The sequence below is a fragment of the Enhydra lutris genome, unplaced genomic scaffold (genome assembly GCF_002288905.1).
Source record: "Enhydra lutris kenyoni isolate GAN:26980312 unplaced genomic scaffold, ASM228890v2 scaffoldscaffold30, whole genome shotgun sequence".
In the NCBI taxonomy this organism is placed as follows: Eukaryota; Metazoa; Chordata; class Mammalia; order Carnivora; family Mustelidae; genus Enhydra; species Enhydra lutris.
This window is the reverse complement of record NW_019154114.1, coordinates 3,880,110-3,942,423: the sequence shown is the minus strand read 5'-3', so window position 1 is coordinate 3,942,423 and position 62,314 is coordinate 3,880,110. Positions and strand designations below refer to the sequence as shown.

The window sequence follows — 62,314 nt, the reverse complement described above, 5'->3', positions numbered from 1 at the left end:
GCTCGATCCCAGGACCCTGGGATCGAGCCCCACATCAGGCTCTCTGCTCTGCGGGGAGCCTGCTTCCTCCTCTCTCTCTGCCTGCCTCTCTGCCTACTTGTGATCTGTCTGTCAAATAAATAAATAAAATCTTTAAAAAAAAAAGATGAATAGATCTCAATCCTTACCTCAAAAAGTCTAAAAACCACTCCATTTTATCACCTTCATTACTTTATCTCTCTCTTTCTGCCAAATTTCTACCGTTATTTTCCCCAAGACATACTCTGTAGCACTTTCTCAGCGCCACTGCAACATTTACTTGTGTGGCATCAGCTATCATTTTACTGATTTTCAAATCTGTGTCTCTATACTTGGCTTCTACCTTGAACCAGTTATAGCCTCATTCCTCCATTTCCAGCTGTATCCAGGACATTATTCAGTATCTTGTTTTTACTTTAAGCTTGATGTATTTAAAACAGTATCTTCTTCCGTCTTAAATTGCCTTCCGTCCAGCCACTCCATTTCTTGTTGTTGCTATTCTTTTGGCCTCCCAGATTTCAGTCATCTATAAACTTTTTTTTTTGTCTTTACATCTCCTATTTCTATTCTGTCAGATTTGGTTCTTTCTTTCATTCCCACATAGACCCTTTTTGCTTCATGTCTCAGTTACACCAACTTTCTAGCAGTCTTGCAGTTTCCAGTCTCTCCAACCCCCAACTATAATGTGCATGTTGCTGTTAACTTCTCTAACATGTGCTTTTTATCAAGTCATCAAGCTAAAGAACCCTCAGTGCTTCTTTGTAACTCATTGACTCAAACTCTCTGCCTGGCTTTTAAATTTTTGTGGAATTTTGTTCTGCTTCCACTTGTTAAATTTTATTGCATATTTGTTCTTCTTACGTCTGCCAGAAAGTTGCCGTGCTTATTCCAAACTTTGTCATTCAATCAACTGTCAAAGTACTTAAGAATTATCCTAAGTTTTTCCCTTACCCTAACAGCTCATCATTCACCAATTTTTACGTCAGAAATCTCTACATTCTCCCTGTAAATGTCCTGTTTCAGAATCCCCTCATTTATATTCTGGACTATTGAAGTAACCCCTTAACTGATCCTCGGTTATCTTCACCTAAGCTTTCTATGAGACAAATAAAAGTCATTTCCCTGCTTAATAAATATCCATTAGCTCCTCCCCACCGACATGAAGATAGATATACTTGGTGTGGCTTTTAAGACCATTCTTATATGGCCCCCTGCAACCTTCACTAGTTTCAACTTTCCTCCTACATTTCTCTCCAGCCACACCAAAGTACCTATAATTATCTGAACATGCTATGCTTTTTCACTTTTTTGTGCTTTTGCACATGTTCATTGTATTTGTAATGTCCTCATCCTAGCCAGCTTTCTGCCTGACTAACTTCTAGCCCTTTAGGAGTGGGCCATTAGGTGACTGGCAGATGGGAAACTTTATAATGGATGGAAGTGGCTAACATCACCCGAACCTACTGGTCAATCTTAGCATTCAAAGAAGAGAGAGAGACTTTATGTACCTCTTAATATGATTAAGAAGTCCTCAAGACTGCCTGTGAGGAGCTCTACTAAAAACAATTGAATCTGAGCTCCTGGGTGGCTCAGTTGGTTGAGCATCTGACTCTTGGTTTCTGCTTGGGTCATGATCTCAAGGTCATGGGATCAAGCTCTGTATCAGCCTCTGTGCTTGACTGGAGTCTGCTTGGAGATTCTCTCCCCTGACACCTCCCCCGATCCCTCTCTTTCTCTCTTTCCCTCTCTCTCTCTCTCTCTAAAATAAAATGAAATAGGGGCGCCTGAGTGGCTTAGTTTAGCGTCTGCCTTTGGCTCAGGTCATGATCTCAGAGTCTTGGGATTGAGCCCGGCATTGGGATCCTCGCTCAGCAGGGAGTCCGCTTGTCCCTCTCCCTCTATCCCGCCCCCTGCTTGTATTCCTTCACTCGCTGGCTCTCTCTCAGGTAAAGAAAATCTTTAAAAATAAAATAAATCTTAAAAAACCCAGTTGAATCTGAATATTATCAGTCGTTCAGATCTAATTACTAGTTTATCGGATACCCTGGAACGTTTTAAAGCAACTAACTAGCATAAAATCAATAAAACCTAGACTTGGAGTAGCTCCAAGTACAAATGACCCAGTGTCTATATCAAGTAAATGAGAAGGAGGAAGAGAGGAAAATTGATAGAGTTAAAGAAACTCAAGAGACATTTCAACTGAATGTAATTCAGGACCTTCTTTGGGTCACAGTTTAAACAAACTGTAAAAAGAAAGTTTTAAGGGCGCCTGGGTTGCTCAGTCATTAAGCAGCTGTCTTAGGCTCAGGTCATGATCCCGGGGTCCTGGGATCTAGGCCCACATCGGGCTCCCTGCTTAGCAGGGAGCCTGCTTCTCCCTCTCCCGCTCCCTCTGCTTGTATTCCCTCTCTTTCTGTGTCTCTCTCTGTCAAATAAATACATAAAATCTTTTTAAAAAAAGTTTTGAAATGATGGGGAAATTTGAACCCTGACTAGATATTAGATTATATTAGGCATAATTTTTTTAGGCTTGATAATGGTTTTGTGTATTTGGAAAAAGGAGCCCTTCTCTGTTAGGGACACATATGAAATATTTACAGATAAAATGATACTTAAATGCCAGTTCTAGGCTCCATAATCCAGTGTATACATGGAGGACAGAGCAGAGTAAGTGGGTTGAAGGCAAAATATGACTGAGCATGACCTAATAATTATTGAAGGTGAATGATGGAAATGTGGAAGTTCATTATACTTTCCCCCTTATTCTTTTGTGTTTGAAATTTTCCATAATAAAACATTGGGAAGAAAAAAGACAACTGGGCATAAAGGCCACTTCTTTTGGTTATCTTTCCTAATAGTGACTCCTGCTCAGAACCTAACCAAGCTAGGTGGTCCTTTTATATATCACTCTAACTATTCACACCTCTATTGTAACACTTACTTCATTGTATTGTATCTGTTGTCTTTAATCTCTCCTGTGACTGAGCTTCATGACATATTTATAATTAAGTTCCCGATTTCACTTCAGTTACCATCATAAAGATATTTGCTTTCATAGATTTTTGTTACTTGATATTTTGTAATATCTATATATCATTTTAATTTGTTTTCTTTTAGGTTGCATAGCAGTAGGAAAATCCCTGAATAGCCGAAATTTTAGCAAGCTCTTGCACTCTTGCCCATACCAATGTGATCGTCATAAAGTCATTGTGGAAGCTGAAGACAGATATAAAAGTGAACTAAGGAAATCACTTATCTGTAACAAAAGTAATTAATTCAGCAGCTTTGAAACTATAATTATGACTATACCTTCTGAACTGTGATCTAGAACATTAAATATATTAAAAAGCTAGAGGGCAAAATAATGTCTAAAAGAAAATGTCTCTGAGAAACCAGTGTTTTAAGATATACCCAGGGAACAGATTTAGTCTCTGGTGGTTTAAAAATTCTTCCTAATCCATCTAAGGATTCCCATTAGAAGGGTGGGGGGAATACCATACTAATGGAATTGATGTGCTCTTACTCAGATTGATACTGTAAGTATCCTAAATGTCTTCTGTATTTTTCAGAAATTCTGCTGACCCCACGTAGAAGACAACAACTCAGTCATGAATCTACTGCCTCTGGAGAAATAAGTGAATATATTTAATTTTTAAATAAACCTAAATTGCATATAATTCTGAGAAAAAGAGGACAGCTGAAGAATTGTTCTCAGTCTCATCGTCTGTGGTTCTTAAATGATAACCCTTGGCTCTGGTGAGGGCCATAGTTCCTAAGAAGGAACTTCTCACTTTCCTTCCTCATGTTGCTTTCCTCACTCATTTCTTGCCAGCAGGGGAAGATGCAGGAGGAAACTAACATTTATTAAGCACTTACTGTATGTTACGTGTTTTATAGACATTTCCTTTAATTCTTGTAATATTGTAAGGTAGGTTTTATTTTATTCCCACTTTAAGGTATAAGAAATTGGCAAATGACAGAGCTTACATTCAAATGCAAGGCTGTCTTTCTTCATAAGCCCCTAGTCTATCTTCTGGATCACATTTCTATTTTAAGAACAAAATTATTCTCCTATGAATAAGTGCTTCAGAGAGATTTTGCAGAAGGTTTTGGTTCATAACTACAGCACTTCATACCATCAGAACTGAAGAGACAAATAGAGCCCTGCTTAAAAATCAAAATACTTCTTAAATGATGAGTTAATTTATGAGAATTTTTATTTAACTATAGGTTAATGTCTCAGATTTATCACCATTCCAAATTTATTATGGAGACTTAAAGAATGTTATCATTTTATTATCTTCATATGGAATTAATACCGGCAGAGTAAGAATAAGCAGTTGAATAACCTTACTTGTCAAAATAACCTGGAATTTAGTAATATCTATGGTGTTATTCTGTCATTTATTGCAAAGATATTTAGACTTGATACATATGGGAATGTTTTACCATATACTTTTATGTACCATTTTCATTTCCAAAGCCTTAAAAGAAGTTTCAGATTTACTTTTTTAGATTTTTTTTTTGTTGGTGGGGGGACACCTGAGTGGCTCAGTCAGTTGAGTATCTGCTTTCACCTCAGGTCATGATCTCAGGGCCCTGGGATCAAGCCCCACATCAGGCTCCCTGCTGGGAGCCTGCTTCTCCTTCTGCCTGCTGCTCCCCCTGCTTGTGCATTCTCCCTCTCTCTCTCCCTGACAAATAAATAAAATCTTTAAAAAAAAAAAAAAGATTTTTATTTTTTTAAGTTATCTCTACATCCAACATGGGGCTCCAACGCAAAACCCCAAGATCGAGAGTCACATGCTCTATCAGACTGAGCCAGCCAGGTGCCCCTCAAATTTACTTTTTATGTCTGGGTCTTTTTCTAAGTTTAAAGTTCTGCATGCAAATTAAAATTAAGTACAGGACTCATGTAGAGCAGCTCACTTTTTAAAGAAGTATTTCCTGTAGAAACTGTTAGAAAATGGTTACTTTTCCATAGAAACATGTTGCACTTGGAAAAATTGGTTGTGACAAGGAGTTGGCATCAAATTAATAATGGATTTTTTTTTCAACAACATGACTTAAAAGCAAATGTATAACAACTAAAATTATATCCTATAATCATTTTACATAGTAAACTCATTTGTGGAGCCTCATGAAATGTACATAATTAGGGTTATACATTGATTTTACAGAGGGATCCTAAATACTGTTAAGTGATGTCCAGCTCATAAATAATTACATCTTTTTTATGAGTTAAAATTCTTTAGCTTAAAGCAAATAGTTAATAATTTGGCCTGCTTTTTTTAGAATTTAGAAAGGTGTCTTGAGGAGGTATGGTATAGATTGGTCTTATACCTCTTTCTCAAGCAGGCTAGGAATTTTGGATATGTTGCCATTTCCCACCCACTTGATTTCCCTTTCTTTTTGAGAGACATTTATGACCATTTGTTTGGTTGTAGGTTACATTCAAATTTTAAACCATCCTTTTAAGAAGAGACCATTGCAACATCTAAGCATTTAAAGAGCCTAGGCTCTTGTTCAAAATGGACTGGTACTTTCTTTTTTTTAAGATTTTATTTATTTATTTGACAGACAGAGATCCCAAGTAGGCAGAGAGGCAGGCAGAGAGAGAGGAGGAAGCAGGCTCCCCGCGGAGCAGAGAGCCCGATGCGGGGCTCAATCCCAGGACCCTGGGATCACAACCCGAGCTGAAGGCAGAGGCTTAACCCACTGAGCCACCCAGGCGCCCCTAGAATGGACTGATATCTTGAGAGGGTTTGAAAAATAAGGGTCTCTAGAACTGAGCCTTCTTTCCTCCTTTCCCCTACTCTTTCCAAGCACCTGATCAATATAAGAGGAACACTAAAGAAGCCACAGAAGGGAGCCCTGTGGGGTAGAGCTGCTTCCTCCTTCTAGACTGCTGTATTCTGTATTCTGCTGCAGTAACCTTTGAGGAATTGGACACGTATGTAGGAGTCAGTGAAATGTCAGCTTGATTAGAAAAGTGGAAATTGACTATGAACAACTTCCAGATGCTCATATCTTGAATGTTATAACAACCTGTCCAGTCCTGATTATGAGTTCAAATCATTTAGCAAGTGAAGTTGAAATCATGTATTTCTTGGAAAACAACAATTTTTCAGTAGACCCAAAAGTAAGGAGTAACTTCATTGATAAGTTTTTTTGTTTTTTAAGATTTTATTTATTTATTTGAGAGAGAGAGAAAGAGAACACAAGCAGGGGGAATGGAAAAGGGAGAAGGAGATGTGGGGCTGGATCCCTGGGATCATGACCTGAGCCAAAGACAAGACGCTTAACCAGCTGAGCCACGCAGGTGCCCCCATTGATAAGTTTTGAAGCACTTTTTTTACCAATAAATTCTTTCTTTCAACAAATATTTATTGATCCTCTTCTATGTGTCAGATACTATTTTAGGCATTGGGATACAGTGGTGACCAAAACAGACAAAAATTCTTACCTGCATGGATCTTGCATTCCAAGTAATACCATTAAGTAATAACCAGACATTACTTTTATTGATTTCTCAGCCTTCTGTTGGTAAGATTTTAGTTTCTGTTTTAAAAGACCTGAACTATGGCTCCTGTCCTAGGAGAGGTAGGTAAATAGCTAACAGTCTTGACCTGCAAGGGGAAGATTTTCTAAGGTTATCCCAGCACAACTGTTTCAAGTAGCAGCAGCCTTAAGTGGAAATACAAAAAAAAGTCTTCCTTATCAGCATCTATCTACAATTATAACATGAATTAGCAATGAATGAAAAAACTTCAAAGAAAACTATTTCCTGGTAATCATCACCAGGAGATATTAATAAACACCAACTGTTTATTATTTTTTTATAGAAAGTATCCCTAAAAGCCAGATAGTTGAAAACTTCCTTCCCCTGTGCCACCTATTTTTTTAGTTTTATTTATTTATTTATTTTTGAAGATTTTTTTTTAATTACTTATTTATTTATTTGACAGACGGAGATCACAAGTAGGCAGAGAGGTAGGCATAGAGAGAGGAGGAAGCAGGCTCCCCACTGAGCAGAGAGCCCTATGTGGGGCTTGATCCCAGGACCCTGGGATCATGACCTGAGCCGAAGGCAGAGGCCTTAACACACTGAGCCACCTAGGTGCCCCTATTTTTTGAGTTTTAATCAAGCTGAGCACCCATATAGGTAGTGAATGTGCTTTTTAAAATGAATTTCAAAAGACCCTTACTTTAAAATATTTATTAAGCCTGTTAATTAAAGTAACAAGTGTTGATATTCTTTTTTATTCTATGAAGTAATGGAGCCCTTTGGGAAGACTGTATCTGTAAGATAGGTAAGCTGTTTGTTAATTGTCCTCACAGGAATGTTGAGAGACTTAAAAATCAAATGTTTATAAATTCTTGTGTTTCTTGATTGAAAGATGTTGCAAGTATTATTGCAAGTATGATTACAATAGGATTAAGTTACAGTTATTGAAGAATTCAGAATGATAAGGCCTAGCTTCATAGCAGGCACTCGATTTTTAAAATTGACAAGCATTTCTCTGTGATGAGTAGTGCAGGCATGAAGCTTTCTCACTATATAGTTCATATCCATACAATAAAGTTAAGCACCTATTTGGGTCTCAAGAAGATCCATTTTTTCAGCAAGTACTAATATATTGTACAATTCTTCTTAATTACAGAAAAAAGAAGAATTCGTAAAAACTTTACTGAAGAAGAAATAAATTACCTTTGCAATGGAGTTAAGAAAATGGGAAATCACTGGAATTTAATTTTGTGGTCTTTCCCCTTTCAGCAAGGACGGAAGGCTGTGGACCTTGCTCACAAATACCACAAGCTGACCAAACGTCCCGAGTGTGCAGCTCCTTGATCGGAATACTTGCCAGTTTTTAGTTTCAACGCTTAAAATACAATGTCTTGAGGAAACACAATTTAAAATACTCTTCTAAACTCTCATGAAGCAGGAAATCTGAAAACAGGAATACTGTTTTAATTGCATACTTTTTGTGATGCTCTATCTCATCGAATTATTAAAGTAATTTATAAAACAATACATTTTTTAAAAGATTTTATTTGACAGAGAGAGAGATCACAAGTAGAGAGAGAGAGAGAGGAGGAAGCAGGCTCCCTGCCTAGCAGAGAGCCTGATGTGGGAGTCGATCCCAGGACCCTGAGATCATGACCTGAGCTGAAGGCAGAGGCTTAACCCACTGAGCCACCCAGGCAGCCCCTAAAACAATACATTTTTAATGTGTAGCTTAGTAAGACAAAATTCCTTTATGAGGTCAAACATTCATTTAGGAATATGCTTTTATTTTTCCTTAAGCTCAAGGAATACAGGTCAGAGAAATAAAATGATCAGCCTTTTAAACATTATTTAACATTATATTGTGATGGATACCATGTGAGACATTTGGATTTTAGTATATTCTTACCCAGTGAAAGTTCTTTCCCGGAACTTAGAATAGTTTCCCAAGCTGTTCAAGTGAAGTTCCCACACGTTAAATCAATGTTTGACATTTTGTTAACTAAAATGTTCCCCTTCCAAAGGCTGATTGTGCAGTTCCTTTGAATACTCTCAAATTCTGTGGTCAGGTACACTTCTTTTTGGTGCATGTTTATTTACTTTTGCTTTTTAAAAGCTTAGAACAAAAAATAAATAAATAAATAAATAAATAAATAAAAGCTTAGAACATTTTTTTAAGTTAGTTTTCTTTTAGTGGGAAACCAAACTATTTGATCTCAATTTTCTATTTTTCTTATTCTTTTTATATTCCTATCATGATCCCCAAAGAATGCTGTTGCAGCCTGTATTATACTTAAAATGCTATGCTGTGGCAAAGTGATTACGTATCAGGGCCTGCAAGCTCTTCTGTACTTATATACCCATTGGCTCACTACAATGACACTTTCATGTCATTGTAGATTTCTTCAGTCCCAAAGGTTCCTTTCCTATAAGTTTTTAGTCTTTGACCTTTTCACATCATGACTATTTCTACTTGGATAAACTCAGAATTTTTATTAAATTTTTTATTTTCTGATCTGTAGTGAAAGTTCCAGAGAGTCAATATGCACAAAATCTTCTATTTAAATCCAAAATTTCCTTTAAACGAAAGAATAATTTACAATTAGGAAAATTCTTAAAGCGCCCAAAGTGTGAATGAATCTAGCCCATTTATCTCCATTATCTATCAGTATTTCCTAAGTACTGTGGGGAATACTTAAAAGGCCGGTGGGTTGTTCCAATTTGTACTTCTCAAGATTTATGCAAGTTATTTTAGGTCAAAAGGGAAAACATTTTGTCTGTTGCTTCAGTCTTACCAGTTTAGATAATCAGAAGTTGTTTCTTACCATTGTTCCAGATATGACTTAAATGTATTTTTCCACTTCAAGTGGGTCTCAGGTAATAGTTCTTTTATTGATTGGAAATTATGTATGTAATAGAAAAATCAAACACTGCTTCAGTGAAGCATCCCCAAGAATGACATACTATAGCTTAGACACCGATTTGTGTCATTTATTGAAGCTGTATATAAAATAACCAATACTGGGACACCTGAGTGGCTCAGTCAGTTGAGTGTCCAACACTTGGTTTCAGCTCAGGTCATGATCTCAGGGTTTGTGAGATCAAGCCCCGCATTGGGCTCCTTGCTGGGCAAGGAGCTTAAGATTCTCTCTGCTTAAGATTCTCTCCCTCCCTCTGCCCCTTTCCCCTCTAAAAAATAATAGTAATGAAAAGAAAAGAAAAGAACCAATACTATATTGCCTTCTTTTTTTAAAAATATTTTATTTATTTATTTGTCAGAGAGAGAGTGCGAGCACAGGCAGACAGAGTGGCAGGCCGAGCAAGGAGCCCGATGCGGGACTCGATCCCAGGATGCTGGGATCATGACCTGATCCGAAGGCAGCCACTTAACCAACTGAGCCACCCAGGAGTCCCTCTATATTGCCTTCTGAAACATTGAAATTTTGTCCTAACCCTTGACTATCTTTTGGTTAACACGAGCTGCTTTTTTTTCCTTCAAATGGAAATATTTAGTAATAAAAGAAATGAAGACATATCAAAAGGAAAGCCAAAGAATGATGACACTTTAGAGAACTCTATGGCTTTAAGAATTCAGACTTAGCCAAATCAATGGGGAATAAAAAATGATTTTCATAATGATAGACCTTTGGAGTTAGAGGTGACCTCAGTTATAGTTAGTTGCCAGAGGCATGAACTGCTGTATAGTTCATGTACAACAACCTGTCCATTGGTGGCTATCTTTGATTTTACATAAATTCTCAGAAACAGGGAATTTACTACTTAGGGTGATAATTGATAGTCATTTCTTCTTTACATTAAAATGAAATGTGCCTTCCTCGAGCACCTTTTGTAGAACCAAAAAAGTTGAATTTCTTTTCCAGATGCCAGTCCTTAAGAAAGGCAAAGATAGATCACTTTCCCCTTTTCCCTCTACATCCTTTATCCTTCATGCTAATAAGCCCCAGTTACTTCAGCAGAACAGTGTCATGTCTCCTATGAGCTTAGTCACTGACCACTTCTTTGCCTTTATAAACTGTATCCAGAAAGAAATGTGGCCTGACTGCCAGAATAAGGGATCAACTTTGAGGGGCCCAATGAGATTTTATGGACCTCACCTAAGATACTTCTTGGTTTTCTACATGACCAAGTCTCAGACTCTAGTTAATATAGTTTAAGATTTACAGATTATGGGCTGCTTGGGTGTCTCAGTCCTTAAGTGTCTGCCTTTGGCTCAGGTCATGATCCCAGGGATCGATCGTGGGATTGAGCCCCACGTCAAGCTCCCTGCTCGGCAGTGAGCCTACTTCTCCCTCTCCCACTCCCTCTGCTTGTGTTCCCTCTCTCGCTGTGTCTCTCTGTCAAATGCATAAAATCTTAAAAAAAAAAAAAAAAAAAGATTTACAGATTGTAATTTTAATTAATTTCTATTTTGTTCTTATGCATTTATTTTTAACTGTACTACAGAACTTTGTAGTCTCTTAAATTTGATCTTCCTAGATTTAATCGTACCCAGTCTGTCATCCAGTATATTGGGCATCCCTTCCTGCTTCAGGTCATCCACAGCTTGAGTGTGCTCCCGCATTCTCATCCAAGTCACCGATGGCAGCTCAAGTTGGCTGGGCCAGGATGAGAGGTTGGGCAGGCTCCTAGCAGCCTCTGGTTGTTCCTGCTCATCTACCTGCTCTGGGCCTGGTCTTTAACCTGCCTCAATGCTATCATTCAGCTTGCATTTTTCACTTTCTTATCTGTGATGTGAATTTTCAGGTGCCCTGTTGAAAACTGCATTTGCTATGTCTGCAGCATCCTCCTACCTGGTATTCCTGCAAAAAAGAAAAAAGACTGTTAATCTGGTCCTATCTTTTCCTTTTCCAACTGGCACGTTAGAGAATCTTACTTAGGGCTGATGAAGTTCACTGGCCTGTAGTTTTAAACTCCATCTTCTATCCTGTGAAAATTCAGACATGACTTACAACACTTTCAGACTTCCAAGGGTGTGACTCTTAATGGGTTTTCACTCTCATTGTCTTGTTCGAACCTTACATTCAGGTTGGCAGATGCTATGCCCATTTGTCGGATCCTGTAACTCTTGCTGCCAACATTTGGCAGAGCCGGATCAGAATTCTACTCATTTGAAACTGATGTAGGTGGTTGCTTTTCTGCCATATCCCACTTCCTTGTGATATTTAGAAATGCCTTATAAAGTGAGCTGTTTGAGGACAGCAAAGAGCCCTCAGAGGCCACACCTAACGTTAAGCTCCGTAGGTGAAATGTCCTAGTTTTTTCCTATCACTTCCATACTTCCCCTTGTTGCTTCTTGACCTTTATCCTTTCACATCTTTTTCGTTCCTCCTCCCCCGTCCCGAGAAAGGAAATTAAAGCCGCCTATTTCTGATGTGAAATGCTAGCTCCCTGGAAATACAATTTTTTAAAAAATCCGTTAGTAACTCAAGTGTATTGTTTACTGTGGAAAAGATCACTATCTCGCAGTTTTAATAGGGTCAAGGAAAGAGGAGTTGAAAGGGGGATATTTATGAGGAGTTGAGCGTCTAGTTTAAGGTCGATCTTTCAATGCAGGGCTTGGTGAGAATTGGGCAAAGTTCATGATATAATAGTGTAACCTCAGTGCGTAAGATTGAAGTATTGGGATGCTGTTTTGGGGCATTGCGGGCCTTGGGCAGGTTTCTTAAGTTTTCCAAGCTTCAGGTTCCTCGTCTGTGCAAGGGTTAGATACGATTCAGTGAGATAATGTGTGACTGTGGCACAGGTAAGCGCCAGATAAATGGCGCTGTCGTGCTTTGGTCTCACTCCGAAGCCTGAACTCTTCGCGCCAGCCCACTTGGCTTCCTGACCCCCGACGGCGCACCTCGAGAGCCCCGCTGGGCCATTACACCAGGCTGGATGCCGCTGCGCCCCTTGGCCAGCAGAGGCCGCCCGCGCTCCCTCCGTCCGGGCGGCTCCCCCTGCAGCAGCCGTCGCCTCTCTGCGCATGGCTGTCCCGGCGGCCGCCTGACCGCCGCCCACCTTCCCCCACCGCCGCGGTCTCACAGTCCTGTGGGAGCTTGCGGACATCGTGGGCCCGGCGGGGCGCGGCGGGCGGCGTGGACCCTGCAGGGCGGGTGGCGTGAGGTGTGGCGCGGGGGGCGGCGGGCGGCGGGCGGCCCGGCCAGGGTCCTCGCGGGTCCTCGGCGGGCCCGGGGGAGGGCCCTCTTTGTGGCTGCAGTTGGCAAGATGGCGCCTGTGGGGGTGGAGAAGAAGCTGCTGCTGGGTCCGAACGGGCCCGCGGTGGCGGCCGCCGGCGACCTAACCAGTGAGGAGGAAGAGGGCCAGAGCCTATGGTAAGACGGCGAGGCGGCCGAGCTGAGCCGGCTGGGCCGGGGAGGGCGCGGCCGGGCGGGGTACCGGCCGGACTGGGCTGGACCGTCGGACAGTCTGACGGGCCGTCGCGGGCAGAGTAGGTCCAGTCGGGTCCAGTCTAGCCCCGGGGCTGACCGCTCCGCTGTTGTCCCCACAGGTCCTCGATCCTGAGCGAGGTGTCCACCCGCGCTAGGTCCAAGCTGCCGTCCGGCAAGAACATCCTGGTCTTCGGTGAGCGCCGGAGGCGGGGCGTTGCCCGGGGAGCTGGGGTGGGCGAGATGGGCGCCCCTCTCACAGGTCCCAGCCTCTCTCTCACCTCCCGTCTGCCCGCGCGGCCTGCCTCGTCCGGGAGGGCTGGAGATCCTGGCTGCACAGCCGGAGCGTGGCCAAGTCCACCTGCCTGAGCTTGGGATATCTCTTTTGGAGAGTCGAGTGATGCTGGCATGGAGTTGTCGGCACATTCCTTAGTCACTTGCCGCAACATATACCTTGCTTTAAATGCCTCTGATTTCCTGCCTTCATAGCCTCGAAGTTCACCAAATTGCTGGTGTAGGGACAGGGGAGAGAATATGAGAAGGTTAGGGGAAGGGGGTGGGGGAACGAGGTGACTTGGGGTCAGGGCTAGAGATGATACCGGGGCCACTCCTTCATCTTCATGAGTAGTGGACAGTTGGGGAGACTCTGCAAACGACAGTAGGTCTTGGAGTCCTTACTAGGGACTTCGCTGCATTACTCCAGCCCTTACTACTGGGTTACCTGGGTCACATCTGTTAGTGTGTCTGGTCTCCGTTCCTTCTACAAGTGAGAGGGTTTGGTCAGGTTCATTCATCCAGAGAACCCTTTGATTGAGTGGTTCCTGTAGGCTGGGCACGGAGACAGCACAGACATCCTTCAGACTTTGCATGAGAATCTCAGGTTAATGAGAGACTAACGTGTTGGTAATTGTGCTACACCATATTGGCATGGCAAGATTATTGCGGGAGCATCACATTGTTTGATATTTTGGGGTCAGATACTTTTGGGGGTCAGGTGTTTTGAAGGATGTCAACATGCAGGGGCACAGAGGGTTAGTGTTTGCAGGAACACAGAGGTGACAGGAGGGTGTGGGGGGTTGAAAGCTGCCAGAAGCTCTTTGTGGAAGGTGATGGATGAAGTAAGTTGGGGCAGATTTGGAAGACTGAAGAGTTGATGCTTTTTACTGGAGGCCCCTGAATCTCAAGGGTCTTTTGTTTCCCCTCCATCCTCATCCTCCTGGCGATCACTGTTAGGGTGGCTTTCTCAGTGTGTTTGAGAGAAGTTTATGGTTTTTAGGTGATGGTCACTACAGAAGGTAATAGAGGACCTTCAGAGATCTTCATTAAGTGGAGCATCAGGGTCACCAGATCTGTGCTTTAGAAAGGGAATTCTGGGAGCAGAGTTGCTGGTGGCAAAAATGAGCAGGTATTGAAGTCAGGCTGCCAAGTGTTCACCATGGCCCAGATGGAATGTGGAGTATCTGAATGGGGTAGTGGCATGGGGGATGGAGAGGAGGCCTTTGATCTGTGGAATGCCTCTCCATTCTCATGTCCTGTAATTCCATATTATTAAAATCCCAGGGGTGCTTAGTAATGTTTCTGGGTGGTGGTTTGTTTTAATGTTTAAGGTTTCTGTTTTGGGGGTGGGGGTGGTTGTTAGTTGGTGGGAGGGGAATGAGGAGGTGCTTGATAATTACTGAGACTGTGCCTAAGAGTTCTGCTTGGGTCTGTAATTATTTTCATCAGTTTCCTAGCCTTCAGGATGGCTTATGAAAGAGAGGTACTAAAATCAGAAGTGAATAATAGCTTCTATTCTTCATGATGATGAGGCAGGATCAGACTTTTTTTTTTTCTAGTTCAAAGTTCCTGGGCTTTAAGGTTAATTATATTTTGAAGATTTCTTGCTTTTCTTATAGTAAAAGTTTATTTTGTGAGAAACTGACTCCACCTTTACTTTCACTTCTCCAAATGAGTGTCTTATAAATTGTATATATGCTGCTGAGGCGAGCACTGCATGTCTTATAAATTGTAGATAGGGCCTGCCTTATTCCATGTAATAAAGGAATGACTGTGAAATAAGGATGACTGCAGTAGAATGTCATTTTAGATCTTAGAATTTGCCACCTTTATCACCATCCTCCTCAACCACTCTTAAAGCAAAGCCTGCTCTGTTTATGATGAATGCAGGTGAGACCTCAGCAGCAGGCTTTGTGTGAAATTCTCAGTTGTCACTTGTGTAAGTGTTAAGACTCCCCATCCTTGCCTAGAATAAATGGCACACTTTGCCTTCTTATGTATATCATTTGTAGGTGAAGATGGCTCTGGGAAAACAACCCTCATGACTAAACTTCAAGGAGCTGAGCATGGCAAAAAAGGAAGAGGCCTAGAGTATCTCTACCTCAGCGTCCATGATGAGGACCGAGATGGTAAGTGAAACGTTGATCTGTGTTAAGGGGCTTATGCATGTCTCAGACTCCATGGTTGTGGCTCCTGTAATGTGTCTAGGTATTCTCAGTTTTCTGTTTAGTTCTAAAAGAGTTAGTCACAGGGGAACAGATGAAACATATGTCTTTGGAGGACTTTATATCCACTTTTTTTTTTTAAGTTTATTTCTTTAAGTACTCTCTGCCACCATCATGGGGCTCAAATTCACAGCCCCAAGATTAAGAGTCGCATGCTCTTCCGACTGAGATGGTCAGGAGCCCGTACCCACTTTTCCTTTTTAGAGTATGTTAATAAAAATGAGGAATTGGAACCGTTAACTATTGCTCTGGGTAGCCCCCAATTAAAAGGAGATATTGAAGGTAAAGTTTCAAATGCACATAAAGGTAGTAAAAAAAGATATTCTTAAAAGCTTTGGAAAAAATAAAAGCATAAATGCTTTGGACCTTTCTATGAGAGAAATGCTTGGCTGACTGATTTGGGCACACTGTTACTTTGCCACGTCCTACTGGAGAATTTGAAATTGGTATGATTCAGAGAATAACAGCTTAATAGATGTTCATAGTAGCATTTTTCTGAGTCTTTTTGTGGCAATGTAGAAATGCTAATTTCCTGTGTTTCTTTCAGTGGAGGAAATAAGAGGCTTGGAGATGATGTTCTCTCTTAATTCCTATCTCTAGATAAGGATAATGGATAGTAATAGTCTCTACCTACAGGGTAGTTGAGAATATTAAAAGTAAATGATAACCACTCTTATAAAGATTAGCTATTATTTAAAAATTCTTTCTTGGGGCACCTGGGTAGCTAAGTGGGTTAAGCCTCTGCCTTCGGCTCGGGTCATGATCTCAGGGTCCTGGGATCGAGCCCTGTATTGGGCTCTCTGCTCAGCAGGGAGCCTGCTTTCCCCTCTCTCTCTACCTGCCTCTCTGCCTACTTGTGATTTCTCTGTCAAATAAATAAAATTTTTAAAAAATTCTTTCTTATAAGTATCATGATAAGTTGGATTGGAGTAATTGTTTTTGGTTACCACTACTCAGTAATGCCTCTTTTGTAAACTTTCAAGCTTTATGACTGGCTCTAAAACAAATAATCATTGGTACCTAGGTCTTTTCATTTGTAAGAAGATTATTTCACCTACAGGTGAGATACGTGTGTTAGATTACTTTATATTTGCCTTTACCCATTTAAACAGTAAGGATCACAGTATAAGGGTGATTATATAAGGGAGCAAATCCCACCACCTCTGGTTCCCCATTTCCTTATTGCTAAAATGAAGAAGATGGACCAGGATAATTCTTATCTCTGAGAGTCATTTGATAGAGGTCATGGATAAGGCTCTCTTATTAAACCTTCGAGACCTGCATTGTATTAAAGTTAACTGAGTGGTCATTTTAGAACCCCAGAGACTTGGTTCCTGCTCCTCCTCTCCTAGCTTCCTTTGCCATGCTGAACATTGCCTGAAAGTTGTGAAAGAAAGGTAGGAGGTAGGCTTGGTGCTGAGGGCTCTTCTTGTGTAAGGATGACAGGCATTCAGGTGCCCAGCTGGGCCCACCAGCATCAGTGTGGGTAAGTCTGGGACTGAGGGGCCACTGAGCCAAGCTTGGAGGACTTCATATTGTCTGAGTCTTGCATTCTGTTTTTGTTGGGCAGCGTGGTTATTGTGGAAGGCACTTGGGTTTTGGAGCCACCAGAACTGATTCAGAGTCCTGCTTCCATAATCACTAGTTGTGACTGACCTAAGCCCTCCACACCTCTGTTTCCTTGTTTGTAGAATTGGGTAATAGTACTGTTTTGTAGGTTGATGGAATGAGAGGCGGCATGTATTAGGTGTCGCCAACTACTTGAGACACAGTGGTAGCTCTCATACCATGTTGAAAGTACAAAGCCTGGTGTAGATATTCTGTGAATCTGCTTGTATCAAGATGACATAAATATATATCATACCAAAGCATCATATTAACCAATATTCACCTGCCTTTGAGTTGAAGAATCCGTTAACATTTATTTCAGATTCTTTAAGGTTGCCTTAAAAATTTACTGGTCTCTGGCATTTTTAGGCCACCTACTTGCAGGTCTTTTTTTTTTGATTGGAGGAGTTGCCCTTACCAGTGGTTAGTTATACTTCTTTCAGCAATAGTCTTTTTTATTGTTTGATGTGAGTGGGTTATAAATAATACATTTTGCAGACTATCACACAGGTAGAGAAAATGGTCTCTGGCTTATCCCTGGTTTGTGGTGGGACATGATGTGTCAGAACCACTGCCTCCAGGGTTCTGGGCATTCGTTTAACATCACATGTGGTGTGTATGATCTCCATGTAAGTGAGTGATTATGTGTAGTGGGCAGTGGGAAGAGAAGCTAAAGAAAGGAACCATGCCTGGTGAGGGGTAGGCATTAAAATCAATGGGCTTCAGTACAGAGCAGTATCTTTGAAGACATCCACAGAACCCAAACCAAAACCACTGTCTAAAATGTATTAGAGGGCACCTGGGTGGCTCAGTGGGTTAAAGCCACTGCCTTCAGCTCAGGTCATGATCCCAGGGTCCTGGGATCGAGTCCCACATTGGGCTCTCTGCTCAGCAGGGAGCCTACTTCCTCCTCTTTCTCTCTGCCTGTTGCTCTGCCTGCTTGTGATCTCTGTCAAATAAATAGATAAAATCTTTTAAAAAAAATAAAATAAAATAAAATGTATTAGAATTTTGAAAGTTTAGTTAGATGTAGATAGCTTATTATACTGTTGAAATAGTCATGAATATAACTTTTTTTTTTTTTTAAAGATTCTACTTATTTATTTGTCAGAGAGAGAGAGGGATAGAGAGCGAGCACAGGCAGACAGAGTGGCAGGCAGAGGCAGAGGGAGAAGCAGGCTCCCTGCCGAGCAAGGAGCCCGATATGGGACTCGATCCCAGGACGCTGGGATCACGACCTGAGCCGAAGGCAGCTGCTTAACCAACTGAGCCACCCAGGCGTCCCGAATATAACATTTTTAACAGCCTTTGTTTTAATGAATCAGTTACACAAAAAAGGATAGCTAACAGAACATGGGTTTTTAGAGTGTATTTTGGAGTTTGTTGGGAAAGAAATTAGTGAAATGATACTGGTTGTAGGAGTTCTCACTTAAGGCACTTTTCTGAAAAAATATTTCAAAAATGATACCTAAAAACTTTTAAAAATAGGTTATCATTATGGAGACTTATCTTCTGTGGTTTGATCATCCAGGTATAATTTTGGAATCATGTGCTTCATTAAATGTCAGTAGTTGCACATTTGTGTGTATGTTTAACTTTTTATTATGGAAAAACCTTTAAAAATAGGTACAACATAGACTTAGGATCATGAAACCCAGTGTATGTGTTATTTGCCTTGAACAGTTACCTTAAACAGTTCTGTAGCAATTTTATTTCAGCTATACTCTAACTTGCTTCTCCTTTCACTCCACACTGGATTATGTTGAAGCAATTTCAGACATTGTATCATTTTGTTTACAAATACTTCCATATGTATGGTAAAAATAGGGACTTTTTCTTAAGATTTTTTTATTCATTTGAGAGAGAGAGAGAATGTGAGAGCACAAGCAGGGACCCTGGGATCATGACCTGAGCCAAAGGCAGAAGCTTAACAGACTGAGCCACCCAGGTGCCCCTAAAAGATGAGGATTTTTAAAAACATAGCTATATTCTTCTTATACCAAAAATAACTAATTCCTTAATATCACCAGGCATCCAGTAATTCATACCTCAATTTTTATATGTAATAATTTTATCTTGGCATTTAAACACAAAGATCCTATCTCTTTGGCACTGTTTGTAGTATGTGAACTCCCTGTTTAGTGTGCATGACAAGAAGAGCTTGTTTAACCGCAGGCTGTTGGGCACAGCTTACTGCGCCATAGATTGCTTATAGCTGAGAATGGATTACGTAGACTGTGGTGCAGTTGACCAATGAACATTTTAGCTTTTATATGTATCTTTTGATTCTTATTGAGAGCTAAAATGCCCTTCACTCTTTATTCCTCAGACATTGCTGGAATCTCTCTAGATGTGGATATAACATATTATTCATATTATTGTAGTTAAAAATTTTTTAAAGTGTAGATAGTTCACCAGGCCTCTTGACCAAGGGTTACTGCTCACTGAGTACTTGGGCTGTTTTCCAATTAGGATTTCTTTTTGGTTTTGTCTGGAATTCTGTGGCTGTCACCTTCAAGTTTTCTTTTTTTTTTTTTCTTTTTCAAGATTTTATTTATTTATTTGACAGCACACACAAGCAGCGGAGCAGGGGGAGGGTAGAGGGAGAGAAAAAAGCAGACCCCACTAAGCTGGGAGCGTGATGCACTGATGGAGGGCTCAATCCCAGGACCCCAAGATCATGACCTCAGCCGGGGGCAGATGCTTAACTGACTGAGCCACCCAGGCACTCCTCAAGTTCTTGATGTGGGTTTTTTCCAGCTGTGTTGATGGTTTTTGTCAGGTAGTAACTTAACTTTACTACTTTTTTCAGATCACACACGCTGCAATGTGTGGATTCTGGATGGAGACCTATACCACAAAGGCTTGCTGAAGTTTGCAGTTTCTGCTGAATCCTTGCCGGAGACCTTGGTCATTTTTGTCGCAGACATGTCTAGGCCTTGGACCGTGATGGAATCTCTACAGAAATGGGCTAGTGTTTTACGTGAGCACATTGATAAAATGAAAATTCCACCAGAAGAAATGAGGGAACTGGAACGGAAGTGTAAGTACAATAGGATTTTCATAATTGGAAAATTCACTAGTTCTATGGATGGTTCAAGCCACCTTCCTTTTTAGTGTCAAGAGGTTACAAAGCTTCCGTTACGGAGTATGTGGTTTTGTTTGCGCCATTTATTTCAGAATTGCTCTTGTAAATTCAGTAGTCAAAAAGTATTTAAAGCTGTCTTATTCTCAAGCATCACAGTTGAAGAAAGTAGAACAAATCCATATTCCTTGTTCTTCATTGGTTCTCTTAAAATAAGGGTTCTTTCCTCGCCTCTCAAATTTGAGTCAGTTCTGTGGGTCTTTTCATTTCTCTGTTACTCTGGCTTCTGAGTTAGCATCAGTGGCTGTGGAGACTTAACGTGAGATCTGCAGCTTGAGTCCATTGCCCTGGGATTCCATTGAGGCCCCATGGACTCTCTTACTGTCAGGCTTAAAGGAAGCCCTACAAAAGACAAATCTTTCAGCTTCTACCTTAGTTCATTTTGAGATTCAGCAAGTATGATTTTAGTTAGAAACAGGAAGGTCATTTTTTTGTCATTAAAATAAAAGGCTGTTTTGAGACTAAGACACCCAAGTCCTTTTGACAACAGGGAACTTTCAAATTAAATGAAGTTTGTTTTGTTTTGTTTTGTTTTGTTTATCCTTACTGTGATTCAGAAGCTTATTTTTCCTTTCCCTTGCTTCTGTGCACTTACATCAGCTTCTGTCCACTTGCCAGGGAAATGGGAGGAGCAGGGGCTGGGGCTGTGGCCGTGTGCAGCAGCAGCAGTCTTGGCCAGGGCAGGCTGGGCTCAGCCTGGCTTTTTGCCACAGGATGACATCATTCCCTTTAGTGAATTAATAAGGGCTTCTAGGGCATGGCACACAGGATCTTCGCACTTACTGGCGGAAGGGTTCAGAAATTTTGATGTGCTTTCTAAATCAGCTCTCTGGCTGTGTGTGTCTTCCTATCATAAATTCCTCTTGTTCTTGTCCCACACTAGCTAAAATGGGAGTTTAACATCTAAATCTTTGGTTTGCTGTGTGTATGTGTGTTTCCTAGGTCACCCGCATGTGTTCTACAGTGGTTGTTACGCAGCTCAGCTCATCTGTCTTCAACCACTGACCTTTCTAGATAATGCCTCTTTTTCCCCTGGAATAGAGACCTTAACGACAACTTCTTAGAATAGTTCTGAGGCTGAAGAGCTCTTTGTCTTTCACTGCCCATTTAACATCTTACCAGATTAATGGGTTAATACCCTGAAGATTTCAGTCTCTGAGTCTGTTTTCTTAGTGTTATAACCTTGTGAATACTTTTGAAACAAAAAAGTAAAATCAAGCCAAGCATATTGTTCTTTTCCAGATAGGAGAAGTGTCTTGTCTTGTGCTGGGTCTGTTCTAGGCATCAGAGATGCACACAGCAGACAAGATGCCTGCTCTGGGAGCTTGTAGCCCCATGAACTATTAAATTTATTTTGTGCTTAGTCATTGATGTCTGTCACTTAGGATTAGTTTCAGCTTCTTGTGACATAAAACCCAAAATAACAGGGATTTAAACAAGACAAGTTGATTTCTCTGTCCTATAAATGAAATCCAGAGGTAAGCAGTTGAGACCTGGAAAGCAGCTCTGGGAAGTCAGGTCAAAGATGCTGGCTCCTTCTCCTTATTGCTTTGTCATCTCTAGGGTGTGGTTCTCTTCCTCTGGACAACTAGAGCTGTAGCCTTCACATCCGTGTTCCAGACAGCACATGGAGGAAGAGGAAAAAGGGGCTGAAGGGTGCGTGTCTATCGTCTTCTTAAGGAGGCTGGGAAATGTAGTTCTGAATGGCCATATGTTCTGTGTATCAAGGTTGGGTTTGGTTATAAGGAAGAAGGGAAGAGAGGACACAGGCTGGCAACTAGCGATTACTGGAACCACGTCCATGCCTCCTGACTCTGCTTATCCTTCTGAAGGCCTCTGTTGTTTTCACCGCCCTTCCTCTGAGATGTTTGGATGGTAGTCATGCCTTTGTGCTACATGTTGAAGGAGTGCCTTTGTTAGTGCTGGCTTTAGGTTATGTTTTCATAAAGCAGTCAGCCATCTTCTTGCTCATCAGATTCCTGCTTTGCAGATCAGTTGGACTCTAGGTTTTGTATTGAACGAGTAAAGGGCTGCACCCAGCTTAGTTCCAATCCAACACCAGTCTCCAGTCTGCTGAGTTTGGAATGCTGCTCCATGGTGGGCCACTCTTTCAGGTTTGGTTCCCCAGCAGCCCTGAGTCTATGGCATCTGTTTGACTGGCGGTGATGGGGGAGGGCAGAGCAACCCCAGAGCTGCTAGAAGGTGGTGCTTGTGTAGGTTAGTCTTTCCTGCTTTATGTCTGGGGCTTCCCTTGCTTATCAAATAGAGAAAAAAGATTAGGTGCTCTCTGTGGGACGTTTTCAGGATTGTGGAACCAGTGGGTGATCAATGAGGTAGGAGGGAAAAGATGAGAGAGAGAGAGAGGCAGCAGCTAGGGTAGAGCACTCTGATCTCCTTCCCCTTCCCACTCCCATGAGATGCTAAAGGGGGACCCCCAGGTGGACTGTGAAATATTGGCCATCCCACCATTGGAGAGAAATTGTTAATACTGTGGCATGTGTGCACTCTAAGGGAAATGCACATTTTATTACCTGAATTACATGGTCATTATGTTTTTATCCTCCTTTTTCACCAACCTCTATGTTATGGACACTTCCAACTTACTTTCTAGAACTCTGAGTTATTAAAAACATGTGTTTCCTACAGTTGCTAGATAGCCATAGTTAAGTCAGTCTAACCCCGGGCTTCCCAACTATTTTTACATCCTGGCATATGTAGAATACAGCAGTTCATGCAGGGCGCTGGGTGACGGAGTTTCCTGGAGCTCACCATTGGAGCTGCCCTAGCCCTGCCTCACTTCCCATAGCCACTTAGCTGACCTGTAACTTGCTCTAGGCTCTGCCATGCTCACTCTCTTGGAATTCCTGGTTGAGCGCCTTATGTGATGTTGGGCAGTCATAGGTATTACCCATACTTAAGGCATTTTATTTTCCATTGATTTGAAGATTTGTTAAAATGCAGGGGGGGGCACCTGGGTGGCTCAGTGGGTTAAAGGCTCTGCCTTTGGCTCAGGTCATGATCCCAGGGTCCTGGAATCAAGCCCCGCATTGGGCTCTCTGCTCGGCGGGGAGCCTGCTTCCCCATCCCCCCCACCCCCGCCTGCTGTTCTGCCTCTCTGTCTGTCAAATAAATAAATACAATCTTTTTATTTATTTGTTTGTTTATTTTTTTTTAAGATTTTATTTATTTATTTGACGGAGAGAGATCACAAGTAGGCAGAGAGGCAGGCAGAGAGAGAGAAGGAAGCAAGCTCCCTGCCGAGCAGAGAGACCGATTTGGGACTCAACCCCTGGACCCTGAGATCATGACCTGAGCTGAAGGCAGAGGCTTAACCCACTGAGCCACCCAATCTTTTAAATTCAATCTTTTAAAAAATTCAATCTTTAAAAAAAAAAAATGCTTTCAGGGAGAAAATTTGAGAACCTTTGATTTCTTTAAAATCCTTCAACAGTCATGCTAAGTGCATCAGAAAACCCTTCAATGATCTTTTTTTTCGAAATATAGTAAAGATCTCTTGACTGTTTATATTGACAATGAAATTATATGAATGAGCTTAATGAGGAGAAATTGTGGGACACCTGAGTGACTCAGTTGGCTAATTGTTTGCCTTCGGCTCAGGGAAGGGATGATCCCCGAGGTTCCTGGGTTTGAGTCCCACATCAGGCTCCTTGCTCAGTAGGGAGCCTGCTTCTCCCTTCGCCTGCGCTGCTCTTTCCGCTTGTATGCATGTGTGCTCTCTCTCTCTGACAAATAAAATCTTAAAAGCTTCTTTCCCTCTCCATCTCCCTTTGCCTTTGCCTCCCTTAAAAAATGTTTGAAACAGGGGCATCTGGGTGGCTCAGTGGGTTAAAGCCTCTGCCTTCAGCTCAGGTCATGGTCCCAGGGTCCTGGGATAAGCCCCACATCGGGCTTTTTGCTTGGCAGGGAGCCTGCTTCCTCCTCTCTCTCTGCCTGGCTCTCTGCCTACTAGTGATCTTTGTCTGTCAAATAAATAAATAAAATCTTTAAAAAAAAATATTTAAAAAAATGTTTGAAACCTGTTCTGTGGATGAAGAGTAGTATGTGCACCTCTCTCTAGGTTCTCTTTAATCCATTTATTTGCATTTTCTTAATGAGCATGTTGTGGATGAGACTAAAGGCGTTTTGGTCCTTTTGTCCCGTTGGGTATAGAGGGTATAGAGCTTCATATTTGCTGTTCTAGCTCAAAGTAGCTTTAAGTATCATATCCTTGTTTTCTGGCCTGACACGTAAGCCTTGAAGTACCCATGAAAAGCTGTGGGTCTGTGAGCTTTGTGTTCACTTAGCTTCACCAGGGCCATGGACCATTCTCAGCCTGAAGGCGCTCCTGTGGGATTGCACTCTTGGCCTGAAGTAGTGACTGCCTGTGCCAAGAAGTGGACGTTATACTGCTGACTCCTTCATGTGTTAGGCGGGAACAGGTTGTTCAGCATTGCACAGTGACTCAGGATCTTCAAAAGATGAGGCTGAGTCCACAAGAGTGAGGGTGATGAAGAGATGTGGATGGGCTGGCCAAGTCCGGCCTCGCTCCTTAGTGCAGACATGTGTCAGCTGAGTGGAAACAGCATGTTCTTGTGGAATTCAGATGGTTTTACTAGTCTCATTTTTAAAAAATATTAGATATATAAGAAATGTGGCTTTTCTTCATAAGAGAAAGTATTAAGACCTTAGAAATTTTTAAAACCTATTTAAGGGGGACCCGCCTGGTTCAGTTGGTAGAGCATGCAACTCTTGATCTCGTGGTTGACTTTGATCCCCACATTGGTATAGAGATTACTTAAAAATAAAATCTTTTAAAAAAGAGTAGGTAAATAGGGGCGCCTGGGTGGCTCAGTGGGTTAAGCCGCTGCCTTCGGCTCAGGTCATGATCTCAGAGTCCTGGGATCGAGCCCCGCATCGGGCTCTCTGCTCTCTCGGGGAGCCTGCTTCCTCCTCTCTCTGCCTGCCTCTCTGCCTGCTTGTGATCTCTCTGTCAAATAAATAAATAAAATCTTAAAAAAAAAAAAAAAAGAGTAGGTAAATAAAAAAATTAAAACCTATTTAAGAGTTGAATAATTTTTGGGGGCTCCTGGGTGGCTCAGTGGATTAAGCCGCTGCCTTTGGTTCAGGTCAGGATCTCAGGTCCTGGGATCGAGCCCCGCATCGGGCTCTCTGCTCAGCAGGGAGTCTGCTTCCTCCTCTCTCTCTCTGCCTGCCTCTCTGCCTACTTGTGATCTCTCTCTCTGTCATAAATAAATAAAAAAATCTTTAAAAAAAAAAGAGTTGGATAATTTTTAAATTTTTATTATTTCAAGATGTCCAGGGATATGTCTTTGCTGCTCTGAAGTCACAGTGCTCAGACTGAATGTGTCAGAATTGGGATTTTGCATCACTACCTCCAAATCCCTAATACCGCAGTAGAGCAGAGTTGGGAAGTTTTTCATGACTCGTTATGTTTTGTGCTTATTACTGCCTTTTTTGGTTTTCTAAAACTGGTATGTGTGTTTTTTATTTGTGTGTGATTTTCTTTTCCATTTTTCACCTGTAGTTGTGAAAGATTTTCAAGACTATGTTGAGCCTGAAGAAGGTTGTCAAGGTTCCCCACAGAGAAGAGGACCTTTGACGTCAGGTCCTGATGAAGAAAATGTTGCCTTGCCTCTTGGTGACAATATGCTGACTCATAACCTGGGAATCCCAGTGTTGGTGGTATGCACAAAGGTATGTGCCAGGGAATTGTAAATCTGGCTGGGTTTGGCCAGTGTACAGTCAGCATCTGAAAAAAACTAAGGAGCTTTATTTGTGTGTCTTCCTAAGGGAGAATTGTACTAATTCGGGATTCATTAAGGTACATTGAATAGGTCAGGCTAGAGAATATTGTCATTTAGTGTTGTTGCTGGAAACATGACATCACTCAGTTTGTTCATAGTTTGAATTAATCTCTCCATGAAGCACTGTCAACTTTATTGAGTGATTCAAACTTAAAACTAAAAGCAGTTTTCTTAAGGCTCTGTGAACCAGTTGGTCTAGCCCAAGTTGATGGTAAAAAATAATAATAAGAGCAGAATTCTTTAGGATTTTGGTCTCATAAAATCTGTTGGATGTTAGATGATTTTCAGAAAGGAACATAACACTCAATAGAAAAAGAAGGAAGGGAATGCAAAGTTTCAATTTCTTCTACCCTATAGAATGATGACATTTAGTCATCATTGAATGAAAAGTTCAGTCAGAGAGAAATAAAGTTGTTTTGGGTTTTTGGACACCTCACTTGCTCATTCGGAAGACCCTGGGGCTCTTGATCTCAGGTTGTGAGTTTGAGCCCCACATTGCACGTAGGGATTATTTAAATAAATAAATAGACTTAAAACACCCACAACATTTTGGGTTTCAAAAGTACTTTATTCTCAATCACAAAATGTGCCATTTGCAGTATATTCTGTGAAACAGGAGTGCTGTGGAGTGTGCAGTGCACAGCCATGTCCCACGGGCCTGCTTCCTGATGTGACTGTGTTTAATTCTTAGAACAACTGTGAGGTGATCAGACTGTTCTGTCCCCACTTAACAGTTCTGGAAACTGTGGTCCAGGGTGAAAAAAATTCCCAGTTGTTTTTGACTCTTGTCTAATTAATGCTTACCTTTGGCTATGGCTTTATTTTTTTCTTTGGAACTATGAAACTTTAAAGATGATGCTATTCCCATCTCAGCAGGGAGAGAAGCAAAAAGATGACTCCTTTCTCTTTCTGCCATCCCTGTAGTGTGATGCGGTGAGTGTCCTGGAGAAGGAGCATGATTACAGGGACGAGCACTTTGACTTCATCCAGTCACACCTACGGAGGTTCTGCCTCCAGTGTATCCTTGGAACGCTGTGTCAGGGCATCAGAGCACAGACTCCCCGCTCTGTGCCAAGCCAGGCTGTTGTCCAGACAGGGCATCTTCAGAAAGCTCAAGTACTTCCTGAATTCAGAACAAGTCTTCTGCCGTGGAGAAATTATGTACATCTTTTTACTAATTTTGTATTTTACTGTATTGGAATTTGAGATGTGCTAATTTGTGTCTTTCATCACTTTTTATTTTTTTAATGCTCTACATTTAATAAGGCTTTCATAGTAAGAAGAAAGCTGATATGGGTAGTCTATTACCAAACTACTTTTGTCATATCTTGGAAATCTTTTTAAACTTTGCTTTTTTGCAGAAAAAGTAAATTACCCAACACAGTATTGGTTTCAATGCCACACAGTTTTTCCCATGTGTTTGTTGTATGCTGTCCTTGAGAGAGAGAGTGTTCAGCAGTCTTTTTTGAGTCTTACTTCTATAAAAATACAATAGCAGTTAGTGCTATGGACCCGTGCTCTGGAATATGGGGAGGAGGGATAGGTCCCTTCCACTTCCTCTGGGCCTTTTATCTTGTCCAGCTCAGTGAAGGGTGCTGCTACGTGTTAGGTACCCATGTCTTTGATGTGCTTAATGATAAACTGGATCCCGTGTGCACATCTGTCTAGGAACGAATCTGTGTACTTTGGATATGCTGAGGGTGTTTTTCTGGGCTAACCTCAGAGCCATTAACTTGACTGCTTAGGAATCAGCCTGATGAATCGAAAGGTAGCAGTCTGTGTGTTAAATGAAGTGCATGGTCTGCCAGCATTGACGTGCTCTATGCATTTGACATGTTCATCTGTTACGATTACTGTTTTAGTTTTAAAAGTTTTAATGCTTTCTAGTGATCATGTATTGATCAAAAACTGATTCACCTGTGAATAGTACTTTGAGGATTATGCTTGCATGTGTTTGCCTTTATCTTTTTGCAATGAATTTGTTTTCCTTAAGCAGATTGATTAGATGGAGCAGCCTTGATTTACACATCAGTGAAGGAGGAGAAAAACCTCGACTTATTGTATAAGTACATTGTTCATAAAACGTATGGCTTCCACTTTATCACACCTGCCTTAGTTGTGGAAAAGGATGCAGTTTTTATGTGAGTTCCATATAGGTTATTTCAAATCCTGTTTTGTTTTAAATGCTTCTTTTCATAGTACATTTACCCTTCGCATTTTATCCTTCCAAGTGAGGTTCCTTCTGTCTCTGTTGTACACAGCCAGCTTTCTGCTGCCTTGGGGTGAAGTGCTTGGGCTGGACCTCACAGGGGATAGATACGCCCAGTTCCTCTCCAGATGACTTGCCATTCTGCCTCTACTCCAAGGGAAGTAGGTGAAGTGAGGCCAGGGGTGCTGCCTTTATTGAGAGCAAGGTGCCAAAACTTAAGCTATCCATTTTTGCCACTTGGTGTCAGCTCTGATAGAATACTGGCTGGAGGAGGGAGTTGAAGTGTAGGGAACTGGTCTTTGGGGAGCCTGATCTCTTCTATTGAAGTATTTGATTTCTCTGCCTATTGGCTGGGAAGATTGCGAGCACCTTCACTGGTGGACCTAGTCGGCATGGACTTCAGCTATACTGAATACTTACTGGGTTTTTGGCATTTCATATTTTAGGAGCTACTGGGGCTGATGGTCTTGGGCAGAGATTTGGATACCTGTTTGCTCCAGTTTGTGTCTTTCTGTCCCTGGAGAATGATGCGCGTTTTGGATGCATGAGTGAATGTTGAAGCTATGTGGCCTCCGAGAGGACTTGTGCTAGTAGATTGGTGTTTTAAGCTTAAATATTCTCTTGACTTGGAAATTACAGTTCTTCAAGAACTACTGAGCACTTCCTAGATGCCCAGGTTCTATGCTAAGGATGCTGAAATGAACAAGATGTGGTCCCTGCACACAGGACTAGAGGGCAGGGGTGGGGCAGTAATGGGGTAGTGGAGGCGATGTGGCAGGGAGGGCAGAGGGGGTGATGGCGGAAGGCTGAGTGTGTGTGCCAAGCAGGCCAGAAGGAGTGGAGGGGCAGGAGGGACAGTTTCTGAGAAGGCTGAAGATGTGAAAGCCAAGAGCTATGAGGACTGAGTAGGGTTGCTTCCTGGACATTCGGGGAGAGCCTGATTCGGGCTGCTGGCAAAGCTAGAACCTCAGATGGATTTTAGAGAATTGCTATCCAGAGCAATCAGGCAAGCAAAAAAGACGCAAGCTCAGTGAGTGGTATGTGAGTGCCCAAATCACTTGGGATCCTGAGGAACAGGAAGCCCAGGAAGATGGATTGGGGACTGGGGCTGCTGTGGAGAGGAGAAGCATCTCACAGCTTCCGAAGGCCGCCTGGGTCCTGGTGGCATCTCGATCACACCTTGTCCCTTTGTGTCTTTGATCCTGTTGGTAGTTTAGCTGTTTGGAAGCTGGCGAAGTCAGGGTGGAGCACCCTGGCTGAGAACGAGGTCTGGTCACAGAGCTGTGAAGCAGGGGTTATGTGGGGAAAGGGAGTCCTGCGAGAACAATCAGGTGCCGTTTTGTACAGCTTGTAGAGTTCTAAAGTATGTTGTGTAGGGCTTTTTGCAGTTGCTCTTTCAGGAGAGCCTGGTGGAAGGCAGCTGTGCTCACCACTATACCGCCAACGCTGCACCAGCAGAGCCTGGTGGGAATGTAGGCTACTGCAGCGTAACTTAATGGAACCTGGGTGCCATCTGCTTAGCGAAATCAGTCAGGGCGGCACCCATGTAGGAGCCTCAAGGACTGCTTGTGTCCCTTTGCTTTGGGGCCCAGGTGAGTGTAGGTGCCCTTGTGCTCTCCTTTGCTCTGTATCTTCCCGCACCAGTAACATTAATGACGCGGTCCGTAAGAAAATTTTTCAGAAGAGTTCTCAAAGAGAGAGTTCCTCTGCACTGAAACCCGAGACGAACAGTCTCATCCTGGGCTCTGTCCTTTGTGCTGTTCTGTGCATCCTCCGCTGTCGGAGTAAGGCCCCATTGTGTCCTTGCTCTTCTGGGTGGAGCCGTGTGAAAGCCCTGAGCACTTCCTGTGGGTCAGCATGTGTAGTCCATCAGCTCTCATTTTGGCTCCTTGGACATTGGGCCCATGAGCTCAGTCTGGAGTAGGACCTGCGATGTCAAGCTGATGGGTTATGCTGGCACTAAACGTTGACTTGTCTGCCACAAGCTACAAGCCAGCCCCAGCAACTACAGACCAGATCTTGTGGGAAAGACTCTCATCTGAGAGTCCTCTCTAACCCGGAATGTGCTCTAAAGTCTAAAGTGCTGTGAGACAGTCCCAGGAGAAGCAAATCAATCCCCATTTCCTTGCTTTTAGACCTGCAGGTTGGGACAATGAAAAGAAAATAGCAATTTTACATGAAAATTTCACAACTGTGAAGCCAGAAGATGCATATGAAGATTTTATTGTGAAACCACCTGTGAGAAAGGTACCCATGTCAGTCACTTTGAGTTGTAGGGTTTGTGTTTTGTTGGAGGTTTCTTTGTTTGTTTGTTTTGTGAGACAAGAAACCTATAAGGAAAATATGTTTTGCATATTGAACCACTTTCAGGGGAAGAAAAAAGTAATCCAAGGGCCTTTAAAAAAAAAAAAAAAGTCAGCTCAAGTCTGGTGTGAAGTAAATGGCTCCAGGTGGTGGGGCATGAGTGATGGAGTGCCCACATGGAGTTGGGCTGAAGTTTCCCACTAAGTCCTGACAGTCCACCACTGCCTCTGGATAACTGTTAGGAGATCCTTATGCTTCTCTGACCTGCAGGGTTAGGGTTAGAGTTAGGCCTAGGCCCTGATCTGGCATGTGTTTAGAACCTGCCAGACTTAAATATGTCGGTTGGCCACATGCCAAGGCTGGTCTTGGAACAGAGTTGGTTCCAGACTAGGAAAAACATAATGGTGCATTTGCAACAGGGACTCTCCTCAGGATTGTCCCGTGTTGAGACCCGAGCCCAGGATTCTTCTTTCATTGAGAATTTTGATAGTAGTTTGGGTGTTCTTGCCCTGTGACCACAAATGAGTATGTCACTTCACTTCACAGCTGGTCCATGACAAAGAGTTGGCAGCGGAGGATGAGCAGGTGTTCCTAATGAAACAACAGGTAAGAAGAACCCGTGAGGCCAGAGCAGAGACCTTCTCATGTGTGAAATGCCAGCTCCCTAGGGTGAGGCTGAGTCCATCACAAAGAGCTTGCAGCATTAACGGGCTTGTAACCAGGTCTCCTTGTTCCCTCCCATTTCTAGCATTGGTACAGAGTAGGGGCTAGACTGTTTGCCTCAGGTGATCCCCTGCCTGCTTGCAGATTCTCAGCGGTGTGAGGTTTAGTATCTTTTTAAGTAACCTTTCTCTCTGGAAACTAGGTTTCCTGACATAATACTTCCTGTATTGACAGTTTACCAAGTGCCTTGACCTTACTTCCATTATTTTACATAGCTCCACACAGCCCTGTGCATGAAGGCAGGAGAGCTGACATATCCATTTTTTAGGTGAGGAGAGTAACTTCCCCAAGCTGAAAGTTGGGAATGGAAACCCAGTCTCACCTTTCTGTTCTACTAGCAGTATTGTTAGACGTGTCTCTTAGCCGTGTCACGGGTCTACCTGATGGTGCAGGCAGCTCAGCGGGCTGAGGTGTTGATGGTTCTTTTGCCAACCGGTCCTGCCTTCTGTGCCCTCCTTGCTTCCTTAGCTCCAGAACTGGTTACTTGGATTATTTTTTTCAATATATACCAAATTGCTGAATTTAAACTTTCTGCATGCATAATATAAAATCTATGGCTTGGTTGTTGTTCATGGCGCCCTCTAGTGGAACACTGGGAAGTAAGTGTTTCTGCAGAGGGCACTGGAAGTGTTTCTTCAGTGTGCTCTGCAGGCCTGGGTTAATGGCCAATATGTCCCTCTCTTTGCAGTCACTCCTTGCCAAGCAGCCAGCCACGCCTACGAGAGCCTCTGTGAGTACCTTAAACTAAAAAGGGTCAAGGCCCAGTGTTGTAGGTGTCTTCAAACTTCATGCCATTATTTCTAAGAGCCTATATTTGTGTGGGTTTTTGTATTTTCGAGGGAATTTGGTTTCTCTGAAGGCCCAGGGCCAGAAACATAATAAGGACCCAGGAAATGTCTGATGAAGGAATATAGCTCAGGGAAATAGAGTGAGCAGGCTTTATTACCTTGATCTTGATATCTCTTCTCTAAGGAGAAACTAAAGTCTAGAAAGAGACTGAGCTGGAACAAACTCCCAGTCCTGCCACCTGTCTCCCTAGACTGAAAAATATCCTTCAGAGAATGTCTTCATTTTTGGAATATGTATTTCCTGTTATTTTTATGCCTCTGTGTAACTTGGGCTGGTTTTGGACTTAGGAATCCCCTGCAAGAGGACCCTCTGGCTCCCCAAGAACTCAGGGCCGGGGAGGGCCAGCCAGTGTACCTAGCGCCTCCCCAGGCACATCAGTAAAGAAGCCGGACCCAAACATCAAAAGTATGTATCCTGTCTCTGGAGAGTGCTTAGTCTTAGGCCTGAGCCCTGAAGGGCTTCGGTGGCTGGGTTTCAAAGGTGGAGACTCATGGCAGTTGGGCTGTTTGCTTCTCCCAAGAAGGGGCTGCTTTCCCCTTTTTCTCGCTCAAAGGGAGGGGGCTTACGGTTGACAGGGACCAAGGCCTGTCCCTTTGTTGGAATCAGTGACCTTTGCATCTAAGACCCCAGTTAGGCCATGCGGGTTCCTTCAGAGAGAAATACAACATAAGAAGTCATTTTGGGGGACGCCTGGGTGGCTCAGTTGGTTGGACGACTGCCTTAGGCTCAGGTCATGATCCTGGGGTCCCGGGATCGAGTCCCACATCGGGCTCCCAGCTCCATGAGGAGTCTGCTGCTCCCTCTGACCTTCTCCTCGCTCATGCTCTCTCTGTCTCTCTCTCAAATAAATAAATAAAATCTTTTAAAAAATAAAAAGAAGTCATTTTGGGGGGCACCTCGGTGGCTCAGTGGGTTAAAGCCTCTGCCTTCGGCTTGGGTCATGATCCCAGGGTCCTGGGATCAAGCCTCGCATCAGGCTCTCTGCTCAGCAGGGAGCCTGCTTCCTCTTCTCTCTCTCTGCCTGCCTCTCTGCCTACTTGTGATCTCTGCCTGTCAGATAAATAAGCAAAATCTTTAAAAAAAAAAAAAGTCATTTTTTGGGGCGCCTGGGTGGCTCAATGGGTTAAGCCTCTGTCTTCGGTTTAGGTCATGATCTCAGGGTCGTGGGATCGAGTCCTGCATTGGGACTCTGCTCAGCAGGGAGCCTGCTTCTCCCTCTCTCTCTCTGGCTGCCTCTCTGCCTACTTGTGATTTCTCTCTCTGTCAAATAAATAAATAAAATCTTTTAAAAAGGAGTTTATAAAACTTAGAAAAACACTGCCTCGTAGACGGGGAGATGATGTGGAGCATGAGTTATATTGTGTCCCTAAACAGATAGAAAATGTAAACAGGTTTGCACTTAATTAATCATGCTAACAGTGGCCGTATATAAGGCATCATAGTGAATGAATGTGCTTAGTGTGTAGGGAAGATGATAGCCACAAATGGATAATTCCAAGCTGAAAACTAGTTTTGTGGTGGTATTGGGTCGTCCAGTGGTGTGATGCTGTTTTTCTTAATGTTTCCATAGATAATGCCGCAAGTGAAGGTGTGTTGGCCAGCTTCTTCAACAGCCTGCTGAGTAAAAAAACAGGTTCTCCTGGCAGTCCTGGTGCTAGTGGTGTGCAGAGCACAGCCAAGAAGTCAGGTACCGAAGGGCCCTTGGAAACCTCTGATCCTTGTGGTTGACCAGCACTGGAGGTGGGGGTGGGTGGCGGAGTGGACAGGAGCATCTGCCTTCACCTGACATGCAGATCCTCCGTGTTCTGAGCAGCCAAGCAAGTAAGCTCCTCCCCACCTTATACCGAGCAGTACACTTTACAGTAGGATTACCTTATTAGCATGCAGGTTTCCTTGGCACATTTAAGGTAGAATTTATGTACATTGGGTTCTCAGGAACTGACTGTTGGGTGAATTGAGATACATTCGAAACTATACATGTGACTGGTGTCAGCTATTCATGGGAGGTCATGGGAGGATATTTTATTTATGATATTTAGTATTCTATAATGCTTTATAAAGACTTTTGTTCACTGTGCCTAGTCTTGCCATGAGCTGGAGCCTGTGACCCCTCCCTGTCTCACTGGAGGGTCGTCCTTTCCTCCTCCATGAAGCTCCCCACTTGTCACACATACTCCCCTCTGTGGCAGCCCACCCTCCTGTCCTTCCTTGTGGGCAGTAGGGCAAGTCTTTGTCTTGGAGGCCTCTGAAACAGAAGAGCCAAGTTCCTTGGGAATTACCCATTTTGCCAGGAAGCTTGAGACCATAAGGGTTTTTGCTTTTACTTTTCCATTGACCATAAGAAATGTTAATACAGTATTTTCCCTAATTGGTGTTTTCAGATGAGAGGAGGTCCACAGGAGATCACTCCATGCTTAGGTCAGCCAGACCTTTGGGGACTCCTCGGTTCTTAATCTCAGTTGGGTCTGGTAGCCCAGGCTGCAGGCTGGTATCCCCTTATAGGAGATAAGGGTCATTTCCAGGCCTCAGTTAGCATTTGATAACAAAAGAATATGAGGACTGACTTTGTGCAGTATTGAAATATCGGGCCTTAGTCTTATATTCTTACTGAAACGTGGTGTTTCCGGACTACCCATGTGAGTTAGAGTGTCGTAATTAAAAACAAAACCTAAACACCTGTTCTGAGGCACAGAAAGTAGTTTTTGGTATACCAGAAACTTATATACCGCCTCTAAGAAGGAGGTGGTGACAGTGCATGGGGTTGGAGTTGGGTGGTAAGAGTGTTTTTCAGAAAGGCCCTTATATTTGGCACAAAGGCATCCCTAGGCAGGGGGCAGTTATGTATCCAGGGGAATGCAGACCTGTGATGTTTGGAATTAAGAAGGGTTGAATTAGGGGATCTCCTTATAATCATTGCACTGAAAAAAGACTTGGTTTTATTCTTACTGAGGTTGGTATCGCCACAAATGATTACAGAAGTCTGTAATTTTAAATGTTCCTTTTAGGAAAATAATTACCCCCGTCGCTGCTGACTTTTTTTTTTTTTTTTTTTTTTTTTTTTAGGACAAAAGACTGTGTTGACAAATGTTCAGGAAGAACTGGATAGAATGACTCGAAAACCAGACTCCATGGTAACAAACTCTTCAACAGAAAATGAAGCCTGATCCTCCTTAAAAAGTGCATATGTAAAATGACCAAATAACTATGTATATTGATCTGCTAAGACAAGGATTTTTCTGATATGGCACATGCTATCAGTTTTTTGGGGCAGGGGAGATGAACTTAAAAAATACTTCATTGACTCGTCCGAGTATGAAATGCACATTTAGGAAGGTTACGTGTCAGACCCCTTTGTTAAGGATAACCCTTGGACTCTCAGGCATGCGGCTCTCCCGTGGGAAGCAAGTGCAGCTGGGCTTCTTGTGGAAGGGAAGGTAGATGAGAGGAAGAAGGCCTGCTTTCTTTCAGGGTGGAGCAAATGAGACCAGGAAATCATTGATCAGAGGGTGTTTAGTCTGACCAGTTGCGTGTTAGCAAATTCACTTGTTCTTGGGAAGCAGATTAAGTAGCAGCAAGTCCAGGAAAGAGAAAGACTGAAAGGAGGAATGAGAGAAGTGATGGTGGGGAAGCCGAATGTTGAATGAGATGAGGAAGGCAGAGATGAGCAGTGTGAGTAAATACTGTGTGGTCCGTAGAAAGTCGAATAATCATTTTTAAGGCTTAAAATCAGAAACATTTCCAGACTAAACACTAAGAAAAATGGGAATTAGACTTGTTCTGAATGCATCTTTAAATTATGACAGATGTGTAGAGTGTGGGGGTGCCTGAGTCAGGTGGAGTTGACACAGGTGGGGAAGATGGCGGCTGCCTCACAGTCACGTGTGTGGCCCAGGCCATGTCTCGTGGGACGTGCTGGGCTCCATGGGTTTGCATCAGGGCAGACAGTCACTGTGGGGTGTGTTTAAAGTCAGCAGTTACAAAATTAGTTTACTTTGAATTGTTTTCTAAATAGCTCCTGCTTTGTTTTTTAAATTAAAATAAATTTTTTTATACTACCACAGGCTGGCCTACTAATAGAGAATGGGTAACCAACCTCTCATTTTACCATAATGCAGTGTGCTACAGAAAGTTAGAGGGAGGTTTGTAATGTAATTGCACTCTGAATTGGCTTGCACCAATCCCTGCCTTACGGTCTGTGGAAACCTTCACGGGGTTCCATTGATGCAAAAGGGTCTTGTCCTAGCTCTCTGGTCTGATTAGTGCTATCAGATGGACAAATAAGTGTGAATGTTTTATATTGAAAATGGAAATGATACATTTCTCTTGTTTGTGTTTTTCATAAAGTGTAGCGTTTTGGTTTTTTTTTCTCTTATGGAAATAAGTGTTTCAGTGTTTCCATTTAGGACAAATTCATATACATCGTCATGTCATACCACCATTCTGGAAATGATTTCTGTGGATTTGAAATGGCACTTTTAATTTTATACGTGACAGAACATTTGAATGCAAACACTACCATTAATATAATGTATAAAACATTTGTTGTCAAACCAAGGGAAAAAAACCACAGTTCACTTATGTGGAGTTTACTTTTTTTATATGAACGTTTGTTGTACTGTGTCTGAGCATAACTTCCCTAACGTCATTACTTTTACATACCACATTTGACTGACCACTAACATAGTACTGGGCATAACTTAATATCCTGTGTTATATAACAAGACAAGACTCTAAGACTGTCTTGAATTGCTTTTTTGTAAAGGTCTGAACACTGTTAAGGAGAAAGCTGAGTATTTAGTTGCCTTTCCGACAAACAGAAACATGTTCCTTGTGCCAGTTTTATTGTTAAAAATACACTTTTTCACCCCTTTTTAAATTCAGTTTTTGTTTTTAAATGTATTGTGGCTTCCGATTACTAGATTGTCCAGATAATGACAGTAAACTGACTGTATAAGGATAGCTGTGGTGTAGTGACCAATGAATGCCCAACAGCTGTGGCCACACTGATGATGGGGTCACTTAACCCCTCTTCCACAGCAGCTGGAGTGGGGGTGGGGGCAAAATGAGTGACCTCAGAAACAAGAAAGAATTATTGGAAAGGCACATGCCTACAGGGGATACAGTGTGATTTCAAATTGTAATGCAAAATTTTACTTAAAAAAAACTTTTTTTGTCATTTAAACTGAAAAGCACTTTTGTGTCACTATAAAATGATGAAATGCTAAGACACCTGTCTTGTGAGGGAAGGTTTCTTGGAGATCACTTTTAGTTTCTCGTGACAAGTGGATGCTCCTAGTAACAAGACACTGGTGCGTGTAATTTCATGTGCTCAGTGGTTGCCAAAGTCTACCAACTTTGGGGAGCTGCAGGGTTCTTTTGGGGGGGAGGTGGGGAGATATTTTTGGTTATTTCGGGGTTTTCAAGCAGTGGAACCAAAGGCCGAACAGTAAACAGCCTTTACTTTTTAAAGTAAAACTCATTTTATTTGCAGAATACACTTGTATGGTAGACTGTTAAAGACAATTTTATGACTATTTATATATATTATAGTGGTTACATCTGCTGTTTGTCTTTAAAATGGAAAAATCAAAGAAATAAACCCAACCTTGAAGATGTGGCCATAAGGGCCATGAATTGGTCTTTCCTAAAAATGCAACGGGTATGCTGCTAGAATTATTTAATTTTGTTTGCACTTTTTTTTTTTTTTGGATTGGCATTTTAAAATCACTATTTAAACTGAAGACTTTGTTGTTTTTTATTAGTTTAACAAAGTTGAAAGTGACTGCTCTGTACATCATGACCTTAACAATGTTGATGCTGTAAGTGAAAGTTCACTGTCATCTCTATACTAAGTTTATTGGTGTTTTTAACTTAAAATTAGGACTGCAGACTATTCCCCCACCAGCCTTAGTCCAGGGGTGTGGCTCTAGCCGGATGCAGTTATGCAGTCATGTGGAACCTTGCTTTCTAGTGCTGGAAGAGAAGATGTCTCTAATCACTGGCTTCAATAAACACGAATCCAGACTGCTTACAACTTTTGGTGGCTTTCTTTATGGTATATCATCTCACTGGAGATAAAAGTTGAATTGTCTGCTAATCATATGGCCTGTCTACCATGTAGCAAAAGATGTATACCTCTTTCACTAAAACTTAACAGAAATTCTGTTAAAGAAGAAACATCTTGAAGCCATATTTTGAAGTATGTGGAGTTCTAAGCTGAGTACAGTACAGTGGGGTTTGTGAGTTATCCAACATATTTTCTTGCTTCTTAGATAAGTTTTTTATCGATTGAATTGGGCTACTTTTACTTAACTAATTTAGAAGCTTTAGGCTTCATAGAGGAATTTTGAGCAACTATATCGTAATTTTTTTTTATCGATTTAAATGGGGAACAGTAAAATACGTTCAAGAAAATCACATTTTTTGTATCAGAAATACCTAGTTTCTGTTTATTACATTTAAGCATGTTAAATTTTTGTTCTTTAAAGCTGATTTATAATACACATTTCCTCCTGATGTCTTATTTTGAAAAATTATAAACCTACAGAAAAGTTGAAAGTATATTGAATGCTTATGTTCTTTTTTTTTTTTTAACATAGATTCACCAGTTTTTAACATTTTGAAACATTTGGTTTTTCTTTCCCTCCACTTCTCTCTCTCTGTCACATGCATACACAGATGCATGCATGCATACACTTTTCCCTCCCTAAGTCATTTAAAGTAAATTTTAAACATCAGGGCATTTTACCCATAAATATATTTGCTAAGTCCAGGTCAGTTGTCTTATAGAAAATCCCACATTATGGATTTGTCTTTTTGTTTCCTCATGATTCAATTCAGGTTAAATGTTTTTTGCAAGGAAGCTACACAAGTGAGGTTGTGTATGTTCTAGGGCATCACATCAGGCTGTCCTGTGTTGGTGATGTTGGGTTTGATTCTTTGGTTAAGGTGGTGTCTCCTAGATTTATCCAGAAAACTGTGGGTGGTACCATTGAGTATCTTGGTCTTCAGCCTCCTTTTTTTTTTTTTTTTTAAGATTTTATTTATTTGAGAGAGCATGAGAGGGGAGAAGGTCAGAGGGAGCAGACTCCACATGGAGCAGGGAGCCCGATGCAGGACTCGATCCCAGGACTCTGGGATCATGACCCAGACCCTTTTTACACGTTGGTTGGAGCATCCACTGATGATCCTTGCCTAAATCAGTTCTCTCATTAGGAGTCTTAAATGGCTGTATTCTTACCCATCATTCCTCCTGCATTTATTAGCTGGCATTCATATATAAAGAGTTTTCTGTCTTCTCTCTCCTTTTTTGGGTGGTTGTTTTCGCTATGAATTTTGTAATTCAGAGTATTATAATCCAATAACTCATTCTTTCTCATGCTCAAATTGCCCCAGATTTGATGATTGGGAACCCCTTCAGCCAACTGTGTCCTTTTTTCTTTTTATTGAGCTATAATCTGCAGCATAAAATTCACCACTTTAAAATGTTGAAGGCTTCTTAGTATACTCACTATGTTGACCACCCACTACCACTATCAAATTCCAGAACATTTCCATCATCCTAAAAAGAAACCTCATGCCTATTGGTTCAAATCTCCACACAAACCGCCCCCTGCCCCAATTATTTAGCAGCATGTTTTCTAGGTTCACTGATGTCATAACATGTACCAGTACTTGATCTTGTGTGGCTAAATAATGCCCCATTGCATGGATAAAACTGCATTTCATTTGATCCCCTTATCAGTTGATACACATTTGGGTTTTTTCAGTTGTTATTATGAGTAATGCTGCTAGGAACATTCATAGGTAAGTTTGTGTGTAAACATGTTCTCTAGGCACGTACCTACGAGTATGTGCTGGGTCATATGGCAATTCTGTTTTACTGAAAAACCACCAAATCATGTTCTACAGCAGCTGAACCATTTTACATTCCCACTTACAGGGTTCTGATTTCTTTACAACTTGGCTAACACTTGTTTTCTGGGAGTTTCTTGTTTGTTTTCATCTGTTTTAATTATAGCCACCCTAATGAGCACAAAGTGGTATCTCAGTGACTAATGGTGTTGAACATCTTTTCACGTACTTATTGGCCATTTGTATATCTTAGAATTGTCTTTCAGATCCTTTGTCCATTTTTAAATTAAGGTATTTGTCTTATTGTTGCACTGTAAGAGTTCTTTATATATACTGGATACTAGAGTCAGATACAGCTGTGTCCTTTTGATATGCCCCCATTGGTCTTGGAGCATTTCCTTACTTGCTGGCACAGAAAGATGTTTCCGGCTCACCTTGCATTTTCCTTGCCTCTAACCTGGAATTAGCTATTTTTCCAAGGAGTCCTGGTTCTTTTTAGTGGGGATTGGTATTTAGAGCCAAGGTCTAGACTGTAGGCACAGTGAATGTTATGATCTAGGATGCTGTTGGATCTAGGCCTTTTCAGTGGACATAAAATATATGCTTTTTTCACTTAATATCTAAAAGTTGATTTATATGAGTTCGGTCTTCTGTCTTCAAGTCCTTATCCTTTTTTTTTTTTAAAGATTTTATTTATTTATTTGCCAGAGAGAGAGAGAGAGAGGGCGCGCGCACAGGCAGGCCAAGTGGCAGCAGAGGCAGAGGGAGAAGCAGGCTCCCCGCTGAGCAGGGAGCCCGATGTGGGACTCGATCCCAGGACGCTGGGATCATGACCCGAGCCGAAGGCAGCTGCTTAACCAACTGAGCCACTCAGGCGTCCCAAGTCTTTATCCTTTTTTATGGCTGCGTAGTACTGTTATGCAGACGTAACATAGCTTTTTCAACCAAGCTCATATATTTAATTTAATTTAATTTAATTAATTATTAATTAATAATATATATAATATATTATATTATATAATAATATAATATATAATAATATAATTAAATTATTAAATTAATTTGAATTAAAAATAATTTAAACAGTATACAAGCTCATAGGTGGACATTTAGGACATTTCTGGTCTTATTTGTACATAATGCTACAATTAGTAACTGTGCATCTGTTGTTTTTATCTTTGGGGATGTATCTTCAGGGTAAATTCCTAACAGCGGGACTGCTTAGTAAAAGGTAACTGTACATCTGTAGTTTTTGTTAGATGTTATCAGAATCCCGTCCATGAAGGTTACATCATTTTTTTTTTTAAAGGTTACATCATTTTGAACACCTATCAGTTGTAGAACTTACTAACTCATTGTTATATTTTGCCTTGAAATTGAGTTTAGGAAGTTTGGTGAATAAAGATGTACTTGGGGGATTATTTTATTTCATGACTAGCAGTCAAATGGTAATAGCAAGTATATTAGAGATCACTGTATACCAGTGACTCCTCTAGATGTTTTGTATAAATCGATTTAATCTTCATAACAACTCTGTGAGGCAAGTGCTGCCATCATCTCCATCTTAGTTTCCAGAAGAGGAAACAAAGGCACAGGCTGAACAGCTACTAGGGTCAGAGTGAGAATTTGAGCCCAAGACGTCTTGCTTTAGAGTTTGAGCTCATTGTGGTGCTGTGCTGGTGTGTACTGTACTCCCATAAAGCAGATGAGGGAAATTTATCAACTGGAAGTTTTCATCTGTGATACTAAGCACATGTATATTGCTCTTTAACCTTTTCCTATTTCTGTCCTGGATGAAGAAGTCATTCTTGTTAGGTGGGAAAACTGGCAGAGAATGCACCCAAAGAGAAAATACAGAATATACCTGTACAGAGGGAGAAGGGCCCATAATCATAGTTTCTTTGCTGAAAAAGGTGGGTTGAGGGGCCTGCCACTCTCCTGTATTGGAAGGACCTCTGCCTCTTCTGGCATGAAGAGTTTTGGGGGTCACCTGTGGTAAGAGCTCTTGTCAGGCCCTAACATAGAGACCCTCGTGAGTGTAGATACCCCTGAGTGTGTGTGCAAGGCCAGCCTGTTTGCCTGCCTGGTGGCCCTCACACTGTGGGAGCCCACCAAATCTAGCCCATTCTAGATTTCCTGTACCTGTCACCTTAGATTGGGAGCAGCACACAGAGGGAGGCAGTTGGCACAATGGGGCAGGCAGGGGCTCTGCTGGGTTCCAATCCTGGTGCTTGCTCCAACTTTACCGAAGTCTCACTACTTTTGAATCAGGCAGGTACAGCTTATACAGATAGGGGATGGATCAAGAAGCAAAATGAGAGGGGTGCCTGGTGGCCCAATTGGTTGAGTGTCTGACTAGGTTCTGGCTCAAGTCATGATCTCAAGGTTGTGAGACCAAGCCTCATGTTGGGCTCACGCTCAGCAGGGCCTGCTCTCCAAAATAAGTGTTTAAAAAAAAAAAAAAAAAGCCACAGGACAAGAAAGCAGCCCAAATTGGGGGACGTCACCCTTTTAGGCCTCCTTCCTCTATAAAGGAAGGATAAAATTTCTTTCCAGTCATTGTGAACAGTAGAGGACGCATATCTGCGCCTGGCATGTGGTTGGTCTTTAGTGTGATTGCTGGCTTTGAAGATGCTTCTTGGAAACTATAATTTAAACATTGTTCTAGCAACCCCATTTGTACCTGTGTAGAATCTACCCTTTCCATTTGTGGCATCTCACATTTTGTAGTTCAGTGTTTCTTCTGTAAAGGAAATAGAGGTTGAAGGGATGGATTACCTGTAAGCACTTGCCTGGCGCAGTTCCCGTGGGATGCCACACCTGAGCCTGGATTCTGAAGGCAAGGACAGTGCTTGCTGTTCAGTACCATAGTTCTTCCCCTGCAAGGCCTGCAGGTAGCCACAGGGATGCCGTGTCCTGTCCTGGTGCTCTGCCACTCGAGGTCCAGGGGGTTTGTTCTAATGAGACAGCAACAACAGGGCTGTAGACACGGGATTGAAAGCAGGAGGAAGCCAAAATGCCCACCATGGGTGGACAGTGCACCCTGCTGGTACAAAGAGCCAGACTGTAGCTGAGCAGCAGCCCAGAAGTCTCCCTGGGCCCTGAGTCTGAGGGAATCTTGGAGCTTGAAGGGAAAGGAGAAGTTTGAGAGGGCAGCAGTGGGGGGATGAAGGTGGGCATCAGATCAGCGGGAAGGGTTCTATGTGGGAGGGTTGCGGTCATGAAGTCCCTTCCGCAACCTTGGGCAGCATTTTAGAAAGCAGTTGCCTAGCTTTCCTAGAATTTCGATCCTGAGAAATTCCAGCTTGTGGGGGTGTCTGGGTACCTCAGTTAAGTGGCCAACTATTGATTTCAACTATGGTCATGGTCTCAGGGTCATGAGATCGAGCCCCCTGTCCTGACCCTCCTCCTGCTCATGCACTCACTCTGTAAATAAGTAAGATCTTAAAAAAAAAAAGAAATTCCAATGTGGGTAAAGTTAAAAATTTTTCCAATACTGTTAACACTTAACTTTGTTTTCCATCTTGTTTTCATCAACCAAGATGAATCACAAGACCGTTGAGATATCTTCATATATGATGTTTTTCTTGAACATTTAACTGAACTGAATTAACATTCGGAAATGATCATCAGGTTCCTCCATCTTCCCCACCCTACCTCCCCTCCAAAGCCACCTCACCCAATCAGCTTCTTTAAAGAATTATTTAAAGTTCTACAAAAGGCAAGCAAGATGTGAACTTAAGATTATAAGCATCTTAATTTTTATTTGGGGAAGAATTCAACTATTTAAACTCCTTTTTTAAGGCAGTAATTTATTTGAAAGAGTGAGGGCGCTTGGTACATCTGTCAGCAGTCTGTGGTATGTTACATCTGTCCTTGATATTTAAAATATTTGGCGCCATTTTACTGTGAATCCATTTTTGACCTACTCAGAATCAGCTAACAAATGCTAGCCTGGAATTAAACCCTGGAGTATACAGGAAGCTAAAGGTTGCGGTTGTTTAGACTTTGTATACAAATTGTGCATGTTGAGAAAGTATTTCAGAGGTTCCAATTAGGTGGTTTGCACCCTGAAAACCCATCTTAGAGGACATGTTTCCTCTTACAGCAACATAGACATGTTCCGTCTTAACAGCAGCACATGTTCCCTCTTAGAGCAAAGATTTGCTTCCCGTTGATGTAATTGCATGAGCATGCCCCTCGTTCTGCTGCAGACTCTGCCCCACACTGGGCAGCCTTACTCTTGACATTCTCCTTCCCACTTATAAAAGCCTAAATCTAGGTTTCCCACAGTGTGTTCTGGGCATATCATTATGGGTGGTTGGAAGACTCAGGGTTAAACTGAACTAAATGGATTTTTGTTTCGATTTGTTTCATGGGAGACTGGGTAGTTGTGACTTTTCAGAAGGGCTCCCGTGTGGGCTTTTCCAGCTAGCTGTGACTCTGGACATCCTCTAGGTTCCGCAGAATGTTCCTTGAGAACATTCATATGAAGGGGTTACTAAGGCTGGGCCAAGATCCCTATTTTTATGACTGTTGGAATTTAGAGTCCGGTGATATTTCTGTGTGGCCTCTTAGTTTCCTCCCTCCTGCCCCACCTACTCTTCCTTCTCACCTTCCCTGAACTGGGGGAAATCAGCATTTGTAAATTGGTGGGTTTGCCATTATAGGGACACCCCTGGGAAGTTTTGCCCCTGGGAGTAGGTTTCTCCGACTCCCAAGGGTGGCATGGCGGCAGGCACAAAGGGCAATCCAGCAAACACCTCGCTTCTCCAGGCTCCCAAGTCCTCAAGGGAGGCATCACCAAACCCAGTCTCAAACCAGCCGCTCTGCCAGATGGTTCTCGCCCACGCTTGGAACCATGAGTATTTCTGGCATTGAGCTGAACCAGAACTGCTCTGCATAAAGGGAAGAACATAGCCCACGGCCCCGGCCCTGACACATGGGCTGTCAGGTAGGCTGGGGTTTTGAGTCCCGGCTCCAGAGTTGAAGAGTTGTGTAATTGTGGACAAGTGAGTCACATCATCTCTCGGAGTCTTAGCATCCTCATCTGGAAAGTGGCGAGGAGACTCCATCTCATGCCTCATGGGGAGGCTGGATGCGTTGAGGTGAGTGCCGGGCACGGTGCCAAGTGTGCAGATGGTCCTGTAACAGAACCAGCCCTGAACTATTTGTGTGACAGAGAGACCTTTAGTGCTTGAAATCACCACTTTCGAGATGGGGAAATAAGGCCTGGGAGGGAAGTTACACAAAAGGGAACCGAGAATCCAGGTGTCATTGCTGCTGCCCTGCTGCCTTCCTCGACCTAATCTGTATGCCTGCCCCCACCCGCAGGGGCAGTGTTAACCACCAGGCCTGAAATACAAAGAAGCAAATTGCTAGTTGAGACAGTGAGCAAGAGAGCTATTTTAGGGCAGACAAGCTTTCGGCACACTATAAATTCCATCACCTGGGCAACTGCCTGGTTTCTCGGGCAAGGCAGCTCCCCACCATCTGCACGCGTGGGCTTTCAAATACGTGCTTGAGGTATGGGGTCTCTTGGGGCCTCCCCCTGCCTCTCCTCGGTAACCATTGCCATCTTCCAAGGAACAGTGGGCACGAGTGGGTGACACTTGAGATATTGATGATAAGGAGGTAAACAAGAGGCTCTGCCCATCCAGGACTGATAGTCTGGGAGCAACAGACAACGCAAGCAATGTGTCTAACACCACAGTCAGCTTCTCTGCTCAAAATAAAACCTCAAATCGTTGATGCTTTTCCTCTTCCCCACTGATGTGGCCCTAAGGTTTTTAGATGGGCAGAGCACCGTAGGTGGCTGGGGCTGGGGTGAGAAGCTGTGGTGACCCAAAGCCAGTTTCTGGAAACTTAGCAGAGTGAAGAGATTGTCTCGGGGGCGGGTGGTAGATGGGGGAATGGCCTGGCATTTAAAAAACCTCCTCACTCTTCTCGGGGGCGTGAAGACGGCAGACCCATGGGGGGCTGTCCCAACTCCAGGTATCAGTCCAGAGCGGGGAAGAAGGGCATCCACGTGGAGTGTCAGAAACTGAGTCGGATGAAGTGAGTCTCCATGTGAGAGTTGGGGCCCAGTGTGGGGTCATCTGCAGGGACTGGGGTCATGGGCATTGGAAAGTGGTTACATACAGGGGCATTGATCATGTAAATTAATGTATGAAAGATAACAGCCAGGTTTCTCATCACCAGAGAAGGGAGTAACAAATAATGGAGAAAGAGAAAATGAGAGGGGTGCCTTGGTGGCTCGGTTAAGCATCTGACTTTGGCTCAGGTCATTATCTTAGGGTCCTGGGCTTGAGTCCCCCATTGAGCGCCCTGCTCAGTGGGGCGTCTGCTTGTCCCTCTCCCTCTGCCCTTCCCCCACTCCTATTTTCTCTCTCTCTAATAAATAAAATCTTTAAAAAAGGGAAAACTAGAATGTTGGAATTAGAGATATTAGTGTGAACTCATGGTATTCAGTAATAACAGATTTGCATGTAAGCCTATAGATACAGATATATACTACACATGTGTGTATTTCCTAGCTCTTTGCACCACCAGGGACCAGGAGCAGCATCAGCCCAAGTGACCACAGCTCATGCCCAGATTTTGGTTTCCAAATACCATTCTCCAATAAACTACATTGGAGCTCCTTGGAGAAATGGCTGATTCTAGGATTGGGGCAGGGAAAGTATAAGCTTGGGAGATCTGTGCCAGAAAGTAAGAAAGGGCTAAAAGAATAGGGAGACATATCAAAACAAAAAAAAAAAAAAACAAAGGAAAAAAAACCCCCACAGGACCCCATAGTCAAATCAGACACAATATGAGCGAAAAAACAGAGATTGAAAAGGATTATAACCCATTAAAAAATAAGAAATCATGATGGGGCACCTGGGTGGCTCAGTGGGTTAAAGCCTCTGCCTTCGGCTCAGGTCATGATTCCAGGATCCTGGGATCGAGCCCCACGTTGGGCTCTGCTCGGCAGGGAGCCTGCTTCCTCCTCTCTCTCTGCCTGCCTCTCTGCCTACTTGTGATCTCTGTCTGTCAAATAAATAAATAAAATCTTTAAAAAAAATAAGAAATCATGAGTCTATAGCTGGTATAAATTGGAAGTTTAATCAGAAACAGCCTTCCATGTCTCATTCCTCATCAGTATTTTAATGTATGATTTATTCAATGGGTTGTCCATTATAATCAATATTTATTTGTGTGCTCAATGTGACTCAGGTTTGTTCATTACAAAGAGTAACTTACAGTGGATCAGGCTGGTAGACGAGCCTCATCTTACTGATCAAAGTGAACGTCATTAGTAATCGGACAAACAGCAATCTTGTGCCTCCCGATAGGCTGTACTGAGAAGAGTACAACATTGCTTCTAGGATATTTCTGCCAAAAATGTATGATCTGAATCTAATCCTGAGGAAATGTCAGAGAAACCCAAATTGCAGGACATTCCTGCAGAATTTTGGCTGTAATCTTCAAAAGTGTGAATGTCATAAAAGTCAAGACGAGTCTGAGGAACTGTTCTAGTCAGAAGGAGACTAAAGAGATAGGACGGCTATGGCAGTGCATGATCCTTACTGGGATAGCTTTGGCTGTGAACACATAGGGACATTTGAAAGAATGTGAATGGGATCCAAGGATTACATGGTAGCAGCATATCAGTAATAATTTCCTGCCTTTGATGGTTGTATTCTGGTAAAGGAGGACAATGTCCCTGTTTGTAGCACATACACACTGCCAAGATATTTGGGTGTAATGGGATATTAGGTTGGAAACTTACTTTGAAATAGTCAAGGGGGAAAAAGTTCTTTGTACTGACAGGCTTTTGGCTTTTTGGAGGGGTGTGTGTGTGTGTGTGTGTGTGTGTGTGTGTGTGTGTGTGTAATTTTGAGATTGTTTCCAAGTAAACACATTTTTTAAAAAGATTTATTTATTAGAGAGCACATGTGAGCCAGAGGAGGGGCAAAGGGAGAGACTTTCTAGTAGACTCTCTGCTGAGCGTGGAGCCCAATGTGGGGCTTGATCCCATGACCGCAAGATCATGACCTGAGCCAAAATCAAGAGTCAGATGCCAAACCAACTGAGCCACCCAGGCGACCCCAAGTAAATACATTTAATTAAAACAACTTCCGGGTGCCTAGGTGGCTCAGTCGGTGAAGTGTTAGCCTTCAGCTCAGGTCATGATCCCGGGGTCCTGGGATCAAGTTCCATATCAGTCTCCCTGCTCAGCTTGGAGTCTGCTTCTCCCTCTGCCTCTCCCCACTGCTTCTGTGCTTGCTCTCTCAAATAAATGAATAAAATCTTAAAAAACAAACAACTTTCAAGTCTATCCATGTATACAGGCTAAAGAGCAAAAACCACGTAGCATTTGTGCCTTTGACAGTAGTTCCTAAAACCACTCCACCCGCATGACTTCTTTAATAAATACATCCCTCAGCCCCTACTTCATTCCCTCCCTCCGTCTAATCTTGCCTCCTGGACTCTGCCCTTGGCTTGTCCTACTATTATACTTTCCTGCTCACTCTGACCACTTGCCCAAGGCCTGTCCCTCCTTTAAGGCTTAGCTCAGATGCCCACAGATGCAGGCAACCTCCAGTTCCCCCTTCAAGAATCAGGCTCCCTGAACTCTTTGCGTGTTTCTGACCGCACCAGGGTTTCCCCAAATAGGTCTGGGGATCCCTAGGCATCCACAGATGTCCTCTTGGGGGCTCTGAGACCTTTCCTTCTTTTTTTTTTTTTTTTTAAGATTTTATTTATTTATTTGACAGAGATCACAAGTAGGCAGAGAGGCAGGCAGAGAGAGAGGAAGGGAAGCAGGCTCCCCGCTGAGCAGAGAGCCCGATGCAGGACTCGATCCCAGGACCCTGGGATCATGACCTGAGCTGAAGGCAGCGGCTTAACCCACTGAGCCACCCAGGCGCCCTGAGACCTTTCTTTTAAAAGTCTCTATACATTATTTAAGGCAACAGAGTCTGCTACCCATTTGATAGAGAAGATAAGACTTTGAATTATTCACCTCTACTTTTTGTTTTCACCCCAATCTGATCTTGTCAGTCCCCTGCTTAAAGAGCTCAGTACAACTCTGATGGCTTTCCTGAGTGCAGGGGCCTTCAGAATGTGTTCCCAACCTTCCCTGCCTGTCCGTCCCTGCCCCTGCCCTACTCAGACCCTTTAACCCTCTCTGTCTGAACACACACTCAGACTGCTCACCTCTTTCCAAACCCCTCAGGCCTTTCTGTCACAATATGACAACAATAATGAGTGAACATTTTCTGAATGTCTACTTTGTCTCAGACAGACTTCTAAACCCTTTTCAATTTACAGACGAGGAAACTGAGGCCCACAGATGTTAACATCTCATCTGAAGCGACAAAACCAGTGAAGATGGTCCTTTGTTCCTCAGATGGTTCCTTGCATGCTTTGCATCCTTTGTTCCTCAGATGGTTCCTTGCATGCTTACCACATGTCAGGCCCTGGGCCGGGCTCAGCGGACACAACAGAGATCATGATCTGGAAGGGCTGCGGATGGGTTGGTAAATACTTCGATGCAAGGGGCTGCGGAAGCCAGGGCAGGAGCCCCCGACCCTACCTGGGGACTCAGGAAGGTGTTCCTGAATGAGTTGACATCTAGCTTGAGTCCTACAGGAGACCTAGGAGTTAGCCCTCTTCATTGGTCTACTTTGAGGATTAAATGAGGATTAAATGAAAACAGGGTAGAGCAGTGTCTGGCCCATGAAATGTACTTTAAAAATGCCTCCTCCTCCTATTGGCCTCATAAAGGAATGGGCAGGGTTGCAGGTTTGGGGTGCCAGCAGGTGGGATTATGAATTATGTTTCAGCCTCATGAAATTCAGGAACCCAAGGGTAACGTCTAGTAGGTAAGTGGATCTAAGTGGCTGAGCTCAGGCGAGTGGTGTGGAGTTAGGAAAGGTGATGAAGCTAGTACCCTGAGAAATACTGAACTCCAGGGACCAAACCTATAAGAAGACTGAAAAGAGCAGCCAGAGAGGTAGGAGAAAAATCAGGAGAGCCTGGGGCCATATTATACCAGGCAAGGAGACTGTTTCAAGAAAGCACAACTGTTGGCGGGATCACATGCTGCTGAGTGAATTCCTACCTGGCCTTCAAGACCAAGGTTAGCTCCTTGAAGCTTTCCCTGCCCTCTCCTACCCCAGGCAGTTTTACTGGTCTGGTAGTCCTGTAGACATTTGCATTAGCAGATTCCTGTCCCCACCTTAGGCCTAAGTATCAGACTCTTGGAGGAGGTCCTGAAAATCTACCCCTTCAATTATTCCCATGCACACCTAAATCTGTATACCCCTCATTCTAGAGAGAAAAAGCCCAGGGTAGGATATTCATTGGTTCAGCTTATGCCCCAAGGCCACCCTAACCAATCTAGGGGAGAAGGGAACCATGACTTCTCATTCTTGAGTCAGGGGCTGATCTTTCCTGGGTGGGCATCACCTGGGAGGTGAGAAGTGGAAATCGGAGTAGAAAGGAGTAGTGCAGAAGGAGGTGGGGGTGCTGTTGTTAGAAGCAGGGGGATGGATGCTAGGCAGACAGAAGCAAGCATGCCCACTATGGCCTCACAGTGACCCCCCCCCCCCCAGTTCTTTCGTGAGAGCCTCGAGGCTGCAGCATGTGGCCCAGAGGCTGGCACATGGAAGCGGGCCATTGGCAAAGGTTTGGTTTATATATGTCCCCGCCTGGCTACCACAGAGGCTCCCTGAGTTTCCCAGGCTACTTTAGTCAGCATCCGGCCTGGCATGGCCATGGGGACAGGAGGTAAGTGAAGGCAGCACCCACATTTCCTTACGGTCACACTTTCCACCTTCCCCAGAAAACCATTCCCTCCCCTCTGCCACAAGAAAGGAAGGTGGAGGGCTGCCAGGGAGAAGCAAGGCAGCTGCTGAGCAGGCGAATCTTTGCCTGAATGCTCAAGTGCCCACGAAGTTCGGTGGCAGCAGGACCTTCAAACTGGCCTCCCACAGAGGGTGAGCTTTCGCCGGCGTCTCTAGGAAGGGGCACAGATGCATTGGCTTGAGTTGTCCTTGGACACAGGAACTGAAAGAATGTCAAACTGGAAAATCCCAGCAAGTACTATTTTTAGAGAAGACTTGGAGAGCATTTTTCTGGCTGAAGAGACACATTTTTTTCAGAAGCAGCAGTTAACTCCAATCTTCGAACTGCTCCCGCCTGGAATTCGCCCAGGCCCAGCCCCTCCCTCCAGGCGTGCGGGAACATGGCTGGAGGGGTCCGGTCAGTCCTCCCATGGAGGACAAGGGGCATCTGCTTCTTTCAAACATGAAAATGGGTTGTTTATTTTTACGTCTTTGAGTCTAATCCTTCAGACATAAGGAATTTGTATGGGTACTTTTCCTTGAAAGGCCATTTACAAGTGAAATCGTTTCAAAGCAACTTGTTTGTCTTGTGATATTAATCATAAGATTTTCTTGGGCATTTGGTTCATTTTGACATTAACACTGATAATTATTAATGCTAAACCTAATTCATCTTCCCACTGTATACTTCCTGCTTGAAATGTTCTTGTTCCTTACCACCGCCTATATTTTTGTTTGAAGGAGAAGTCTCTAGGGATGATCCTGCTAATTACTGAGCTTATTAAAAGTAGATTAGATCTGTTGCTTAATTGAAGTTACTGGAAAAGCTACCCGCACCTTCAGCACAGATGCACGAGGGAGAGGCCTCAGGAAGAAATGAAGTGAAATATGAACCCCCTTTTGCCTCAGCAACACCAGGCACCGCCTCCAGGTATAGACCACCAGGGACCACACCATTCAGGAAGGTGTTTTGCTCCCAGTCCTTCATGGAATTAGGGATCTAAAGTCCTTGGAGGACTGATGCTCTTGAGGTTAGAACTTTCCATGAGTCCATGGAATCATTGTGTTTTTGGAGTGGGGCTAGAGTGAGGAGGGCCCCCAGCCCTGGAGGTGGTTGTCCTTGGAGGGAACTAAGCTCAGGGCTAAATGAGAGGTTGAGAAACGCCTGATCCGGTGAGCCAGAGTATCCTGGAATTAGCCCTTATCTATAGGGATGCTTTGCTCCAGGAACCTCTTTCAGGAGGGGTCCGGGGGTGAGATACAAAGTTGGCATTATGATTGCTGGTAGAGTCTATGCACTGGCAGCAATGAATAACGTAATATCTGGTTTATCCATCAGGCTTCTGAGTCTTGTTGCCTTGTCTCAGCCCTGGATATGTGGACTAGACCCTGAAACCAAGGAACCTGGCAGAAGGCTGCCCACTTCTCTGTCATTATCATCCTCATTCTGATCTCAGCACTGACAGACACTTGAAGGCACAGCTACAGCCACAGATTCACGATATATTACAATTTAAAACTGAGGAAGACACTGTAATACCAGGTTGTACCTACCGTTACGAAGTGGGATTCCTAACAACATCCTTTGGAAGTCTGTTTAACTTTTGCTAAAAACCAGAAGTAAAAATTTTGAGTCTGTCCCTAGAACTAAAAATAAACCTAGGCTAGTGTCCAGGAACAGGGAACAGTTAATACGTGCTGGAGGAGACTCTAATCTCACTTCCGTTCTATCCTTCTCCCTCAGTGAAGTCAGAGTTCTAACACTCAGGCCTCCCCGGGTCACTGTCTCATTTGAACACTCTTCTGTTCAGAGTCCACCCTGCCACACAGCCCCCAAGGGTTTTGTAGGGACCAACCAGAGGCTTGCTTCCAGCTTCAGGTCTTGTCCGCCATCCTCCTCCCCTTGAATTCTGTGTTTGAGCCTCTTCATGGTGCCTTGCTTTCGCTTGTCTCTGGGCCTTTGCACATCTCGTTCCCTCTCCCTGGAACACACTTCCTTCAACCCTTATCCTCTCTTTGCTTTGCTAACTGCTCTTCACATTTCAAATCTCAGCCGAAATTCTGATCCCAAGACTCAATTAAATCCTTGCTGGAAACTCCCATAGCACCATGAACAACACTCAGCACATGCTCTGTTAGACTTGCTGGCTTCCGGTGCTTGCTCTCCATGCCTGTGCTGGGGGGGCCTGTGTTGGCCTTGCTCACCATGGACTCTTAAGTTCCTTTTTTAAAAATTATTTTTAACTTAGCTTTTCTTCTTAGATATTTAAAACATATTTAAATATTTTATTTTTTAAAGTAATCTCTACGCCCAACATGGGGCTCGAACTCATGACCCCAGGATCAAGAGTCACATGCTCTGCTGACTAAACCAGCCAGGACCCCAGCTTAGCTTTTATTTTTGTTGTATGTGCACCAAGTTGAGAATATCAGATAGTTCTACAAGGCCTAGAACCCTCGTTAAATTTCCTTTTCCCCATAGGCAACACTTTGAAACTTTTAACTGATTGTTTTTGTACTTATCTTTATATTTTTAATTAGCATGCATATACTGCTACCTCTTGATTTTTCAGTTTTAAGCATCTACTGATCTCTCATGATAGATGATGAGTATTTCAATCTCTCGCATACCCTCTCCTTCTCCCTATCACACCTGCACACATCCTGTCCCTCTTTCCTTTCCTTCTGCTACAGTTACTTATTTCTGGTTAGATCAGCATTCATTGTTTAAATTATTATATTTATGCAAATATTATTGAGCCTTGAGATTTACCATACTTGTTTTCTATGCATCATTTTATTTCCCTTGCAGTTAATAAATATATATGAATATTTCCCTCATTCTCTATGCATTTATCTGTAACTTATCTCAAAATCTTCCCAAAACTATGTATCTCTCTTTCTGTACATTCAACACATTAATTTCATCTTGAAGAGGTTTCTTAGAGCCTCTGGCTGCTCCAGTCTGGGCTGGTTGATTTCCAGCCCTACTGCACTGGAGTCTCTGCCCGCCTCTCCCTGGGCTCTTCACCGCCTCTCTCTAGACAGCATCCACCTTTCCCGCATTCCACGTCCTTTGTTTCCTTGGTTTAAATCCTAATTCTGGCGGTGTCCTCCAGCAGCCTCCTGAGAAAAGGAAAAAGGGAGTCTTGCATATCTGAAAGAGACATCAACTTTCGTACCTGATTGATCCTCCAGACAGAACCAGATTTCAAGGTGGGGATCATTTTTCCTCAGGATAATTTTTCCCGTGGAAGGGTTTGCTTCATTTCCTTGTAGCTCCCAAAGCTGCTGTAGAAAAGTCTGATGCCTTTCTGATTCACAGTCCTTTATAGTGAAACCTGCTGTGTTCCTCTCTGTAACCTTGAGAATCTTCTCCTTGACAGTCCCATGGGCCTGGGTGCAAGTCCATGTTCATTCACTGTCCTGGGCAATGTCCAAAACTTATATGCTTTGGTTCTGGAAAATGTTATTGAATTATTATGGTTTCTTCCCTCCATTTCCTTGGTTTTAGCTTTATGGAAGCCTTACTATTCTATTACTCTCTTGGACTATTTCTCTAATTTTCTTTTCTCTCATTTCCCATTTCTTTGTCTTTCAGCTCTACTTCCCATACGATTTCCTTTCAATTCTTCCATTAAACTTTTTTTTTTTTTTGCTTTCATATTATTTAGCATCCAAGGTGATACACATAGACACACACAGATACATAGTTTTCAGTATGGTACTCCTGCCCTTCACTGTGCCTAGTGATCAACTCCTACATAGGCTTGGTGCTGCCCGTTCCAGAGCCCTCTGTCCTGTGATATAACCTAGGTTGTAACTCAGCTTTTCCCTGTGCCAGTTTAGGGTTTAGCTTTCTTAGATCTGCTAAGTCAGTTATTACTTGCCCATTTGCTATTCTGTTTCCAACACTTTGTTGCCCTTGTCTCCCATTTCCATTCTTTGTCCCAGTGTTTTTTTGTTTGTTTGTTTTGTTTTGTTTTAAGATTTTATTTATTTATTTGACTGAGACACAGTGAGAGAGGGAACACAAGCAGGGGGAGTGGAAGAGGGAGAAGCAGGCTTCCAACCAAGCAGGGAGCCTGATGTGGGCTCAATCCCAGGACGCTGGGATCATGACCTGAGCCCAAGGCAGACGCTTAAAGATCTAGCCACCCAGGTGCCCCGGCCCAGTGGTTTCATGCTAAACATAAATAAATAAATAAATCCCCCATCGCTGTCATTTTACTGGGTTTTGGGGAGACAACAGAGGCCCAAACCTGCATCCAACCCATCATCTTTATCTGGCAGTCTATTTCCAGATCCTAGTATATTTCTTAGCACACAGTAAGTGCCCAATACAGATTTCTTGGTTGAATAGAGTATTAGAGATATTGGCTTTCCCTTCTTTGGTAACCTAAAGGTGAAAGCCCTTTAAATGGAGATCTTTTTAGTTATGATGTTTACTGCATCTCAGCTTGGAGCTCACCAGCCTATCTACATTATATTTTAGGCAACATTGGTGAAAAGTTGGTACTTGGTGAGTTGGTACTCACCACGGAATTGTGTTGCTGGAGACAAGCTACTACCACTCCTGAACTTTAGTCTGCCCTTCTGAAAAATGGGAACAATAATACCTTCTTCAACCATCTTGCTTAGTGCCTAGAGTGCATAAGAGTTCAGTACCAAAGCGACAATTCTTAGAAAGTCAGTGTTTTACTTAAGCTTAAAATTAGCCTTCACACTTGAATTGCAAATTGGTCCCTAATTAATGCCCGTCAGAGCAAAAATCTGTGTTCAACCTGACTTGACGATTAGACAGAGATTGCAAAATCTTTTCAGCAGAGTCAACTAACGTTGCTTACGGAGGGTCTACAACGTGCTAGCGCCCCTCCACGGTCAGGCGGGTGGATCCAGAACTTAAATCGGGAGTTACAAATATTTATCGTGTCTGTTCTGCAGACCTCGTTCTGAGCGATCCCTCATTCATTCTTTCACTCCCGCCGCACTCAGTCTGGCTTCAGTTCTGGTTTGTTGCAAGGCTCCCAGGGAGGGGATACAGACCCTTAGCTTCCTCTAGCCCGACCCACCCGGGACCGAGCACCGTTCGCAGCAGGGGGTCGTACAGCACGTCTTGGTCTTCACCGGGAAGTCTCCCAGCCTACTGCAGAGGACTACACTCTCTCCAGAAGAGAAACTAAGGCAGCGCCCTGAGAAAGCAACTCTGTGTAGTCTAGGTTCACTCTGATGCTTCCTTGGCCCTCATTCCTCTCCGTCCTCACAACCCGCTCACTCGCACGCGGGGATGGCAGAACTTGGAGCGGGTCCCTGCGGCCCCAGCGCACAGGCAGGTGAGGGCGGGGTCTGAGGAGACGGCGCCCCGCCCCGCCCCGCCCTCCGGAGCCCCGCCCCCTGAGGCCCCAGAGGCGCTGGCCATCGCCCCCGTCTCGCCGCAGCCGCGGAGCGCCGCCGAGCGGCAGGCGGGTGGGCACTCGCTCCGCCTCCTCCCGGCCCGCCGCGCCGGCTCCCGCCTCCTTCCCTCTCCGCCTGCTCCCGCCTCCCTCCCTTTCCGCTGCCGAGGCGGCGGGAGCCGAGCCCGAGCGGACCGAGCCGCGGCTGCAGCCGGGCGGCGGGCGCAGAGGAGGCGGCGGCGGCGGGGCGGGCCGCGGGCGGTCAAGCAGGCGGCGGCGGCGATGCGGCGGCCCCGCTGAGCCCGCGAGCTCCGGGCGCCGGGGGCCGGCCGCGCGAGGCGGCCCGGGGCCGGGCGGCAGCATGCGGAGCGGCGAGGAGCTGGACGGCTTCGAGGGCGAGGCCTCGAGCACCTCCATGATCTCGGGCGCCAGCAGCCCGTACCAGCCCACCACCGAGCCGGTGAGCCAGCGCCGCGGGCTGGCCGGCCTGCGCTGCGACCCCGATTACCTGCGCGGCGCGCTCGGCTGCCTCAAGGTCGCCCAAGTGGTAGGTGCCGGGCGGGGCCCCAGGTGCGGGCGGGCGGCCTAGCTGGGCGCCTTCCCTCCCCGCTCCCGCTTCGGGGGCGCAGGCCCGGCCGGCCGCCGCCGCGCACCAGCGTCCCGGGGCAAGACTCCAGCCCTTCGCGCTCCCTCTTCCTCTCGGGGTCCTGGGCCACCCTCCCACCTAACCTGGGGACCGTGCCCTCTCCAGCCCCTCACTTCACCTGTGCGCCTCCTACTCGAACACCTGCCCCCCCCCCCCCCCGGGCCTACCTGTACACTCCCGCCTTCGCCGTCTCGAGCCTTCTTCATTTTGGGGCTTCGTGGTCAGCGAAGCCCAGCGCGGAGGTCATGCTGTCCCCTGAGTGACTACTGGTCACAGCAGTTTGTGGCAGGTTTTCGGGGCCCGCACAACCTCCACCTCCCCTAAAGGCCCTTCTCTGTGTCTGCTTCCACCACTGGGACTGTGGCTTGATTTCCTGCGCCGCACCTAGCGCAGTGCGGGGCATAGGGTAGACACTCAACAGATGTGTTGTATGGAGGCATGTAGCCTAGATGCAGTGGGGGGTGCCCAGATCTGCCCCTCAGAGTCTCCAGTTTATAATGCGGAGGTTTGATTCCCCCTGATTAACCTAGAAGACCCAACCAGCATCCTTGAAGCCTCTGTCCCGGCTGGGTGGCTGGCATTGCCCAATTGGTACCCAGAGTTAAATCACTCGAGGAGGGCAGCCAGTGTTGGAGGCAACAGCAACAGAACTTTCCGTCAGACTTGTCGCTCATTTCTCAGAGTTCTTATTTTCCGCTTCCAGGGTATTTAGGGCAGGGGCCTGCCAGCCCTGCCCCTCTTTTATGGTTTTGTAACAGGCCTCTCTGGGTAGTTGCTTAGCTCTCTTGCCGACAAGGCATGCTCCAGTTCAGGAAAAAAAGTGTGTCCCCACCTTCCCTGTCCACAGGTAGGCCTTCCTCTGAGGCCCCACAACAAAACTTTATAGCCTTCTCAGCTAAAGAAGCCATTTGCTTGGAGCTGCAATATATGTACATTTTGTTTCTTCCAAGCACTGGGCTTATGCTTACTTGAGTACATAGATAAACATCCCTTAGGAATAATACAAAATGTGGATACCCTTCAAATAAAGGTCTCAGTATTTGTAAATTGCAGAATCTGAGACTATTTTCTCTCTCTCCTGCTTGTTCTGCTGATGGCCAGGGGATATTTTTGAAGGGCTCTAAAGAAAGACGAATGGAATAGGTTATCCCTCTCTAGAATTTTTAAACTGCCCTTATCCGGTAAGCTGGAATGTTCTCAGGGATATGTTGGTTCCGTAGTTAGGCACTGCTGTTAGCAAGGAGAATGGAGGAGGTTGGGGGAGGGAGGAGGGTGGTGCCTTTTAAAAGAGGCAGCTAGCCAATGTTTGAGTACAGCCCGATGATCAGAAATGAGTAAAGAAAAGAGCAGGGCGTGAACTTGGACCCAGGTGGAAAATAGGACCTTCTTATGTACCTTCCTTTGTTTATTCCGTGGACTTTTGAAAGTAAAGAGAAATTGCCACTCAAAGGATCTATGTAAAAGAATGAAAATAAGTAGTTTGTATAAAGCTCTAATTGCCTTCTCAGCGCTGGAACTTTGTCACTGAAGGCCAGAAATGGAAACCGGTGGTGTTTGTCGTTGCCTTTTGGTAAGGTGCAGTTTTGTTGTAGAAATTTGCTTTTCATCTGGAAAAACTTGGGGGCCCAGTCCCTAAAATCTCACGTAATTCTGCCATTTGTCTCATGTTTGAATTTAAACGCAAGAGGATGTGTGGGTGAGTGAAAGAAAGGGACCCGTTGGAAGGCTATGGCAGCTTGAAACAGTCTCCCATTATGTGGCTTCTCGGTCTTGATCTCAAGTCAGGGATTTTAGTGGGGACAGGGACCCTCACAAAGCTCGGAGAAATTGGCCTCTAGGTTTAAGAAGTCCTTATGAAGATATTTTAAAGATGTTACAAAGTTCAGAATCCCATCAGGAAATATGGGTAAGTTTTAATTCTTACATTAGAGCTTATATTGTGGTTAATGTATTGTTTTGAGAAAAATCTGACTTTTTCATGGACTTTTTTTTTTGTGGTTTGTGGCCTTCTTGTAACCTGTAGCGATCCTTGGCACTCCCAAGTGTGCTCCACAGAACAGCCACGTTGCCAGCATCACAGAGCTTGTTGGAAATGCAGGATCAGAGAGCTTACCCGGGACCTTCTGAATCATAATCTGCAGTTTAACAGGATTCCCCCGGTGATTCACATGCACTTTCAAGTTTCAGACTTTTCTTTTTTTTTTTTTTAAGATTTAAAAAATTTATTTGAAAGAGTGGGAAGAGAGACAGAATGAGCAGGGGGAGAGGGAGAAGCAGAAGCAGGCTCCCTGCTGAGCAGGAATCAGGTGTGGGCCTGAATCCCAGGACCCCAGGATCATGACCTGAGCGAAGGCAGACAGATTGAGCCACCCAGACACCCCTCTATATCATTTTAATATTAAAGCTTCACAGTGGTGTTAGCAATCAGTTCCTTTTTTTTTTTTTTAATTTTTAATTTATTTTCTTGACAGGGATCAGAGGCAGGGAGGGAAGGGGGGGGGGGGGGCGGGAAGCAGGCTCCCCTCTGAGTAAAGAGCCTGATGTGGGGCTTGATCCCAGGACCCCGAGATCATGACCTGAGCCGAAAGCTGAGGGTCTACCAGAACTATTAATACTCAACCTCAGGGCTGAGGTTTTTTGTTTGTTTGTTTTTTTTTTTTTTAAAGATTTTATTTATTTGACACAAAGAGAGAGATCACAAGTAGGCAGAGAGGCAGGCAGAGAGAGGGGGAAGCAGGCTCCCCGCTGAGTGGAGAGCCCAATTTGGGCTCTGATCCCAGGACCCTGAGATCATGACCTGAGCAGAAGGCAGAGACTTTAACCCACTGAGCCACCCAGGTGCCCCAGGGCTGAGGTTTTATTGTAAAACAAGCCTATGCCTCTTAAAAGTATTAAGAGAATGAGATGATGTAGAAATTAGCACCTAGCATTTTAGGTGCGTAGTTAGTGTGTAAGAAAAGATAGATATCACTGTTACTAATTAATATTTCCTGTCTTTAAAGAAACTTGGTGAAGTTGCCATCCCCAAATTACAATTCTATGTTTGAATTAAAGATAGTTTACTTCCTAGTGATTTCTTTCTTCCTTTTTTTTTTTTTTTTAAGATTTATTTCTTTATTTTAGAGAGAGACAGAGAGAGCGAATGGAGGGGAGGGTCAGAGGAAGAGGGAGAGAGAGAAGCAGACTTCCCCAGTGAGCTTGGAGCCTGAAGCAGTCTCAGGACCTTGAGATCCTGACCTGAGCCGAAATGAAGTGTCAGTTGTGTAACCAACTGAGCCACCCAGGTGCCCCAGCTTCCTAGTGATTTAAAAGCTAAATTGATGGGGTGCCTGGGTGGGTCAGTTAGTTAAGCATCTGCCTTTGGCTCAGGTCATGATCCCAGTGTCGTGGGATTGAGTCCTGCATTGGGCTCCCTGCTGGATGGGAAGTCTCCTCCTTTCTCTGCCCCTCAACCTGCTCAGGTTCTCTCTCACTCACTCTCAAATAAATAAATAAAATCTTAAAAAAAAAAAAGTTAAATTGATATTTTAAATGGAGTTTTTAAAAAGAGTTTATTTATTTACTTGACAGACAGAGATCACAAGTAGGCAGAGAGGCGGCAGAGAGAGAGAGGAAGGGAAGCAGGCTCCCTGCTGAGCAGAGAGCCCTATGTGGGGCTCGATCCCAGGACCCTGGGATTATGACCTGAGCGGAAGACAGAGGCTTTAACCCACTGAGCCACCCAGGCGCCCCTAAAACAAATATGGAAGTCTTCACGAATTTGTGTGTCATCCTTTCGCAAGGACCATGCTAATCTTCTCTGTATCGTTCCAGTTTTAGTATATGTGCTGCCGAAGCGAGCACTGGATGTTTTTGATAGTAAAACTAATCTGAAATATGAAAATTGATCAGTGTAGTTTTGTAGATTAAATCTTTTTAAAGCTTTTATTTACTTATTTCAGAGAGAGAGAGAACATGAAAGCATGAGTGGGGGGAGGGGTGGAGAGCAAAGCAGGCTCCCCACTGGGCTAGGAGCCCGGTGTGGGGCTCCATCCCAGGACCCCAGAATCATGACCTGAGTTGAAGGCAGACGCTTAACTGAGCCACCCAGTCACCCCTATTGATTAATTTTTTTTTTTTTTTAAAGATCTTTATTTATTTATTTGACAGAGATCACAAGTGGGCAGAGAGGCAGGCAGAGAGAGAGGGGGAAGCAGGCTCCCCGCTGAGCAGAGATATTTTTCCCGATGCAGGGGCTTGATCCCAGGACCCTGAGTTCATGACTCTGAGGCTTAACCCACTGAGCCACCCAGGTGCCCCATAAATTTAAAAAAAAATGAAACTTAATAGCTATCTCTTAGTTGGGGAGAATGTCTTATTATATAAAACAATAATGTTCCTTTTTGTTTTGGAAAAAACTTGCTTTAAACTGTTGATTTAAATACTTCCGTCTGGGGCGCCTGGGTAGCTCAGTGGGTTAAAGCCTTGGCCTTCGGCTCAGGTCATGATCCCAGGGTCCTGGGATCGAGCCCCACATCAGGCTCTCTGCTCAGCAGGGAGCCTGCTTCCCTTCCTCTCTCTCTCTGCCTGCCTCTCTGCCTACTTGTCATCTCTGTCAAATAAATAAATAAAATCTTAAAAATAAATAAATAAATACTACCGTCTTGTGAATGTGGATTCTGTGACTGCTTATTGGTTTTTAGCTCCCAGGTGTCATTTAATGAAATAGTTAATGTAGGCTTTTTGCTTTTTCTCATCAGCTTGGTTGAAATCAGAGTTTTGCTCTCGGGTCGGTGGGCCTGGTTGGGGAAGGCGTACTGTCATTTATGCCATGATTTAGGACAAGCTCAGAAGAGGACAGGCCCTGGATTGGTCAAGACTTTCCGAATAATAATAATAACAGCAGGCGTTAACTTAGAGCTTACTCTACTGTTGTTTACCCCCTGTGAGGGATGAGGAAACTGAGGCAGACAGGTTGTGTCTCATTCACGGTCCCCTGGCTGGTGGGTGGTTGTGCTGGGGTTTGAACCCGCGGCAGTCTGGTTTCAGAGTGTACTCTTTACTGCCTCCTGAACCCATCATTTTGAGTTACCCAGAGCAGACAACCTTGAGTTCAAGGACATTTTCTTGGTTTGGGGCCAGCCTGGTGATGGCTGGGGAGACTTTTGCATGCTTAAGAGACTTGCAGGGCTTTGGGTTTCTCAGTGGCCGTGGTGCAGGTGTGCTGTTCCCGGGTGGGGTCCTTCCCCCTACCCAGCAGATCATGCACTTCCCTCAGGGAGGGGATGGGCCTTCTCAAAAGTGCCCAAAGAGTCAGGATTTCAGTTCAGCTTCTTTTCCGTAGAGATTTTAATTTATTTGAAAAAGATAAATAAGAGGGGCGCCTGGGTGGCTCAGTGGGTTAAGCCTCTGCCTTCGGCTCAGGTCATGATCTCGGGGTCCTGGGATCAAGCCCCGCATCATGAGGAGTCTGTTTCCCCCTCTCTCTCTGCCTGCCTCTCCGCCTACTTGTGACCTCTCTGTCAAAT

At 43.8% G+C, this 62,314-nt stretch overlaps 3 protein-coding genes across 8 annotated transcripts in view; all 3 read left to right on the top strand.

Annotated features, from left to right (window-relative positions):
* LOC111152835 (telomere repeat binding bouquet formation protein 1) overlaps nucleotides 1–8,056 on the top strand; it is a 49,265-nt gene extending 41,209 nt beyond the window's left edge. For all 4 annotated transcript variants that reach the window (XM_022511506.1, XM_022511507.1, XM_022511508.1 and 1 more), the window contains 3 exons: nucleotides 3,136–3,285; nucleotides 3,588–3,653; nucleotides 7,683–8,056. In XM_022511506.1, coding sequence (XP_022367214.1) covers nucleotides 3,136–3,285; nucleotides 3,588–3,653; nucleotides 7,683–7,870 — 404 coding nt within the window. In that variant the 3' untranslated portion in view covers nucleotides 7,871–8,056. The remainder of the gene's footprint in view (nucleotides 1–3,135; nucleotides 3,286–3,587; nucleotides 3,654–7,682) is intronic.
* Nucleotides 8,057–12,718: 4,662 nt separating this feature from the next.
* Nucleotides 12,719–38,110, top strand: LOC111152892 (dynein cytoplasmic 1 light intermediate chain 2). 3 transcript variants are annotated; one of them, XM_022511614.1, is made up of 13 exons: nucleotides 12,719–12,861; nucleotides 13,038–13,111; nucleotides 15,204–15,320; nucleotides 19,837–20,067; nucleotides 25,715–25,884; nucleotides 26,919–27,012; nucleotides 28,000–28,135; nucleotides 30,339–30,450; nucleotides 31,054–31,113; nucleotides 31,919–31,960; nucleotides 32,367–32,484; nucleotides 33,650–33,766; nucleotides 35,143–38,110. In XM_022511614.1, the coding sequence occupies exons 1-13, from the start codon at nucleotides 12,755–12,757 to the stop codon at nucleotides 35,241–35,243; spliced, it is 1,479 nt and encodes a 492-aa protein (XP_022367322.1). In that variant the 5' UTR covers nucleotides 12,719–12,754; the 3' UTR covers nucleotides 35,244–38,110. The 3 variants fall into 3 exon arrangements, with proteins under 3 accessions (XP_022367322.1, XP_022367323.1, XP_022367324.1); XM_022511615.1 differs by lacking the exon at nucleotides 15,204–15,320; XM_022511616.1 differs by lacking the exon at nucleotides 19,837–20,067.
* An 18,412-nt stretch (nucleotides 38,111–56,522) lies between these two features.
* LOC111153004 (CKLF like MARVEL transmembrane domain containing 4) overlaps nucleotides 56,523–62,314 on the top strand; it is a 64,628-nt gene continuing 58,836 nt past the window's right edge. Inside the window, exon 1 of the mRNA XM_022511801.1 lies at nucleotides 56,523–56,708. Within this exon, the coding sequence (XP_022367509.1) occupies nucleotides 56,523–56,708 (186 nt within the window). The remainder of the gene's footprint in view (nucleotides 56,709–62,314) is intronic.

What these genes read in the sequence shown, in the direction of transcription:
- LOC111152892 (XM_022511614.1), top strand. Translation starts at nt 12,755, where the DNA reads ATGGCGCCTGTGGGGGTGGAGAAGAAGCTGCTGCTGGGTCCGAACGGG. An exon ending in TGAAACCACCTGTGAGAAAG is followed by an intron (nt 30,451 to 31,053) that starts GTACCCATGTCA and finishes TTCACTTCACAG; the next exon opens with CTGGTCCATGACAAAGAGTT. An exon ending in GAGCACAGCCAAGAAGTCAG is followed by an intron (nt 33,767 to 35,142) that starts GTACCGAAGGGC and finishes TTTTTTTTTTAG; the next exon opens with GACAAAAGACTGTGTTGACA.